The 69,583-nt window shown below is 30.9% G+C and overlaps 11 protein-coding genes and 1 pseudogene across 13 annotated transcripts; 10 read left to right on the top strand and 2 right to left on the bottom strand.

Annotated features, from left to right (window-relative positions):
• The first annotated feature begins 2,114 nt into the window (after positions 1-2,114).
• On the top strand, positions 2,115-3,429 carry LOC148199999 (putative FBD-associated F-box protein At1g50980). Its single transcript, XM_088112814.1, is given in 3 exon segments — positions 2,115-2,813; positions 2,924-3,089; positions 3,182-3,429. Coding segments are annotated over 3 exon segments (1,113 nt in total).
• A 6,019-nt stretch (positions 3,430-9,448) lies between these two features.
• LOC124842267 (F-box protein At4g09920-like) lies at positions 9,449-11,071 on the top strand. The gene is made up of 4 exons (XM_088112813.1): positions 9,449-9,474; positions 9,786-10,470; positions 10,545-10,688; positions 10,781-11,071. Exons 1-4 carry the CDS (start codon positions 9,449-9,451, stop codon positions 11,069-11,071), a joined length of 1,146 nt encoding a protein of 381 aa, XP_087968939.1.
• Positions 11,072-14,173: 3,102 nt separating this feature from the next.
• Positions 14,174-15,126, top strand: LOC124842266 (F-box/LRR-repeat protein At4g14103-like). The gene is made up of 2 exons (XM_088112812.1): positions 14,174-14,692; positions 14,983-15,126. Exons 1-2 carry the CDS (start codon positions 14,174-14,176, stop codon positions 15,124-15,126), a joined length of 663 nt encoding a protein of 220 aa, XP_087968938.1.
• A 1,816-nt stretch (positions 15,127-16,942) lies between these two features.
• Positions 16,943-17,420, top strand: LOC124842271 (basic blue protein pseudogene; annotated as a pseudogene).
• A 2,199-nt stretch (positions 17,421-19,619) lies between these two features.
• LOC124842270 (basic blue protein-like) lies at positions 19,620-20,761 on the top strand. Its single transcript, XM_047318717.2, has 2 exons — positions 19,620-19,800; positions 20,556-20,761. The coding sequence occupies exons 1-2, from the start codon at positions 19,641-19,643 to the stop codon at positions 20,759-20,761; spliced, it is 366 nt and encodes a 121-aa protein (XP_047174673.2). The 5' UTR covers positions 19,620-19,640.
• Positions 20,762-22,297: 1,536 nt separating this feature from the next.
• LOC124842269 (formate dehydrogenase 1, mitochondrial-like) lies at positions 22,298-26,698 on the bottom strand. 2 transcript variants are annotated; one of them, XM_088112373.1, is made up of 7 exons: positions 26,639-26,698; positions 26,410-26,494; positions 24,255-24,426; positions 23,461-24,001; positions 23,164-23,288; positions 22,722-22,834; positions 22,298-22,625 (listed from the first exon to the last, which is right to left on the bottom strand). In XM_088112373.1, the coding sequence occupies exons 2-7, from the start codon at positions 26,482-26,484 to the stop codon at positions 22,512-22,514; spliced, it is 1,140 nt and encodes a 379-aa protein (XP_087968499.1). In that variant the 5' UTR covers positions 26,485-26,494; positions 26,639-26,698; the 3' UTR covers positions 22,298-22,511. The 2 variants fall into 2 exon arrangements, with proteins under 2 accessions (XP_087968499.1, XP_087968498.1); XM_088112372.1 differs by lacking the exons at positions 26,410-26,494; positions 26,639-26,698 and adding an exon at positions 24,566-24,763.
• Positions 26,699-27,009: 311 nt separating this feature from the next.
• LOC124842268 (formate dehydrogenase 1, mitochondrial) lies at positions 27,010-29,300 on the bottom strand. Its single transcript, XM_047318715.2, has 6 exons — positions 29,083-29,300; positions 28,584-28,755; positions 27,929-28,469; positions 27,606-27,730; positions 27,402-27,514; positions 27,010-27,323 (listed from the first exon to the last, which is right to left on the bottom strand). The coding sequence occupies exons 1-6, from the start codon at positions 29,161-29,163 to the stop codon at positions 27,210-27,212; spliced, it is 1,146 nt and encodes a 381-aa protein (XP_047174671.1). The 5' UTR covers positions 29,164-29,300; the 3' UTR covers positions 27,010-27,209.
• A 7,489-nt stretch (positions 29,301-36,789) lies between these two features.
• LOC124838770 (formate dehydrogenase 1, mitochondrial-like) lies at positions 36,790-39,186 on the top strand. Its single transcript, XM_088111423.1, has 6 exons — positions 36,790-36,987; positions 37,315-37,486; positions 37,605-38,145; positions 38,344-38,468; positions 38,560-38,672; positions 38,751-39,186. Exons 1-6 carry the CDS (start codon positions 36,907-36,909, stop codon positions 38,862-38,864), a joined length of 1,146 nt encoding a protein of 381 aa, XP_087967549.1. The 5' UTR covers positions 36,790-36,906; the 3' UTR covers positions 38,865-39,186.
• Positions 39,187-41,706: 2,520 nt separating this feature from the next.
• ERA1 (Prenyltransferase family protein) lies at positions 41,707-47,670 on the top strand. Its single transcript, XM_047294065.2, has 14 exons — positions 41,707-41,934; positions 42,025-42,111; positions 42,195-42,300; positions 43,463-43,498; positions 43,887-43,969; positions 44,091-44,144; positions 44,559-44,610; positions 44,910-44,974; positions 45,685-45,741; positions 45,868-45,940; positions 46,050-46,136; positions 46,207-46,348; positions 46,441-46,565; positions 47,042-47,670. The coding sequence occupies exons 1-14, from the start codon at positions 41,777-41,779 to the stop codon at positions 47,279-47,281; spliced, it is 1,365 nt and encodes a 454-aa protein (XP_047150021.1). The 5' UTR covers positions 41,707-41,776; the 3' UTR covers positions 47,282-47,670.
• A 7,721-nt stretch (positions 47,671-55,391) lies between these two features.
• Positions 55,392-57,899, top strand: LOC124822094 (uncharacterized). Its single transcript, XM_047294062.2, has 3 exons — positions 55,392-56,119; positions 56,269-56,404; positions 57,563-57,899. The coding sequence occupies exons 1-3, from the start codon at positions 55,398-55,400 to the stop codon at positions 57,752-57,754; spliced, it is 1,050 nt and encodes a 349-aa protein (XP_047150018.2). The 5' UTR covers positions 55,392-55,397; the 3' UTR covers positions 57,755-57,899.
• Positions 57,900-61,048: 3,149 nt separating this feature from the next.
• LOC124822097 (senescence/dehydration-associated protein At4g35985, chloroplastic-like) lies at positions 61,049-63,795 on the top strand. 2 transcript variants are annotated; one of them, XM_088111990.1, is made up of 5 exons: positions 61,049-61,809; positions 62,344-62,474; positions 62,618-62,784; positions 62,920-63,004; positions 63,267-63,795. In XM_088111990.1, exons 1-5 carry the CDS (start codon positions 61,213-61,215, stop codon positions 63,427-63,429), a joined length of 1,143 nt encoding a protein of 380 aa, XP_087968116.1. In that variant the 5' UTR covers positions 61,049-61,212; the 3' UTR covers positions 63,430-63,795. The 2 variants fall into 2 exon arrangements, with proteins under 2 accessions (XP_087968116.1, XP_047150022.2); XM_047294066.2 differs by having other exon boundaries at positions 61,056-61,809; positions 62,347-62,474.
• Positions 63,796-65,514: 1,719 nt separating this feature from the next.
• LOC124822100 (2-methylene-furan-3-one reductase-like) lies at positions 65,515-67,125 on the top strand. Its single transcript, XM_047294068.2, has 4 exons — positions 65,515-65,811; positions 65,912-66,235; positions 66,376-66,535; positions 66,645-67,125. Exons 1-4 carry the CDS (start codon positions 65,608-65,610, stop codon positions 66,908-66,910), a joined length of 954 nt encoding a protein of 317 aa, XP_047150024.1. The 5' UTR covers positions 65,515-65,607; the 3' UTR covers positions 66,911-67,125.
• The last annotated feature ends 2,458 nt before the right edge of the window (positions 67,126-69,583 follow it).

Below are 69,583 nucleotides of genomic sequence, written 5' to 3'. Positions count from 1 at the left end.
TAAAATTTTATACAACTAATTTCGAAATTATAAATTAATTTTACCACAAATTTGCCAAATATACTTCAATTTTATTGTCAACTCTACAATTATACCTTATATTTTGCGCACACCACCAATTATAAAAAATTACATATAATTAGTAATAACAAAACAGCCCGAAGAAAAATAATAACAACATATTAAATTTATCTAATACTTATGCTAATTTTAGTTCTTCAAAATAATTTATAGTTTGTTTCCTCAACTTTTAAAATATAAGTCAATATTTTTTTAATTTAATAAACTAAAATTAAAAAAAAAACACACAAAAGTAGAAGTATTGAGACTAGTTATTACTAATAAGTAATACCATCACATAAATATTCAAAGCAAAATATGGGAAATACAACCTGAGATTTTTCTTTTCACTTCCCAACTTTATCATTGCATGACATCAATTGGAAAAAGATTGATAAAGATTAAATAAAGTTTTTTGAAAGTATAACTTTGGAAGTAAAGGAGTAATTGCAGTGTCAAAGTATATCAGTATGGCTTAATACCCTATTTTGTCCTCAGTTTCGCTCGAAAATGTCAAATTAGTCCATTTTTTAAAAAATGCGTCAATTACGTCCTCATTTAATAAAATTTGCATCAATGAAATCCCTTCCGTTAAATCCGTACAAACGGCGTTAATTATTTTTCTCTTTCTTCTACTTCCTCAATTAACGTCTATGAATAATTATTAATAAAAAAAAAATTTGTCTATGAATATTTTTGGTAAAACGAGAAACAAATTTCTCGCCCACTTTTTCTCTTGGCGAGTCACATTTTTTTTCTCTCTCTTGCATGGAGCCTTCAATTTCTTTTCTCTCGTGTGACACCTTTATTTTCTTTTCTCTCGCATTCTTATTTAGAACTGTTTATAGAACACTCTGAATTTGCAATGTTTTTGTGTTTTCGGAATTCAAATTTCACACTTGTACTGCAATATCAATAGTATTTAATGATAACATTCAATATCAATCTTGAAGTAATTGTTTAAAAAAAAATATTACTCTACAGTATTACAACCAACTAAGTAGCGATGTCTAAGGTAATTTCTTTATACTATATGAACCAATGAGGTTAACTACGAAATCTAAGCAGTTCTCCATATTGTTAAACTTTTTTTTGGCAACAGTTCTATTGAAAATACTTCCTCAACAAAATATTATGAGAGACATAATCTCATATGCCTCTGTAAGAGAACAAATATTTGTTGTCTATACATGTTAGTGTAGCTGGATGTTTCTTTTTGTTTGTCTTTCCTTTATAGTATTTTAATAACATGACTTTTTTTTATCAAATTAATCTAATCTTCACCTAAGTAAAGTCTGTTATATATTATTTGTTCTGTTCAGTATTTAATATAAACTCAAGTTTAAATTTTTTATTGTTGTAGGAATTCAAATTATATATTTCTAGTGTGCGTTATCAATAATATTCAATAATAACGGTTCTATTTCAATTAAGAAGTAGTAATTATAAAATAAAAAATATTACTCACCTTGACAGTATTTAACCAAAAGTCGTGATGTTTGATAAAATTATATATATGGATTAATTAGGTTAACTATGAATTCTAATCGTCCATTTAAACAATTTTTAGTAACATTATTTATGAATATACATGTTTAATAAAATCATATAAATATTTTATAATTCAACAAATTAAAAAGAAAAGTGGGGAGCATAATTACACAATTAAATGTAATGAATAATACAGAATATAAAGATTTCGTCCATATCTATATTATAATATATATCAGATGAAACTCCATCATAATTACTGATATTATTCCTGTGATATCTGCTGCTATTTTCTAGCATTAATTCTCTCTATTTTGGAGCTAACAGGTGAGGAAAAAGAAAAAGTCAACTGAATTTAATAATTTAATAATATTTAGTTTAATTTTGATTGAGATATTTGATTTTGATCGAGATAAAGAAGGATAAGTAATTACGATCTTCCATTTATATAGGATCATTATTATTATTTTATGATAAAGAAGGATAATTAATGAAAATCAATCCGAATGAATTGAAGGGTTCAATCATTTGTCGTTTTTTTAACAGTTTAGGTACTTTGAAGCATGGCTGATTTGATAAGTAGTCTGCCAGACGAAATAATTTGTTATATTCTTTCTTTTCTTCCATCCCAACAAGTTGTTGCAACCACTGTTCTCTCCAAGCGCTGGAATCTTCTCTGGCGTTCTGTTCCCTCTTTCGATTTCGTCACTGACGAATATTTTTGGTTTCGTAAAGGCATAAAGATTTTCGATACGTTTGGTAGCTCGGTGAGCTCTTTCTTGGCTGGTCGTGGAGATGAACCCTTGTATAGATTTCGCCTCAGATGTTCCTATTCCATGGATATTACTGATGAAAGTATCAAGACACGGGTTCAGACTGCAGTGAGTGGAAGTGATAGAGTTCAAATCCTCGACCTCAAGTGTGATTGGGACATTGTCATTCCATCTGTGGTGTTTAGCTTTAAAACTCTTGTAACTCTCAAGTTGGAGTACATAATAGTGGAAGATATTTCCTTTGTTGATTTGCCCTTGCTTAAGATCTTGCATCTAAATTATATTAATTCCCCAATAGAAATTGATCTTTCACAGCTTTTTTCTGGATGTCCTAATCTTGAGGACTTAAAAGTCATAAAAGTGAGGCATTTGGCTTGTGAAACTAAAGGAAAGTTTATCAGATTGCCCAAGTTGGTTAGAGCAAGCATCGGTAAATTCTTGCTTCCATTGGAAATATTTAAGGAAGTTGAAGTATTGAAATTCCATTGGGTGAAATTCCATTGGGTAATACCTGTGAGATTTGTTTGTTATTACTTTCCATTTCGAAGGGGAAAATTAGGGTTTTCTGATGTTTTGATATCATTTCGTTTTTCTTGCAGATATTTCAACCAAACCTGTACCCGAATTTTGACTTTCACAATTTAGTTCAACTTCAATTGAATGTGGTTCTGGATTGGCTTCTGGTCTTGAAAGTGCTCAATCATTGTCCCAAGCTTCAAAGTCTTGTCATTGACATTTCTAAGGTTTAATGATTAAGTTTTTCAAGTGTGGATTTTCTTCTTATATTTTCTTCAACCATTAGTATTTATCCAACTTTTATGTTGTTTGTTATCAGAAACATGGTCGTTGTTATGAAGAAGATGTTTGGCCATACCCACAAACTGTTCCTACATGCATTTCATCACACCTTAAAATCTGCCGTCTAAAATATTACAGTGGATCTAAAGATGAGTTTCACTTTGCAAGATATATATTGGAGAATGCAAAATATCTACTGACCATGAAATTCTACCCTCTTGAGGAAGAAATTAATGATATGAAAAGAGAATTATCTTCCTGCGTGAAGGGATCAGATACTTGTACCCTTTCATTTTCATTTTTTTAATTAAGGATTGTGTTTTTTAGAGTGCAATTAGTCTACTATTTCAAAATGAATCAATTTGAATAAAAAACTTATTTCTTTCATATTTAGTTCTTTTATATTTCTACAATTCTTTTTTATCGTCTTCGTTGTAGTTCTTTTTTGAGTTGTTTGAAATACATAAGTAGTAGAAATTTTACCTAGAGATGGACATCCATATAAATTATCAAAGATTATATTGATTTGATGCAATAGAGGACAGAGAGGAGAAAAACCTCATTGAAATCGATCATGTTAGTGGTACACACTAGTACTTGTAGGTCACATAACGTGTCGAATCCCTGCATGGCTGTGAAGATTGCCATGTTGCATCTCATTGCTAAATTTTGATTTTATGTTGTCTTGTTCATGTCCCTCACTTAACAAAACAGGTAAGAGGGAGCTAGCTAGACTCCTTGCTGCATGCCAAACCTGTCAATCATGTCACATACAAGAATATGTTATAAGAATATTCATGTTTAATGATTGAAACCACTAGCAATGTTGCAACTGTGCATTATTCTCTCCCCCATGTGTTTTTCTCATGGTAAGAACCAATGAGATTTGGGAGTGAAGAAACTTGCTGAGGAACAGGAAATTAAGGATCTTTTGGCAAGAAATTTGTGCGATGGTGTAGTACACAGCATAGGGGTCAGAGCAATTTTGACTCATCTGAGAGTCACCTTAATATAGACACGTCTACCATTTCAGATTTCCTCAGGCTAACTTTTCATATCAGAGTCACACCCTTGTTCAGTTCTTCCCCCAGCTTTCGCTAATTTTCTTCACATTGATCATTTTGGTCTCTGCTATATGTTTTAGAATTCTGTTTGGTTACTCATAGCATGCATGCTGCCGTATGACACACAAGGTCCAATCACATGTCCTACCGTATCCAAGAAATACAAGAAAAATATCAAAGAAATACACACAAAAAAATTATATTGATTTGATTTTCTCTGAATCTACATCTAATTAATCCGAGCAATATGAAATTTTTATTATAATATTGAATTATATAATTGCAGGAAACATCTATATAACTAGAGAGATGTAAATTGTATTGTAGTGACAATACAATATTTCAATCTTGTAAATAAATTTCTTATTTCTTATTTCACTCATTAAAAGTACTAAATTTGATACAGTCACGTAAATAAAATTTTATTTCAATCATTAAATAAAACTAATTTATTATAATACAATACAGTATTAAATATTCAAAATAACTATTTTTTAAAAAATTAAAGAAAATTTCAAACTTTTCCATGATATCTGCAGTTATTTTCTTGCCAGAAGTATTGGGAAAATGCCTCACCATACTCTATTTTAAAAGAAAATTGTTTTTGGAAGATAAAATGTTGTTATATAATAGAATTCCAATACTTTTCTATGATAGGAAACCGTGTGTAATATTGAAAAAGATGCATATTTGTAACTAATAAAAGGTATAAGCACAATGAGTAAGGAGCATAAACAAATTTAATACTAAGATAAAAGATATCCGTACAATTTAATTTATTTACTAGAAACAATAAATATAGTAAAACTTCCGTCATTAACTTCAAACTAGTTTTCTTTTTCATAATTAACAATTAAAAATACTTCAAAATTGGTGCATTAAACCAAATTCAACAAGGTTTTTGAAAAATTATAAATTATAAATTTTAAAATTAAAATTATTTATTTATTAGTATTCACATATGACTTATTTTTTAATTATATATTTATGATAATTAACTCATTACGTTTGTAACATTCCAAATTTTTGTTTTAATATCCCAAATTTTAGTTTTAATATTATAAAAGAAATCATCACATATTTCATATTCAAAACCAGTTAATCAAAAAAGACATATAAAAATTATTACAGTTATCCAAAAATATAACAATAAATTCAAGTTTTATATAAAAGAAGCTCTACATCTAATATCATTTAAACATTTTAAAACTAAAGGTTCAACAAAGTATTAGAAATTAAAAACTATACTTGTCCAACTATTTACAAATCTATATCCTCCTCTCGAAGTTTTGCTCAACTGAAACATCATCCTCGGTTCACATCAATGCGAAGATTATTGTCAAGGAGAAAGATCAAACACAACAAAAGAAATACAAGCAACACGATAAGTTAATTTATTTTAAAGAATCACACTCATTATTAATACAATTCATAAACATAAAAGTCTAATATCACATCCATTAAAACCAAGCATAATTATATATATATATATATATATATATATATATATATATATATATATATATATATATATATATATATATATATATATATATATATATATGGGTTTGCTAACGCACGTACGTCTGTTTTTCAGTTGGTCCATTTTAGCAATGTGTACTGGATTTTAGTAGACAAAAATACCCTTATATATCATGGATTCTAAGTTTTAAGGTAAAGGGTATTTTAATAATTTTCATTCTCAAAACTAAAAAAAACAAATCCAAACCCTTACTCACCTCTCTCATTCCTTTCAACCCTTTCTCTTTCATCTCTCTCACTCCAACCTAACCTTTTCTCTGTCATCTTCAGGCAAAGATTCATTCAAGATCTCTTCAATTTCACCATCTTCACTAACCTCTCTAATTTCATCATCTGCATAGGTTGAATCATCATCTCTAAAAAAACCCTCGAGGCCAATTACTAATTCCTTCGGATGTCATTATGCTTATGAAAATTAGATAAAATTATATACGACAAAAATTATAAAATGAAAATTCATTATAAAATCATTTTTTGTAAGAAATTGTTTAACAACGAGAGTTTTTGATTTTTTTCCAGGTCAATTACCAATTCCTTTTATGTCATTTTGCTTGTGAAAATTGGATAAAATTAGATAAGACAAAAATTATAAAATGAAAACTCATTATAAAATCATTTTTTTTGTAAGATTGTTTAACAGCCAGTGTTTTTGATTTTTTTTCAATTGAGGCTACCATAGGATGATAGAGAAAATGTTGGAGTGAGAGAGATGAAAGAGAAAGGGTTGAGAGGAATGAGGGAGAGAAAATGTTGGAGCGAGAGAGATGAAAGAGAAATGGTTGAGAGGAATGAGGGAGATGAACAAGGGTTTGGGGGCTTCTTTTTTTTTTTTTTAGTTTTGAGAATGAAAATTATTAAAATACCCTTAATCTTAAAACTTAAAATGCATGATATATAAGGATATTTTTGTCTACTAAAATCCGGTACACATTGCTAAAATGTATCAACTGAAAAACAAACGTACGCGCGTTAGCAAACCCCATATATATATATATATATATATATATATATATATCTATATATATGTATATATATGTATATATACATATATACATATATATCTATATATATATATATATATATATATATAGATATATATGTATATATATAGATATATATGTATATATGTATATATACATATATATATATATATATATATATATATATATATATACATATACATACACATCTAAACTCTAGACATGACCTTCCAGATACATGTATTGATGTTGAACTATTGGGGTATTTGCACATGTGTGATGAAAACAACGTACCACCAAACGACCACACAAAGTTAGTCTGTCAAACACCTATGATCAAACGGATCCGAGGCTAAGGACCTTCTATTACTCTTCACCACACTTTATAAGAAAATAATATATTACTAACAGTAATAAATGTGCAGTGAATGCTAGCTACCACTCACCTCTAACCTGTATTTATAGGTTTTTGCTATGGGCTTGGGATTAGTGAAAGTTAATCACGGTCCAACTCCAGCCCAATAGCTCTAATCCTGATTTACCTTAATTCTTTACCTTAACCACCTGGCTTATAGGTCGTCCGGTCTTGAACAGTCGGTCGGGTGATAGCGTGTGAAGTGAATTTCTACGTGAGCGGCCGCCCTTCCATGCTGCTAAGGGTAAGATGGGAGAAACGCTGGTGGTTGGTTGAGTCTCGAGATTGCTGTCTGACCGGTCGGTCGGGTGATAGCGTGTGAAGTGAATTTCTACGTGAGCGGCCGCCCTTCCATGCTGTTAAGGGTAAGATGGGAGAAACGCTGGTGGTTGGTTGAGTCTCGAGATTGCTGTCTGACCGGTCGGTCCATATGGTACACCAACCGGTCCATACGATGCACAACTATTGAAAATAAAACTTTAATTAAAGTATTTGTATCACAAAATTATTTTCATGGGAGTAAAAATGACAAAGATGTCTTAAAAATAATGTGACATATTAAAACTAAAAAAAAGTTATAAAAGTATGAAACTAAATAGCAAACTTTGACATACATACATATTATTGTCGGCTATGAGCGAGAGACACTAATAGCGTTGTTTATATCAACGCTAAATGTAATACTAAAATTAATATTAAGAATGAATAGAGTGCGGAAACGGAAGCTAAATACAAACATAAATTGTGTATTGCGTCACGAAAGCAGACGTTACATCCATGACTAATAAAATTAGTTAATAGCTGAAATAGGTAGAGTCCCAAATGCGGATGCTAGTCTTATATTATTTAAATATTGAAAATAATGTAATATATAATGACTTTGTAGTATGCATTTGTTCTTCATTTAACATGCTTTATCTATACCTGACCCGAGACTATATGAAATGATTTTTTTTTTTTTTTGGCTGTAAGTACTTATAGCAATCTTTTTTATTTCATAGTAATTATTTTAAAAGAAATATTACTCACTCTAACCGTATTACCCACTAATTAATGATATTTTGAGATAATCTTTTAGATTATATGGACTAATGAGGTTAACTACGAATTCTAAGCAGTTCTCTTAAATTTTTTTGGGCAACAAAAATTGTATATAAATATACAATAACACTTATAAAAAATAGGTACAAATATGTTTATTGTTCAACTAATTAAAAAAATCAGAGAGCATACTAGTAAATATAAGGATTCGCGTCCATATGTATTTTACTGAATGAAACCATCATAATTACTACTACTTTTCCATGATATCTGGTGTTATTTTCTTCCCACAATTGGGAAAATGCTTCACAGTACTCTATATTTTAAAATTGTTTTTGGAAGATCAAATGCTTTTCTATCATTACATAACATCTTTCAAGTGGGTTAGCCTCAGGATTAAAGTTGGTTTAACCTACTACAAAAAACTTTGAAAAATATAAACTATTTAGGTCATGTCAATTTTTATTTATTTTTCTTAAATTATGATCATTTAACAGACTTTGCTTACCATTTTCTTGAACATCAATAATTATTACGATATGTTTTAGGATTTAACAGGGAACCATCAATTATACTTTTGACATTCATATAATTTGGATTATTATTATTTTATTAATCATTAAATTTCATTCAAATCTTAACAAACCATAACAATATAAAAATAGAAAATATCCATATCTAACGGATTATATCTTAATGCAATACGAGAATAATTTTGTGAGATGGATTAGTTTTCAAATAAATACTCGTATAATTATATCTAACGGAAATATTACCTGATAGAAGTTCTAGTTATAATTTTATTTAATTATTATTACTTATGAATTAATTTCAAGCATACAAAGATAATAATATAGACAGGAACCATCAATTATACTTTTGATATTCATATAATTTGGATTATTATTTTATTAATCATTAAATTTCATTCAAATCTTAACTAACCATAAAAATATAAAAATAGAAAATATCCATATCTAACGAATTATATCTTAATGCAATACGAGAATAATTTTGTTAGATGGATTAGATATCAAATAAATACTCGTATAATTATATCTAACAGAAATATTACCTGGTAAAGTTCTAGTTATATTATTTAATTATTATTACTTATGAATTAATTTCAAGAGAATAATATAGACAGGTATATATATATAATAATAATAATAATTTTAATTTTTAAACATAAATATATTAAGCACTAATAACAATAAATAAGATAAAATTATGTACTTTTTTTTCTATTTTACTCTTACAAAAATCATTTCTTAAATTGACCTAATGGGCAAGGAAAAAGAAGAAATCAAGTAGGATTGAAAGAAGAAGTTCGGTATAAGGTGAATAAAGGATAGAAAATTTAAGTTTATGGAAAATTTTATTTTATTAGTTTAAGTTTATTAATATTTAATTTGATTTTGATATAAATAGAATATGAATAGGTATTTATGATTTTTTATTTATTTTATTAATATAAGATAAAGATAAATTAAGTAGATTTTATTTTAAGATAATTAATATTTTATTTTCAGTTTTTATTATTGGTGTTAAATTCTATTTGTACTTATTTAAGGGTTCAATCATTTGTCGTTTTTTTAACAGTTTAGGCACTTTGAAGCAGGGCTGATTTGATAAGTAGTCTGCCAGACGAAATAATTTGTTATATTCTTTCTTTTCTTCCATCCCAACAAGTTGTTGCAACCACTGTTCTCTCCAAGCGCTGGAATCTTCTCTGGCGTTCTGTTCCCTCTTTCGATTTCAATACCTTTAAGGAATATTTTTGGCTTCTCAAATTCGAAAAAACTCTCAATACGTTTTATAGCTCGGTGTACTCTTTCTTGGTTTGTCGTGGAGATCAACTCTTGTATAAATTTCGCCTTAGATGTTTCTCTTCCTTTGATATTACTGAAAGTATCAAGACACGGATTCAGACTGCTCTGAGTGGAAGTTGTAGAGTTCAAATCATCGACCTCTGTTGTCCTTGGGAGGACTTTGTCATTCCATCTGTGGTGTTTAGCTTTAAAACTCTTGTGGTTCTCAAGTTGAATTTCATAACAGTGGAAGATATTTCCTTTGTTGATTTGCCTTTGCTTAAGATCTTGCATCTAGAAGATATTATTTCCCCAATAGAAATTGATCTGCTTCTTTCTGGGTGTCCAAATCTTGAGGACTTAGAAGTCAGTGGTTTGAATTGTAAAACTAAAGGAAAGTTTATCAGATTGCCCAAGTTGGTTAGAGTCAGCACTGATGAACCTTTACTTCCATTGGAAATATTTAAGGATGTTGAAGTTTCGAAATTCGATTATGTAATGCCTGTGACATATTTAAGGTTTGGTTGACATTTATCTGATGTTTTGATATCATTTCGTTTTTCTTGCAGATATTTCAACCAAACCTGTACCTGAATTTTGACTTTCACAATTTAGTTCAACTTCAATTGAAGGTGGAACTGGATTGGCTTCTGGTCTTGAAAGTGCTCGATCATTGTCCCAAGCTTCAAAGTCTTGTCATTGACATTTATAAGGTTTAATGATTAAGTTTTTCAAATGTGGATTTTCTTGTTATATTTTCTTCAAGCATTAGTATTAATCCAATTTTTATGTTCCTTGTTATCAGTCCGATGTTCGTATTTGTCAGACCTTCAATTTACCAGGTTATGAAGAAGATGTTTGGCCATACCCACAAACTGTTCCTGCATGCATTTCATCACACCTTAAAACCTGCAGTCTTATATATTACAGTGGTTCTAAAGATGAGTTTCACTTTGCAAGATATATATTGGAGAATGCAAAATATCTACGGACCATGAGAATACGCTTTGATCCTGGAAATGGAAATGATATTATGGAAAGAGAATTATCTTCCTGCATGAAGAGATCAGATACTTGTACCCTTTCATTTGAATAATTAAGGATTGTGTTTTTTATTTGTCTTTTTGGTAACTGCAACTATTTAAACATGTTTGCATTGTCTATGAAAATTTGTTAGCTGTTTTTGGAATTCAAACTTTAATGCATACCTATTATTGTAAATTTGTAATTTCATAAATAATATTATTTATGATTTTTATTATTGAACAAAATCGATGGAGTAAAAAGGAAACGGGAAGGAATACTTATTTTCACATAGATGAATATTTAGAAAGTTATATATAGATGTTGGTGTACTATTTCAAAATGAATTAATTTGAATAAAAAACTTATATATTAGTTCTCTCAAGTTCAAAGCTACTGAACCCTATTCGTGAGTAATTTGTATGTACTTACCAAGTTTTGTTATCACCTACAAAGTATAAATGCATTTTTTTTTCTAGTCGGTGATGGCAGTGTTGTGGGTTATTTGTTGTCAAAGAAGTAGAATTATGTTTGGAAATATAATGGTAAATGCTACCAAGATTTTTATTATACCTCAACTAAAAAGCGAAATTCATATTTTACAAAGATTTTTAATTTATATTTGTATTGTTCATAAAAAAACAACTAAAAAGCAATTCATTCTGTTTGGTGTACAAACCTCTACAGCTTGCTTAAAATACTTATCATGACGTAAAGAAGAGTGATATGTTATTTGGGATGAAAATAATGGAAAACTCTAATGTAAGGAAGCTTTTTTATATAGTTTAAGAAAAAAATTTCTATACAAGTTTTAGAATTAATATAGATACAAACAGTTTTATATTAGTTTTAGAATTGATATTTTCATTCTGGTTACAACTATAACACGTCTATAGGACTTTGCGTCCATATGTATATAGGACTTTGTGTTCAATACAATGGAAATTTAGGGTTTCCATCTTCATAAAAAAAGAACGTGCGTTCTAAATCGAGGATTGAGATTTTAAAGAATTTATCTTTGAAACCCCTGTACGATTGCGAATACAACTCCAGGAGGACGTTACCAGATTCAGAAATTAAAGACACCCAACCCTTTTTTGCGACTGGACGACATCTAAAGAAATGTAAAAACAACGGCGCAATAGGCCTAATGGCCAAGGCCTGACACATAACGGCAAATGCCTGAATATATCCCCAGTTATTGGGATGCAGTTGGGTTGGAGCAACATTTAGGGTTCTTAATACCTCCATCTGAAAAACGCTCAGAGGCAACCTAATATACATATCATAGAATAGCGAAGAATAAAAGTAGAAAAAGTCATGAAAAACCCTTTCATTTTCACGGCAGGCCCCCAACTTTATACAGGATTTATAACCTAGGGTTCTCAGAATACAACTATTATCTACCCAATCTTCCAGCACTACTCTACTTTTAAACAAACTACAAAAATCACTTACATCCCGAGAAGCCCAATCATAATTGCTGCCGCCGAATGAAGAGGAAGCTAGTTCTTCTGGGTTTTCAGTTAGCACATTCCCATATACAAACGCCTTTCACCACCAAGAATGGAGGAGATTTCATGGCACCTTCCTGTCGACGAAACTTCCGGCGTTTCAACACCTTCATTCAACCCCTTTTCTTCCATCGTCAACAGTGAACAATCTAGAACAGAGAAAAGATCTAGGTTTACTTGATAGATGCGTAAAAGAGAAGAACGACGTTGGAGAAGGAAAATCGTCACTGATAATGCCACAACTAAACTATCTCAACGCCTCTTCATATATCATTTCACATTAATGAGGGAAAAACTGATAGTAGAGCAAGACAAGCCGTAGGATCCACTTAGTCCAACGACTCTATTTTTACGCCTTTCCAAATACCTCAGAAAGCGGGAAATCCGAAAACATCCCAACAATACGGTGCGTACCAATAACCCTCCTCAACAAACGTGATCTCAACGTCCTATAGTTAGCCTACACGCACAAACCGTGTTAGCTAACTCGGACTCGGGGGGCATTATGTATAGTAGGATAGTGAACCGAGCAGATATCAACAAATACTCAAACGATCGCTTTGCTTAACGATCGATTTGGAATTATCACAACCACTCACAAGTGAACGATCAGGTATAACCAACTCAACTCGCGAACGATCGTCAACCACCTAGACCAAACGATCGCCATATCACCAGATATAATACTAACAACACGATCTGTTACATTATACGCTCGTCCATGTAACCTTTAACAACGATCATCCACCAACTAAACAAAACGACCAGCAAGAGTCAAATACAAGACAAATGCCAGGTTAACCCAATCAAATTACAGTCAACAGACGATCAGTTATGTTCATTCAAGCTTGATCAGTTAATCCAAATAAACCAAGAAAGAAGCTGTCAAAAATATGTAACCATGATAGCCGAAGTTACGGAACTAACTAACCAAGTAGCAAAGACTATTTTATTGAATACTAGTACACAGTTAAATGTAAATAAAGGATCCGCGTACATATCTATTTTATTGAATGAAACCATCATAATTACTGCTACTTTCCATGATATCTACTGTTATTTTCTTGCGAGAACTATTGGGAAAATACTTCACCATACTCTATTTTAAAATTGTTTTTGGAACATACATATTTGTAACTAATAAAAGGGTAAACAGAATGGGTAAAGAGCATTAACAAATTTAATACCTAGATAAAAGATATCGGTACAATTTAATTTATTTACTAGAAACAATAAATATAGGAAAACTTCCGTCATGAACTTAAAACTAGTTTTTTTTATAATTAACAATTAAAAATACTTCAAAATTGGTGCACTAAACCAAGCTCAACCAGTGTTTTGAAAAATTATAAATTTTGAAACATAATTATTATGGACCAATAGCAATGTTTAGTAAGAAAAAGAAACGGAAAGGAGTATTTATTTTGATGGAAAGGAATATTTAATAAGTGATGAGTGATACCATTACATAAGTTGTTTGAATGCAGAAAATGGGAAATACAACCCTAGCTTTTTCCTTTCACTTCCCAACGCTTAGGTTCTCATTGAACATCATCAATTCCTACGCAAAATAAAGTCTTCTCAAAGAATTTGAAACGTTGGGCGGTGAGTTATTCCTATAAGAAGCTGATGCAGCCATGGTAGATTTGGTACTCTGAATCATGGCTGATTTGATAAGTAGTCTTCCAGACGAAATAATTTGTTATATTCTTTCTCTTCTTCCATCCCAACAAGTTGTTGCAACCACTGTTCTCTCCAAGCGATGGAATCTTCTGTGGCGTTCAGTTCCCTCTTTTGATTTCGACAACATTAACGAACTCTTTTGGCATAGCTTCGAGGAAAAAACGTTTTATCGCTCGGTGGACTATTTCTTGCTTCTGCATGGAGACCAGCCCCTACATAGATTTCGCCTCAGATTTATAATCCAGCCCCTATATGTATTTCCCCTCAAATCTGAAATCATCTATTATCTTACTGAACGATTAAACATATGGATTAAGGATGCAGTGAGTGGAAGTAGTAAACTTCAGCACCTCGACCTCTATCTGAATAGCAATAATGTTTTGCCCTCTGTGGTGTTTAGTTGCAAAACTCTTGTGGTTCTGAAGTTGGCTTACACAACCGTGAAAGATATTTTCGTTGTTGATTTGCCCTTACTTAAGATCTTGCATTTGAATTTTGTTTATTCCTCAAAAGAAGATGATTTTTCTCAACTTCTTTCTGGAATTCCTAATCTTGAAGTATTGGAAGTTAGAGATACACGTCTCATTAACGAAGGAAAGTTCAAGGAATGCCCTAAGTTGGTCAGAGCCGACATCGATGGTGGTTTAGTTTCTCTTGAAATTGTTAAGAATGTTGAAGTTTTGTTCCTACGTGTGGTAATCCCTGTGAGATTAGTTTGTTTTTACTTTGCATTATTGAGGAAAAAATATTTATGATTTTTTATATACTTTTTTTGCATCTTTTGCAGATATGTCGTCAAGAACTGGTGATTGACTTTCAGAATTTAGTTGAACTTCAATTGAAGTATACTTTTTTTCCTATCAATTGGGTCGTGGTCCTGGAATTGCTCAAGCATTGTCCGAAGCTTCAAACACTTGACATTAAGGTTTGATGATTTAAGCTTTCAAGTATGAATTTTAGTTTTTGTATTTTTTCATTCATTCGTATTAATATAGTTTTATGATATCAGTTCAGTTTGGATTGTCCTCATAAAGACTGTGAAAACGAACTTTGGCCATATCCAGAATCTGTTCCAGAATGCATTTCATCACACCTTAAAACCTGTCATCTCTTAGATTTCCGTTTTTCAAGTGGGTTTCAATTTGTAAGATATATTTTGGGGAATGCAAAATATTTGCAAGCCATGAAAATCAAAATCCACACTTGCAAATATGATGATAATTCTGATTGGGACAAACTAAAACGGAAGATAGATGTAATCTCATGGTTGAGGAAGAGATCAAATACTTGTATACTTTCATTTGAATAGTTAAGGTGTAGCTTCTGGTTTCTTTTTGTTTGTCTTTCATTTAGTATTATAATAATATGACATTTTTATCAAATTAATCTACTCTTCACTTTATTAAAGTTTTGTTATAGATTATTCTTTCTGTCCGGAATTTTAGAAAAAGTCAGAAGTTTCAATGTTATTTTATTGTTGTAGAATTTCTAATTACACAATTATAATCTGCAATATCGATAATATTCAAATATAACGTTTCAGTTTCAATGAAGAGGTAGTAATTATAAATATACAAAATTACTCACCTAGACAGTATTTACCTACTATGTAATGATATTTAATGTAATGCTTTATATGGATTGATTAGGTTAACTATGAATTCTAACCAGTTCATAGATTTAACTATTTTTAGTGACAAAGATTATTTGTAAATATATATGCTTAATAAAACGGTATAATTCAACAAAGTGAAAAGAAAAGTGGTGAGGATACTGGTGCACAACCAAATGTAATGCATTTTAAAGATTCTTGTTTTTTCTACATTATTATATTGAATCGAACTCCATCGTAATTACTGCTATTTTTCCGTGATATCTGCTCTTATTTTCTTGCATTAATTCTCTCTATTTTAAATATTTGGAAGGTAAAATGCTGGTAAAATGGTTTTATAATAGTAGGATTCCTTTACTTTTCTATATTATTTTTCATTATAGTAAGTGAAATCTTAAAATAAAATGCTTATTTGCAACTAATAAATGAGTTATACAGACTTGGTTAAGAGCAATAACAAATTTAATACCTAGATTATAGATATTGTTTTAATTTAATTTATTCACTGGAAACAATAAATATTTTATAGTAAAAACTTCCCTGATTAACTTAAAACTGGTTCTTTACAACATCTAAAATTGTTCAAAATCAGTGCATTAAACAAAGTTCAACAAATTTTCAAAATTAAACCAAGTTGTATGAAATTACTTTTTAATTATTTATTTATTATAATTTACTCGTTACGTCTGACCTTCATATAACTTTATATTATGCAAGAATTGCTATTTGTTTTTCTTAATGTATTAGTTAGCTATTATCCTGTATTTTATATATACTTGTTATGCTTTATATTGCATCAAACTTGTTTTTATTAATATGTATTTTTCTAGTTCTTAACTTATCATGATTATTATGATACATTTATGATAATTACCATGGACCAAAACCGGTGCAGTAAAAAAAAAGAAACTGAAAGGAGTATTTATTTTCATTGAATAATGATCAATAGCAATGTTTATGATTAAAACGATTCAAGCCAATTTTTTAATGCAGACAATAAATACAGAGAGTGAAATGTGGTCAACTCACAAAAATATTCAAACATCCACCAAATGGAACCCTCTGCAACTATAAATCTGCTACCTGGTACTGTGTTTTGAAACACATCTTTCATATCCACCTTAACACAGCAACAATGGGTGAGAGAAGACACAATTTTGCAGTAACAATGGTGGTTCTTAGTATGTTGGTGGTTTCAACAGAAATGGTTTATGGAAAGCTGTTTTATGTTGGGAAAAAAGATGGAACATGCTTACAAGACGTATGTTGGGCCAATGGAATCAGTGATTGGCCTAAAAACAAGACCATTAAATCTGGAGATATTCTAGGTTAGTATCATCTGCTTCTCAGCTACAAACACAATAATCATATATGCATGAAACTTACGTTGATTTGATGGTTTTGTAATTGCAGTATTCAATTACGATCTTTTTACGCGTGATGTTACTCTTGTGGACGAGGAAGGATACAGAACATGTAATCCTGGAAAAAATCCAATAGTGTATCGGACAGGACATGATTATATTCAAGTTCCAGAAGGACCAAGTTACTACATTTGTAGTATCAATCGTCTCTGCCAAAAAGGAACCAAAGTTGCGATCATTCCAGCATAATTTAGTCTTTCATCTCTTTGATATATCTAATAAAATGATGGCATTTGTGCTTATCAATTTGTGTGTTTTGATCATGGCGATGTTAGGAAACTGTTCTTGACATGTATGTGGTTGTTAACTTCAGTTTTAGTCTTTGATTGTAGCAATGCCGATACAAAAACTATTCTCTCCAATTTCAGTTTGCAAGATAATTATATTTATTTATTTTGGTTACTATAATAAGATGTCATTATTCAATTTATATTTATGGGGAATAATTTATTAATTAATAAAATTATAAAGTTCATACAAGTAAATGTGATAAAAAAATGTAAAATAAAGATCATTTCTAAAATAAAATATTATTTAATTATTTTTTAATGGTGGAAAGAGAAACAAATAAATACACTAAATATTACTTACAAAATTTTACACCTAGGGAAAATACATACATAACAAAAAAATATATATTTATAAAAATAAATATAACTAATTTTTATTTATTTTAAAAATAATTTTTTATTATATATAACTATTTTAGTTTTAAAATATTAAATTTAAATAAAATAGTATAAAAATGTTGAGAGATAAAATCCGTAAAATAGTTATATTAACTTAAAAAGATAATTATTTATTTGCTCGCAAAATATATATAAACATGCAAAAAGGCATACGTATATTTACATTTCTATAACAATAATATATATACATACAAACATATATATATATATATATATATATATATATATATATATATATATAGTTTTATTACTCTTATAAGTAATTAATTAAAAAATAATTTAATTTAAAAAATATATATCTACAAACTTTTAAAGTCCCATTCAAAAAGTTATGTAATCATTATCTACAAGTTGTTTAATTATATTTATAAAAACATTGTTTATAACTTTTAATAATCTTTATGAATAAAATGAATCAAGTTGAATTTTATTGGCTTTGTTCTTTTTTCTTTTTGTATTTTAGGTATTTAAATTGAAATAAATAACTGTCATAAAATTCTCGTCTACTAATTAAAAGGATAGCTGTAATTTTCATTTTTATAATTTTATTTTACATCACTATATATATATATATATATATATATATATATATATATATATAAATGTTCATTAACAAAAATTTAATTGATCTTACTCTTTTACAGTTTCAAGACAAGTTTTAATTCAAAGAAAATCTTGGAAATAAAAACAATATTCTTATCCCATCCCAACGAATGCAATTTAAAATTCTTTATGGCATAACAATAAATATATAATTTTTAAATTCAAATACTACATTTATTTTTATTTATTACTCAAAAAAACGTATTCATAGTTATTCTAAAGATAGAATATTTCTAATTACCAACATACTTTTGTCATAAATGGCCATTATATATAAGAGAGACGGATGAAAGTAAATGTAGCATTGAAATATTATATATTTACTTTTATTTATAACCCAAAAAACCGAGTCCACAACCAAGTATTTCTAAGGCTTAATACCCTATTTTGTCCCCAGCTTCGCTCGAAAATGTCAAATTAGTCCATCTTTAAAAAATGCGTCAATTACGTCCTCACTTAATAAAATTTGCATCAATGAAATCCTCCCGTTAAATCCGTACAAACGGCGTTAATTATTTTTCTCTTTCTTCTACTTAGATAATTTAAAGGATTGACTAATTTGACATGGGGACAAAATAGGGTATTAAGCCTATTTCTAACTACCACATTTTTTTTCTTCAAATGATAGTGTTATTAATATCATAAAAAAAAGATATATATGAATGTGGTGGAATCAAATCTTAGATATTAATTAAAATTGACAATTGTTATATTATATAGAAAGGACAATCTGTCTTTAAAAAAAATGCGAACAAAGTTAATGGACTGACCGTTTTAATAAAAGTATTAATTAAGAATAAATCAGAAAGAAAAAAATTAATAGATCATCAATTGTTTTAAAAAAAAAATTATTACTAAAACTTCAGTTACTAATATGATTATTACCATTGACCAAAACTGTCAGCTGTAAAAAAAGACTGGAAAAGAACAATATGTTGATTAAATAATCTTTAATAGGTATGTTTATGAATAATATCAGTATTGAAGCGAATTATTTAACGTGAATAATATTGAAAGATGAAGCAGAACAGAGTCTGTGAAAGTATAAAAGGGTTGAACTTAGGTTGGTGATAACACATCTGAAAAAATGGGTGAGGGAAGAAACATTGTTGCAGTGATGGTCGTTTTAGGTATGTTGCTGGTTTTGTCTGATTTGGTTGATGCAAGAACCTATGTGGTTGGGAAAAAAGATGGTTCATGCTCAGAGGATATATGTTGGACCTTTAATGTTACTGATTGGCCTAAGGACAAGAACATTGCTTCTGGTGATGTGCTCGGTTAGTGCTTTTTCTTTGCATATTTTTTATTAAGTGTTTATGAATTTTATTGATTTTTTTTTTTACTTTCTTTCTATTAAGTCTCTCAAATATACTTTAAGTTAATGTATTAAGAAGGTTTTTAATTTTTTTTTAAAACATGTTCATATATGAAATGCTTATGTTTTCATAATTATGTTTTGAAGACTAAACAAAGGACAGAATCAAAAGCTAAGCTGAAAATCCATATTTCTAAATTTGTAAGAAGATTCACAAACAAACATATTACTTCAAAGTTTTAGGTTATAATCATGATTTTTCCATATATGAAATGCTTATGTTTTATTGGTGTCGGAGTGTCCGAGGTTTCTTTTAATGAAAAATTCAAATGATTTCAAAATGAATATGATCAGTGTTATAAATTATTTTCCATCATATTATAAATGAGATATTTTAAAACATTCAACTTAAAATATCGATGTATTATAAGTGATCTAACTTGAATTACCATTGTATTCTAACTTTTTGTTTATATTGGTAAGAAGTATTTGACGTAGGATAATGATATTTGACAACATTTTTTTAACAACATTTTAATATTATTTACATATCATTGTGTGATTGATCCAAAATAACTTCACAGTCAATAATAATAATAATAATCATAAACATTAATATGAACCAATCACATAATGACACGTAAATGATGTTAAAAAATGTTGTATCCTTATTTTTCTTTGTAATATTTGTTTTACAAAATTGTTTTGTATGTGCAGTTTTCAATTACAATCCTTCTGTGCACAACGTGGTGTTTGTGGACGAGATAGGATACAAAACATGCACAGTTCCAAAAGATCCAAGATATTCGAGAGTGTATAGAACAGGACATGATCATATTCAACTTCCTGATTTCGGACCCATTCATTTCATTTCAAGTGTCAAAGATGATTGTAAAAGAGGAATCAAAATTGAAATCCGATGATAAACACTTACTTTTTCATAACTAAAATAAATTCATCACTTTCTGTTGTCCTTTTTTATTCATCTATTAATACTTTATTTAGTTACCAATTATATGCATATATGCATATTCCTAAACCTTTTATTTTTGTTTTAAACATATTGCTGATGATGGATACACTTAATTATTATTTTTAAATATAATTTACATATTTTCTTTCTTCTATTTTCATTCCTATGCGTGTCTAATAATCATTTTAATATAAAAAAGAAAAGTATAAATGAATTTTCCTGGCTTAGGAATAAACACTTGAAAATATATTTAATTTTTCCTTTATTGCCATTGAATAGCAATGTATTTAATTTTTTAAAGTAAATCACCAACATGCACAACAATAATATATTAAAGCACCATTTTTTGTTGTTGTTGTTTAAGAATGTGATCAAAAGAGAGATCTAAGGAAGGGTTTTATAACACAATAAGCTGTACTGTGTTTGGGATAGAGTTTGAAAAGTACTTCTACAAATTTTAATGCACCAAACTAATATGGAAAAGAGTGTTGTCTAATTCTCAAAAGTAAAGTAATTGAACCAAGTGATTTTTTTTAATCAAAGCACATTGTAATCAATTTTAAATATCAATTAATCAAATCACCTTCTTTCTTGTTTTGGACCAATTTGATATAGATATTCTTCAAAATTGTGTACAAAGGCTATATTTGTATTCCAAAACAGAGAACTCTCGTTTTTTATTATTTGATACAATTGCATAATTAGCACTCAAACATTTATAACTGAAACAACATACAATGCATTAAGTTCAACAATTTCATGTCCATTAATCTATGTGCTATGTGGTACGCCATAAAAAAAAAGTTTATTGGCATTACATATTTTTTAAACAAATGATATATAATTAATTCATTATATATATATATATATATATATATATATATATATATATATATATATATATTTGTGTGTGTGTGTATATATATATATATATATATATATATATATATATATATATATATATATATAAAGTAAAAAAAATCATAACCCAAGTTACTGATTTTACAAAAGCATCATGAAATAAGATTGAAACAAGATGAGAAAGGTACCTCATTTACGGTGATATCGTAGAAACAGACAATACCAAACATCGATAAATATTAAACAGTATTTAAAGATAAATTACTTCAAAATATTTATTAAAATGAAATCTTATCAAACATTTATGGAAAAAAATGTAAAACTGTAAATAATTTATTTAATAGTATAAATTGAAATGATAACTCTCTTTTTGTCATAATGATGTGGTTAAACTTATTATTGTTGCTATTAGATGTGAAATATAAAATATATAAAAAGATAATATGATCTTCAATTTTCAATATATTCAAATAATGAATGATTTTGACTGTCGCAAAGCCTGAAAGTATATTGTTTTAAACCTTATTTGAAACTGCAAAACAAAGTTTAGTAAAAGCTAAGTTTAAGAAAATAAAAAGTAAACATAAAAGACTAACAGGATTTTGGTTCTAATGCATCATGCCAATAAGTACTAATTTCAAGCAGCACATTTAAATTCGAAAAACAAAAGATCCATGCATGGAACATAGAGTTCCTTGCAATTTTATTTGAGATTAATTAAAGTAGTTCAAATTCAACAAAACAAGTACATCGCAAAATCAAAGGGCTCTCTGAATCTTTATTTGCTCTTCCATTGTTGGCCTTAGAAATGGAAGTTTCTAAGACCATATTGATATCCTTCACCGATATTGGCTTGCAAGTTGACCCTCCTTCACAATGTAGTTCTGCTCTGGAAAGTCTTCACCCCTGAAGTGCCTATCAAGCATGTCTTTCACACCAGCAGCATAACGTAGCTGCACAAGTTTGGTTTATTATCATTTAGTGTTATTCGAGTGAAAGAACACAAAAGGATAAGGATAAGCTGATGCTATAGACAGAAGTTAAAATACCTGTGCATCTATGGTAGTGCCAGAAACATGAGGAGTCATGGCATGGTTTGGCATGTAGCGCCATGGATGATCTTTTGGAGCTGGTTGTGGGAACCAAACATCACCACTGTAACCTGTACAATTAAGAGATTTGGAAAGGGGGTCAAAGTTTAATTAGAGATGACAATTCAACAAAGAATAGTAACAAACCACAATCTAAATTGTCTGTTTTTCAGATAATATTGTCATGAATAGCTATCCCAAAAGGTTGTCACTTGGGGACATAACAGAACAACTTACTTTCCATTTTGCAGAGTAACATAAGTAATTTGGTAAAAAAAATCAGTTGTTGATAATTTGATATTATATACATATATGTTAAGAACCATGAATGGGTTATAATATCATCGACTTACAATACTAGTTTTCTTGTTTTGCTACTGTGAACTGGTTTTAGAATTACCTGCCACATGGCCATTTGAACAAGCATCAGCAACTGCTTGGGTGTCCATAATAGCCCCTCTAGCATTGTTAACAATCAAGACACCTTTCTTGCACTTGGAAATTTTATCTTTGTCAAACAATCCCCTGTATCACAAAAATCACTGGTCACTACTCCTCACTAGAAAATGCTAAAAGAATTTCAATATTCATACAGATCTCATGTTTCAACAAATAGCATTCAAGAGTGAAATTAATAATTTGCTTGAGATTTCAAGAGTGAATGATTTTTGTATTGACTGAGATATTGAAAGTATACCTTGTTTGCTCAGTAAGAGGTGTGTTGATAACAATAACATCACACTTTGGAAGCATGGCATCAAGGTCCTCCTCAAACTTTGCTCCAATCTCTTTCTCCAATCCAAGGTCCATCCTAATCCGATCAAAATACAGAAGATTACAGTTAAAAGGTTTCAACCTTTGGAGTAAAAGCTTCCCAATTCTTCCGGCACCTACTGTTCCTACTGTCTTTCCTTCAAGATCATAAGCTCTGTGAGCAATGCCAGCAACATTCCATTCCCCATTAACAGACTGATGGTACCCTGGAAGGAAATTCCTAATTAGAATGAGGATTCTCATGAGTTCATCCTCAGCAACTGACACCACATTGCTTCCAGTGACCTCTGCCACAGTTATACCAGCAGCAGCTGCAGCCTTGAGATCAATGTGATCTGACCCAATGCCAGCAGTCAAAAGCAACTCTAAATTTTTGGCTTTCTTTATTCTTTCAGCAGTGACATAGGCAGGATGAAATGGAGTAGATATTATAACATGTGCATCATAAAGATTTCTCTCAAGTTCTGCAACAGAAAAAACAATAAACAGCCATAAGTTCAACCAATTATAAACTTTAAGGGAAAACTACATTCACCTTCCACAGTGTTATTACCATAATGTTTCAGAAAAAATTATGAAACATGCTTATCTTCACATGATACATCACCATATTTTTAATAAAATAATAATAACACATGGAAATTGGTGAGATTGATTCATCAAGCAACACTCAAATCTCAAGATATATAAACTTGAATCGATTAGCAAGCTACTAACCAGAATCTGGTCCTTCTTTGTCATCAGTGACAATATACTGATGGCCCTGGGATTCCAGCCACTGGCGTATACCCAATGCTCCTTCAACACAGCCCACAAAATCAGGATTCAGTTTTGCATACTCATTCCCCTTGTAGAACACTCCCACAATCTTCTTCTTTTCACCTGACACCTATTTTCAATTACAGGGAAAAGTACATAAATCAATCACAGTCATGCATAAACAGAGTTGAAGGAAACAATATTAATCATGATGTTGCATGAGAAACTCAATCATGGTCAGCAGCATAAATAAACATTCACTAACACACATTTTTTGAGGATGTGTTGTCTAGTGGAGTAACAACGGTTTCTTGAGTTGTTGTCTGGACTTCAACTAGGTATTCTTGTGCATCTTGTGTGTTAGCACTCATGACTGAGGAAGAAATTTAAAACAGAATAGCAATACAAATGATGAAAAGGAGAACTAAGAGATGCAAATGAAAGATTTCTTGCTGGTATGTGTCTGTGGGAGAGAAGAAGGGTGGATTATATAGAAAAGTGGAGTTGCTTGGTTATGACACGTAGGTCAGACACGGTGTCTAAGCCTATGCATGATGAACAAGTTTCACCTTGGCCTCAGCAAAAATACATAGACAAAAATTAAAATTGCTGACATAAAGAATGAATACAAATGAGAATAATATTTTTTTAATGCAACTGTTATTGAGTGATATTATTTATTGAAAAATATAAAAATATGGACATTTATATTTTTATTTAAGAATTTTTAATAAATTTTAAATCCATAAGTGCCTGCTGCCCTTTTTGTTGAGATGAAGAGGGTTTATGGTTTATCACACTATAATATTAGTTTGGACCCCTTTATTTTGTCTTTCTATTTTGTGTTTTTTTCTACTAATTTTTTCAAATGGTTACATTATTTTTTAAATTAATTTTCAATTTTTAAATAGTAGTTTTGAAAATAGAAAAAAAAATATTTTTCAGAGGTTCTTTTGTATATAAATGTTTTAAGAGAAAATATATTCAAAATAAACAATAAGGTGACAAATTTTATAAATTAAAACTGAAAATTATAAAGTAAAGTTTATATTTAAAAAGTAAAATAAAGCATTAACAATGAGACTGTGCATTTTATAATTATAAAAGTAACTTTTTTATAAAATAGTTTCACACCTTCATCCAATAAAAAATATCATAACATACAAATCCATTAAATATTTATACTAATTATTTTAAAAATCATCATTCATAGCTTTTATTAGGTGGTTGATAATATAAAAGTATTCCAACAGAAATTGCATGATCATTTCAACTTTTAAAAATGATCAAGCTACTCTTAATTCTCCCTGTCTACTTTTTTATAATCTATTTTTTTAATATTTAGATGAAAAGTGGTGGGGTTACAAATCATGTAAATCGAATTGGTTTTTGGTCTGTGGTCCACCAAATACAAGTTAGGACTGTCAAATACAGACTAGGAGAGACTCATCTGTCAGACAGGATTATGATTCCTGACTTGTCAGTTTTTCTCATTTAAAAATATATGTAAGTTTTAAAAATAAAAAATACACTTAAGTAACTAATTAATTAACATCTTTAATGAGTATACTAAATTATTGAATTATAATTAATAATTAAAGCTTAATCAATAAATATTTATTATAAATTATAATATTATTATATACTTATATCATTTAAGAAAAATAAAAATTATAAAATTTTGTTTTGTTAAATTAATTATAATATTTTACATATATATATATATATATAATATTTCCAAACTAAAGATGGACGAAGATAAAAAGTATTTTTCAAAAATATTCCGTGAAGAGAGTTACTGTGAAAAAATCCATCCAGCACAAAAGTTTGATGGTATGGAAATTCGGACGCGTGTACTTCCGATGGAAAGTGAACCAGTCAGAAGAAACACACCTCACAGAGTGAGAAACAAACTTTAGCATCACGAGATGGTGACGGTTCACGCATGCAACACACAAACAACAGCAAAGCCGGATCTCACCACCGGTTATGTAAGAACAAGAACAAAAATGCTAAAAAAACACAGTTAACACAGAATCACGAGTTTCAGAAATCAATTTATAAAAGAATAAAAGTAAAATCGAACAAGGAAAAATTAATCGAACTTACTTACATGAAGGTTTCTGAAGAAGGTGGAAGAAAACAGAGAGCGAATTGCAGAGGAACCAACAGCCCGTTTCATGGCCATGATGATTTGTCTGAGAAAATTTTATTCACAGCACAAAATTTAAATTGCAATTAATTATTACTGTTACGATAAGATAAATAAAAATAATAAGAAGATGAAGAGAAAAATTGAAAGAATAGAAAGGTGAAAAGTTGGAGAGGGAAGAAAAAATCACCAGTTGCAACCTTTGCTTTTGTGAGACTCTGTATTCTGTCTGTTTCTCCTTTAAATTTGTTCACTGTTACACACGTGTGCCTAGTTAGTTCCCACGTGCCACCCTTCTATTTCTCTTATCTTTCCACTTTGCTCATTTATGACTTTTTGGCTACTGCTTTTCATTATGCTTAGTCAGCCCTAGTCTTCTCTCCTTATCATTTTCTAATTTTAATTTTTTATCAGTTTCAATAAACCTTAAATTATTGAATATGTGAGAGTTGTAAAAATGGGGGAATTTTTACTTTATTTTTTGTTAATTAATTTTTGTTATATTTAGTAGAATATAACGTGACATCCTGAGTATATATTTCATGCAAAACAAGTAGCACATCCAAATTTGAAAACACAAGATCAAAATACAAGGAACATTGAGAGTGTTCGTTACATCTTTTTATTTATTTTTTCAATCATAAGCAAGTTCAAAGACAAAGCACAAACATTATGCAATTAGAGTGCCCTCTGGATCATTATTTTCTCATATGTCAGCCTTGAAAATGGAAGTTCCTAAGGCCACGTTAATACAGAGTACTTCATCGATATTGGCTTGCGAGTTGACCCTCCTTAACAATGTAGTTTTGTTCAGGAAAGTCTTCACCCCTGAAGTGCCTATCCAACATGTCTTTAACACCAGCAGCATAACGTAACTGCACAAGTTTCATTATTATGAATATCAGTGTTTCACATAATGAAAGAACCTAAGTACTACAAAAACTCAATAATACCTGTGCATCTATGGTAGTGCCAGAAATATGAGGAGTCATTGCATGATTTGGCATGAATCGCCACGGATGATCCTTTGGAGCTGGTTGCACAGGCCAAACATCCCCTCCATAACCTATACAAATTGTTCATCACAAAAATCATTATTGCAGTTTCATATGTTTTGGTGGTGGAAAGAATTTTCTGTGAACTGGTTTTAGAGTTACCTGCAACATGGCCACTAGTGCAAGCATCAGCAATTGCCTGAGTGTCCATGATTGCCCCTCGAGCATTGTTAACGATCACCACACCTTTCTTGCACTTAGCAATTCTGTTTTTGTCAAACAATCCTCTGAAACACAAATAACTTTCCTCACTACTCATCTCTTAGGCTCACAGAATCTCAATATTAACACACCATGGAATATACATAATACAAACCAAAACACCTGTTATTCTTACGTTCTGTTATCTATGAATGAATAACTTGTGAAAGTTACAGAAATTATACATAGCATGATTTTGAGTAATTGAGATAGTAAAAGTATACCTTGTCTGCTCAGTGAGAGGCATGTTGATAACAATTACATCACACTTTGGAAGCATAGCATCAAGCTCCTCCTCAAACTTTGCTCCAATCTCTTTCTCCAATTCAGGATTCATCCTGAGTCTATCGTAGTACAAAAGATTACAGTTAAAAGGTTTCAACCTCTGCAGTAAAAGCTTCCCAATTCGTCCAGCACCAACAGTTCCTATTGTCTTGCCTTCAAGATCATACGCTCTGTGTGCAATGCCAGCAACATTCCATTCCCCATTAACAGCTTGATGATACCCTGGCAAGAAATTCCTCACAAGAACAAGGATTCTCAGCAGTTCATCCTCGGCAACCGACACCACGTTGCTTCCGGTTACCTCTGCCACAGTCAAACCAGCAGCAGCAGCAGCCTTGAGATCAACGTGGTCGGAACCAATTCCGGCAGTCAAAAGCAGCTCTAGATTCTTGGCTTTCTTTATTCTCTCAGCAGTGACATATGCAGGATGAAATGGAGTAGATATGATGATATGTGCATCATGTAGGTGTTTATCAAGTTCTGCATCAAGTAAGAAATAGTCATAAGTTTGAAGCATTAGGTAGGTAAATCAAATGAAGTTTCAAGATAAACAATATTAGATGAAGTTAAATTAAGTTTTGAAGATATACTAACCAGAATTTGGTCCTTCTTTATCATCAGTGACAATATACTGATGACCCAGTGATTCAAGCCACTCACGAATACCCAATGCTCCTTCAACACATCCCACAAAATTGGGATTCAACTTAGCATACTCACCCCCTTTGTAGAACACTCCCACAATCTTCTTCCTCTCAGCCGGAGCCTATTCTCAACCATAAGAAAAAAATATACATTCACAATCAGGCATAAACCAAAGTTCAAGCACTAAATATCATTCATGATCTTGCCTAAGAAAAAATTAATCATGCTCATCATCTGAATGAATAACTTAGTATTTTCACTGGGCATTTTTACTTTGATGAAAAAGTAAAACTGGGTCAGTGATTAAAATTGATGGTGAGATTCCGATCCAACTGTCATGTGTATGGGAAAGAATTGTTTTGGAGAAACTTGGATTTTTATCAAAAAATAAAAAGTGTAGTAAAGATGGGAGAAAGAAGATGAAGAAGATATTTGAAAGTTTAGTTACATGAAGGTTTCTGGAGAAAGTGGAAGAGGACGAGGAAAGCAGAGAGCGAATGGCAGAGGAAGCAGCACTTTTCATGGCCATGGTGATGATGGCAACGTAATTCACCCAAAAAAAACTGAAATTTTTAAGAACAGAGAACAGAGAACAGAGAACAGAGAAAAGAGAGAAAGAGAACTGTGTGAAAAGATAGAGTGGTGTGTGAGGTTTATATAGAAGAAAATAAACAAAGAAAATAACAGAGAGAAAGAAAATAATATAATATCCGCAGACACAAGAGTAGGAAGATGAAACCATACATACCAAGACAGAGCATCTAGGGAAGGGATGAACTAACGTATGCAGCAGCCATTATGTTCTGTCTCTCTCATACACGTGTGTACATTTCAACCACGTGCCACCTTTGCTTTCTTTCTAAATTATAGTTATCCTAGATAATAAGCCAATGTATATTGTATTGCAGAAGAATACAACACCACACCGACCTTGTTCAGTAACTTTAGTGTGGTTTATATAAGACTTTGACAATGAAACGCAGAAAATTAAGCTTCCACTTTTAACAATTTCCAAAACATGAAGCAAGAATGATTCAACTCAAAGCTAAATCCTTAAGAATTTGTTAAAGATGCATTAACAAATTTTAGGGTATTGGAATCTGTTATGTTTTGTTTGGAACTGATTCCAGAGTGTTGGAATTTGTTTTCTCGTGCTTAGAATCGGTTCCAAAACTTTCGTTTGTTCTAAAAAATTTATTGTGTTGTAGAAAGTGTTGGACATGTTATACGAGGTGATTCAAGAGTTGAATCGAAGACCTGTGGTGGTCATTGGTGAGGCGACGTGGTGGTGACCATTTTTGGTGAAGATAATTTCATCATTGAAGATGGTTGAGTGGTTCAGTTTATGTGGATTTTGGTGATTCGTGGTTAGGGGGTTCCTGCGAGTGTGCTCGTGGATGGAGGTGATAATGTTGGCATGTGTTTTGTTTGATGAAATTTTTTTACACTTGATTTGAATTTAATTCTTTATTATAGGTGATATATTATGGAAGTAGGTATTGTGTGCCTTTTGTTTGGTGATGGAAAGTGAGTAGTGAATCCATCTAAGCTTCTGTACACATTGTTATAAGTTGCAAACTTATATAATAAAACAACTTGACTTTGATTAACCATAAATTATATCTTCTTATATAAGTTATCGTCCCATGTTATATTATATTTTGAATTGATTTTCTTAATTAAGTTATAACAAATATTTAATTATTTTAAATTTTAATATTAAAAATTAAAATATTAAATTTTTTAATACTAAATATATTGTATTATTTATTTATTTCAATCAATACATTTTTCGTAAAAACATTTATAATAATTCTAACTCATCTACGTATAACTTTATATTACTTTTAACATAAAAAATAATTTAATAATCTTAATTTTAATAAAATTTTTAATTTATTAAAAATTTCATCTAATATTTTACATAAATCAAATCTTTCATAAGTTTTACACTGAAACAAATTTATTCTATCATCACCTCTAAATCTTTAAAAAAAACACAAATTTTATTCTTAAATCTATTTAAATTTATCACTCCATCTCCTTTAAATTACTGTGTTTCCAAAAGAACACATGTGAGGCCTCACTAAATGCACCCAAACCCCACCTGTTTAATCTCATTAAATGCACCCCAAAACTCATGCTCAGATGCATTAAAAACGCACTCAAACTCTGATGCACTAACGCCAGGTGTCAAGAATGGAAGATTCGGAAGTTAGTTAGTGGAGTGTAGGTGTCGACAGGAGAGTGCACGACCATTTGGACGTGGGGTAAACGAAAAATGATTTTTCTGAAAACCCTGCCCATTCTCTTCTGCACGCACCTTCTCCTTCCAAACTCTGACTTTCCATTTCCTCCTTCTTCCCTCTAGAAACTTCCCTTCTCTCTACTGTAACTCACTCTTTTTCTTCTCCGATCATCATTCAGAAACCGTAGAAGTGTTCCCGGCGACCCAAGCTTCATTTTGAACCGATCATTTATGAGTTCTGAAACTGGTAAGTTTTCTCCTCCTTAACCGTTCGTTCTTATCGACATGAAAACCAAGTTCTGGTTTCATGATTCCTTAGTTTTAGTTCTGAATCATTGTTGGTTCATTATTTAATTTTGGTTCGTAGAGCAGTTGAGCGTTAAGAGTAGAAGGAATCTTAGTTCTTTGGCAAACCAACTTCAGTCAGTAGGACGTCCGTTTACACTAGAGGTAAGGGAAGCTTATTTAATTTAATCTGTATGTAGTTGTTGTGTATGAACGTCCGTTGGTTGAATGAATGAATATGATGCATGCTGGTTGATATTTATGATGATGGTTGATATTTATGAAGTATATGAATGTGAATATGAGTAAGCATTTTGGAGTATGAATTGTTAATATGGATTCTATAAAGTATGTAAATTGATATTTGATGTGAAGTTATAAGGTTATAAACTGATGTGTTGAAACTTGAGTTGGAAATAAATGAAAATCTGAATATGAAATTCTCACTATGATAATGTACGTTCGTCATCGAACGGTCCCCTACCGTTCGGTTTATCTAGTAAACTGTTTTAAAAATGGAATTCTTTCATTTGGAGAGAATTCTATTCGAGAACGAGCGTCCTCATGGGAAACACTAGGTTGGAGCGTTCGGCCCAGCATAGTTGTATCCGGATATTCGAAATAAAGTAATACATATATATACCCTCGTACTAAGTAGTGCTCGGTCTTACACCTAGCGCTCGTACTAATGTATAATCAATCTTGATAAAATAGCGTTCGTCCAACTTCAGTAATATTTCTTTTTCCATGTTCGATCATTTACTGGCATTGAATTTCCGTATGTGAACTATTCTAAATATAGTCCTTAACATCTTGATTATTCTTCTTGCATTGGATCCGGCCTAAGGCCTCCATACTTAAATTATTCCTTAATTATTGGTTTGAACTCAAGAGAGTCAGTTCATTTAACTGACTCACGTGGTAAATACTGTTCGTCACATATTTCACTATTTTACTCGGCTCATTTCTTAAATCCAAAAGTAACTCTCTTAGTCTTATTCTGTTCTGAACGGGAGGATCATTGGTCTCGTTCTTATCGTTCGTCCTCGTTCTGAAGAGGGCTGAACGTTCGTTATTTAATGTCCTTGTAACTGATGATGAAAGTGATAATAAAGTGAAAGATTATAAAGGATGAATAGTATATGAGATGATTAAACGGTTGTGGATTTTGAACGAGCGTTTCGGGGAGGAACGACTCATGTCTTGAATATTGGAATTGGTAAAGTATGACTGTGGTTATGCTAATGCTGGCAGTTCATCCTGATGTTCCATGAGTACTCATCCTCACGTAGAGGAGGGTAGGTCATGTGTGGGAACGGCAGGAGGTCCTAGTCCTTAGGGGTACTTTGGATAGGGCTAACCTCGGGTGGCAGCTGTTGAGTGTATCCTAGTTACTACATCACCCGGGTGCAAGAACGCTTGTAGCTACACAGATTCATATAGTCCGGACGGTCAGTCTAGTGATAGGCGTTGCAATGATACTTATGTTGAAATGTTTCTTGAGTATTGGAATGTTTACTTTATATGTTGATGTATGAATTAAATTACATAAGCTTACCCTGTTGTTTTCTTGTGTTGTCTCGTCCATGTACGTCTGTCTTGTCAATTGCAATGATCATCCGTGTGGATGTGAGCAGAAGGAGACGCATTGTTAGAAGAAGTGATTGAAGAAGAGAATCTGGTGGACGTTGAAGTTAAGGCCGAACCTTAGGTCGCTCGGTTAATTTAGATGTTAGATGTTTCGTTTTGATCGTTTGGTAATTGTTTTGTAAAACCGTTCGATCCTGACTTTTTCTTATTTCTGTGAAATTGTAATTAACTCTGTACTTAACTCCGTTCGGTTTTAAATGTTTTATTAGTGTAAGACTGAACTGTTTATTACGAAATGTAATCAACTCTATTATATGGTTTTATTACTGTATTTTTGAGATGTTACAACACACAAGTTATTTCAGTTTAGATTTAGTATTAAATTAATTAAGATTATATTTTCAAAAATTGATTAATTATAATAATTTTTTTAAGTTTAAAGAATAAAATATTTTTCTCCATATTTTAGAAAATAAAAATAATTATTCAAATCATTTATTATAATTTTTATATAATTAGACAATTATAAATGGTAGATTGTAAAAAGAGATGATGCTGTCGGTGGCTGAGTTGTGTCTGTTAGTGCGCAGTCACTTGATGTGACAGAGACGTGCTTGACAACTTTACTAATTATTGAGAAAATTAAACTAAGGCTTAAATTCAGTTTTTATACTATAATTCCAATCATATTGTAACTTTATTTTTTTTATAAATTTTTCATTACATATTTAATCTTTCAATTGTTTATAATTAATTCATTTTGGTCTACCATTAGCATATTATTAACTATTAGCAACAAATATATATATATATATATATATATATATATATAAAGAATAATATGTATTAAAATTAACTCTAAATACATTATTAATATCTTATTTAAATGAGTAAGTAATTACTATTGTTATCACTTACCTACTTGTATAAATTCTTGCAAGTGATTATATATTGCATTACATTAAAATTTGTTAGTTTAAAAAAATTGAAATATCAAATTTGTAATTAATATTACATAGAGATTAAAATTACATATTTATAAAATAATAGGAACAAAAAATAAAAAGTTGTGCAACTGCAAAAATAGTTTTTTCTTTGAATTATTTAATTATATCCTCGAGTTCTGTGGAAATATTATGTATTAAATTAAAAAGAAGAGAAAATATAAAAGAATTACAATTTGTGAGGAAAATAAATTTATTTTTTATTTTTAATTTTAAAAAGATAAAAGTTGTATAAATTATAAATTTTCGGATAGTTGAGTTTTGTTAATCGTATTTCGGTTGTTCCTTCTTTGCGTCTTTAATATTTAAATTTGGTGTTCTATCTCAATTATAATGATTTATTTTAGTATAAATTTTAGAAATATTTTTTTTTTGTTGCTAGTTCTTCCAATGAAGTTGAATATGGTTAGTCCTGTCAGGTTGCAGGACTTCAATAACAGTTGTTGGGGGAGGTTCAACACACACATAGAACTCCACACATGATAAGATATTGTTCGCTTTGGGCCAAGCCCTCACGGGTTTGCTTTTGGTACTACTCCAAAAGGCCTCTTATCATTGGAGATATCTATGTGTATATAAACCCTTGACCAGTCCTTATTTCACTCAATGTGGGACTTTGTTTGCACTTCAACAATAACCAAAAAGAACAACAACACTACCAAAATTATGAATACTGAATATGCTTTCCTTTCCACGAAAACAAAGGAAATGCTTACAAAGTTGTGAGAGAGTATGAAATCACAATGGAAATAGTAATTTTAAGAATGACGAGAGATCCTTAGAGATAATGGATAATAACTCTTTATCCGATCCAACAATTATATTAGTATGATTTATTAAGACATATTAATAGTATGATTTATTAACTTATTAAGCTTCTTTATTCTAATGAGCTCAACTTAGGTTTATTAATATTATAAATATTATTATCATTATGTTTCAATAAAAACATAGGTTCAAACATTCTATAAATATAACTAACATTTTTTAAGGAATACTCACATAATATTTTATACTTATACTCATATTTTAACATAGGTTAAAAAATCTTTTGTAATTGAATCTTCTCCTTCTAAGTAGTAAGGAATTTTATTTCGACCAACAAGAACTTTGAAGCTACCACTAGGATCTTATTATCTATATGCAAATTCACATTCAAGATTCCGGTGATTGCAGACAATGATTTGCGATAGAAAATGAGATTTTCATCTTCGCATATTGAGGAGATCCAAGGTGGATTTCCGTCTTCTAGTCATCATAAATTCAAGTTCAATGTTTTCACATTAGCATTAACACTAGAAGATAAAACAAAACTACAGATATCACTATCAGTTTTAGTCAAATTTTGCTTTAATGGATATTTTTTTAAAAAAATAATATTTCTAGATTTCATAACGATGTTATTTGAAAATTTCAACTTCTGAATTAATATCCAATAATCAATGAATAGTATTATGTACCAATGAAAATTTCATCAATAATTTTAGACTGTTTTTCCTTTCTTATTAAAAGAAATATTAACTTTTGCAAGAGACACGATACTTTAAATATTTGAAATATGACTATCTCTTCTTCTTCAATATATTTAGAAAATTTTACTAGAATTAAGAAATTTTATTAAGAATATCACAAGTGAAATACAAAATTTTATATCGTATATCTTTAAAAAACATTAAATATGTTTTTAATTTCTAAAATTTTGATTTAAAATTAAAATTCGTATATATTTCAAATTTTAATATATTTTGATTTCAAATTTTAAAATAAACTAATACCGTTATTTTAAATTAATGACATAATTTTTTTAATTTATTAAATAATATTTTAAATTGACATGCAAGCTTGTAAAAATTGTATCTATTAATTTTTCAATTTTGTGAATCAAAATATATAAAAGTTTGAAATAATGATTAGTTTCTATTTGACTTAATAATGTTTTAAGTTTCTAATAAAGTTGAGAACTTTCATTTGAGTTCTAACTCTTAAATTTTTCTATTAACTTGGTGATGTAATAAATTAAGTGGGTGATGTAATTATTGTCTTTTTATATGACCTTGTTGAATTGCCTCTACATGTTATTTTATTATTTATTTTGTTAAAATTATATAAGATTATAAGATTACATGGATATAATATTATAAGAGAGAATTTTAAAATAATAAAATAGTAAAAATAACGTGTGACTGCAACTGACACGTCAAGATACAGTTAAGTGAAAAAATTTAATAAGAAAGAAAAAAACTCAATTAAAAAATAAAATTTTATTAAATACTTAATAAATTACATAAATTTATTAAAAACTCAATTTAAAATTCCTAAATTGATCAGAAACTTAAAATATAATTAAACCTTTCAATTTTGCATTAAACTTAAGGACTTAAAACATTTTTATTCTTTAAAAAAAATCAAAATGTATTCTAAACATACTATTCACGGGATTAAATAATATTCTTTTTTTTTTCTTAGTTCTATCATTAGATTGAGAAACATACGAAGGTGTCACCTGAAAAACAATACCATGCATTTAATGAAACATTGATTGATTAAACAAAATGTCTGATATTACTACACTTTAGTTTTACATTAGTTAAATAAAACATTTCCCATTAGTTGTAACTTTTAATTCTACCTGTATTTGCAATGAAACACTAGATCATGTGAATGCAAACAGTGAAATGCCCACACAATGATTGCGACATTTGAACGAAACACAATGAGAACGAGAGAATAGAAAACGTGTAATAGAGAGAGAGAGAGGGATTGTGTAACTTAAATTTCTTGTATTTTTTCTTGAGATTCTATTTTTTAAAAAGTTATATATTTTTTAAATGACAAAAGTTATAAAATAATTAGATTTGAAAATGTTTGAGGCTGATCACAGACAGACATATCCAAAAATAAAGGCTGCGGCATATGTTAGTTCTTCCCTTCCCTAGTTGCTCTGCTTAGGTACGTGTATTTTCATCGTCGTACTGTTCTGTCTGCTGATATTTTCTTTCTCTCTGTTATTTTCTTTGTTTGTTATGTTCGATATAAACCTCACACACCACTCTATCTTTTCACACAGTTCTCTTTCTCTCTTTTCTCTGTTTTCTGTTCTTAAAGTTTCAGTTTTTTTTGGGTGAATTACGTTGCCATCATCACCATGGCCATGAAAAGTGCTGCTTCCTCTGCCATTCGCTCTCTGCTTTCCTCGTCCTCTTCCACCTTCTCCAGAAACCTTCATGTAACTAAACTTTCAAATATCTTCATCATCTTCTTTCTCCCATCTTTACTACGCTTTTTATTTTTTGATAAAAATCCAAGTTTCTCCAAAACAATTCTTTCCCATACACATGACAGTTTGATCGGAATCTCACCATCAATTTTAATCACTGACCCAGTTTTACTTTTTCATCAAAGTAAAAATGCCCAGTGAAAATACTAAGTTATTCATTCAGACGATGAGCATGATTAATTTTTTCTTAGGCAAGATCATGAATGATATTCAGTGCTTGAACTTTGGTTTATGCCTGATTGTGAATGTATATTTTTTTCTTATGGTTGAGAATAGGCTCCTGCTGAGAGGAAGAAGATTGTGGGGGTGTTCTACAAAGGGGGTGAGTATGCTAAGTTGAATCCCAATTTTGTGGGATGTGTTGAAGGAGCATTGGGTATTCGTGAGTGGCTTGAATCACTGGGTCATCAGTATATTGTCACTGATGATAAAGAAGGACCCACTTCTGGTTAGTATATATATCTTCAAAACTTAATTTAACTTCATCTAATATTGTTTATCTTGAAACTTCATTTGATTTACCTACCTAATGCTTCATACTTATGACTATTTGCTACTTGATGCAGAACTTGATAAACACCTACATGATGCAAATATCATCATATCTACTCCATTTCATCCTGCATATGTCACTGCTGAGAGAATAAAGAAAGCCAAGAATCTAGAGCTGCTTTTGACTGCCGGAATTGGTTCCGACCACGTTGATCTCAAGGCGGCTGCTGCTGCTGGTTTGACTGTGGCAGAGGTAACCGGAAGCAACGTGGTGTCGGTTGCCGAGGATGAACTGCTGAGAATCCTTGTTCTTGTGAGGAATTTCTTGCCAGGGTATCATCAAGCTGTTAATGGGGAATGGAATGTTGCTGGCATTGCACACAGAGCGTATGATCTTGAAGGCAAGACAATAGGAACCGTTGGTGCTGGACGAATCGGGAAGCTTTTGCTGCAGAGGTTGAAACCTTTTAACTGTAATCTTTTGTACTATGATAGACTCAGGATGAATCCTGAATTGGAGAAAGAGATTGGAGCAAAGTTTGAGGAGGAGCTTGATGCTATGCTTCCAAAGTGTGATGTAATTGTTATCAACATGCCTCTCACTGAGCAGACAAGGTATACTTTTACTATCTCAATTACTCAAAATCATGCTATGTATAATTTCTGTAACATTCACAAGGGATTCATTCGTAGATAACAGCACGTAAGAATAACAGGTGTTTTGGTTTGTATTATGTATATTCCATGGTGTGTTAATATTGAGATTCTGTGAGCCTAAGAGATGAGTAGTGAGGAAAGTTATTTGTGTTTCAGAGGATTGTTTGACAAAAACAGAATTGCTAAGTGCAAGAAAGGTGTGGTGATCGTTAACAATGCTCGAGGGGCAATCATGGACACTCAGGCAATTGCGGATGCTTGCACTAGTGGCCATGTTGCAGGTAACTCTAAAACCAGTTCACAGAAAATTCTTTCCACCACCAAAACATGTGAAACTGCAATAATGATTTTTGTGATGAACAATTTGTATAGGTTATGGAGGGGATGTTTGGCCTGTGCAACCAGCTCCAAAGGATCATCCATGGCGATTCATGCCAAATCATGCAATGACTCCTCATATTTCTGGCACTACCATAGATGCACAGGTATTATTGAGTTTTTGTAGTACTTAGGTTCTTTCATTATGTGTAACACTGATATTCATAATAATGAAACTTGTACAGTTACGTTATGCTGCTGGTGTTAAAGACATGTTGGATAGGCACTTCAGGGGTGAAGACTTTCCAGAACAAAACTACATTGTTAAGGAAGGGCAACTCGCAAGCCAATATCGATGAAGTACTCTTTGTTAACGTGGCCTTAGGAACTTCCATTTTCAAGGCTGACATATGAGAAAATAATGATCCAGAGGGCACTCTAATTGCATAATGTTTGTGCTTTGTCTTTGAACTTGCTTATGATTGATAAAAGAAATAAAAAAAATGTAAGGAACACTCTCAAGTTTCCTTGTATTTTGATCTTGTGTTTTCAAATTTGGATGTGCTACTTGTTTTGCATGAAACTTACTATGTATGGTTATTTTTAAATTTATCAATCTTGCAGAAGCAATATCACTATTTGTACTAAACCAATAAATAACAGAGAAGAACTAAGATAATATTTGTGTGAATTAATTTTTAATAAAGCTATTTTTATGCGAGATTTTAGTTTCTAAACAATATATATAGTATGCTTCAACCTTCATAAAAAATGGTTAAGATACTGAAGTTTGGTTTAAACCAATTAAAATTAATGTTATTTTCCTTGACGAATTAAATTCATGTTTAATATAACTTTTTAATAGTTATTTTTTCAGTATATCCAATACTTCATATCGATGAGGACTGGAGGTAAAAAACGGTTTAAATACACATTTATAAGTAAACTTATCATTTATGAATTTAATCTTTCAACTTAGGAAAAAAAATGTAAATTCAATTATTATTAGTTCAATTTAGTCTTTAACATATTTTTACGATTGAGATATGAAAACAAAACTTCACGAAACAAATGACACATTTTCACCAACGAAAGCACTTTACCCTATGAAAGTACTTGTTTTATTATTTTCTTATAACAAAATATTAGATTGAGTTTGAGTGAAAAATGTTTAGGTAACCAAAGGGCGGTATTTTCCTACATCCAAGTTTTTATTATTGTATTTCCAAAGTTTTCTAAATACGACTTTCTTTTATTTTGACAAGGTAAAAACATAATTACCCCATCTCTCTTCTTATTTATTTCCTGAATTCTCACCTCTTACATTTATTCTAGGGTCTCAAACTCATCTCTTATAGTGTCTCCCCACATTACAACCTTCTTCCTTCGAATTCCTACACTTCAGAAGCATAACCTTTCCTTCTTGCATCTCCTTCATACACCTTCTTCTTCGCTCAGCACTCCCCTAAAGGTAAGTTTCATTTTTCTTTTTTACTTTTGTATTGCTTATTTATTTGAAATAATTTGGGAGTGAATGGAATTTGAAATATGAGAGTTTAAATAATTAATTTTGGTTGATAAGTGAAACAAATTTAGAGGATAAATATTGGATTTGAGGATAAATCAGTTAAGAAAAATATTAAATTTCGAAATTCAATTTAGGAGTGGACCATATTCAAAATCTATTAAAGATTCTCCTGTATTTTGAAATTTGGTTTTGTTATTTTTTTTTATATATAATTTGATGTGTTAAAAATGAGAAGAACATGTGATGCCTCTATATACTGGGTTGAGAGCTTTGCACACAGTAAAGTTAGAAGGAGACCTACTATATCTATTTGTAAAAGAGGTTGTCATGGTGAAGTTGGAGAAGTTACACCATTAGCTTGTTCTGATGTTAATAACCAGCACAAGGATGTTTTTGAGGAAGACGTTGTTGAACAATATAGAAATGTTGTTCAACAAGAACATGAAGTAGTTAATTTCCTGAAGGTTTGCACAACATTTCTTTGCTATGTTGATCAAGTAGCATTTGTGTCGTAGGAAGACCGTGTTAGTAAAGTAGATGAATATATATATATATATATATATATATATATATATATATATATATATATATATATATTGCTTTTGATGTTTAATGAATTGTTTAAATTTTATATACAATTGTTTTGTATAAGATCGACGGGAGATAAAGTTAGTCTCCCATGATCGTTTGTAGTTGTAACTTGCATTATATAATTGCTTTATTGTTGTTACATTACACTAATTATTATTTTAAGAGTAAGAAGAATGTCTGTAGGCTTCACTTGACTATTAATCATTATCAATAAGCAATAAATGTTCATTAGGTTTTAACCTATTAGCATAAAGGTGACTAACTAAAGTCTTTCATAAATCATGATTATGACATCCTCTCAATACCTTTAAGACTCACCCATTTTCATTACCAATTGGTTTGCTTCTTAATTTAAAAAAGACAAAACATTTTCTTATGCAAAACATACTAGGTTGAACGTCAGATTTGTATATCATGTACATTTTACCTCTTTCATATCCTAATAATATATATGTCTTTTTCTCAAGTTGACTATTAGCTTTATCAAATCTTATAATCACAACAACAAAACCAAAAACCAAGATGAAAATAAATTCTTCATACCCACTTAATTAACTTATCATGTGTAAAAAAAATATCATTAATTATGAAGTTATTAGTATAATCTCTCTTACTTGCATTTCATTAATAAAAAAAAAGAGAAATATGAGACGAAACTCTAATTTACTTGTGATTCTATAAAAACTTAAAGGATAATCTTCCATCTTAAATACCAACTCTATAATCACCTATAACATGACGTGAGTATATAATATCTCACTTGTTGAGTAATAATAATCAACATAGAGATCATTAATAAATTCATAAAACAAAATACACCAAATAAGTAAAATAAAAAAAATAACAAAATAAAAAAAATAAAGAACCAGATTTCAAAAACATAAAGAACCAGATTTCAAAATAAAAAAAGTTAGGAGAAGTAAATATAACCGTGCCAAAAGTAAATACGATGGCGTGGAGGATTATATATTTTGCGGTGCGCAAAGAAAACATGGGTGCAGGAAGAAAGCCCCAACCAAAAGAAGCTACTTGAGGCGAGCCTAGTTTTGGCTTTGATCCGTAGTAACTAGTTACGGGCCAGGAAGCTCAATATGAAAGAAGCAAAATGAATGAACGTTGCTTCAGTCACTTCTCGCAGTTTCTGGCGATACCATGAGTGAAGTGAGCGAAAAAGAGACAAATCCGCCGGCGACAGAGGCGGCGCCACCGTGTCCGACGGTGACGCAGCGGGACCAATGGATGGTAGAATCACAAGTGTTTCAGATTTACCACCTCTTCGCCACCATTCCTCCCAACGCCCAAACCCTCATGTATGTCATTCATTGCAACATCTCTTCTGTTCTCTTCATTCTCCGTTTTGAATTTCTTTTACTCTGCGTTTTTTCTTCTTCTCTTCTCAGGTTGGAGCTGCAACGCGATAATCACGTGCAGTTTCTCTCTAAAGGACTTCGTCACCTCAGTTCCGCGTTTTCCGTATTGGACTCAAAGTAACACATGTTTTTTTTTTGTGTTGTTTGTATCGCAATTTCTGTTACTGTTTTTGGATTGATTAAACGTTGTGGTTATGCAGTCGACCATGGCTGTGCTACTGGATCTTCCACTCCATTGCTTTATTGGGAGAATCCGTCGAAGATGAACTCGAAGATAACACTATCGAATTTCTTAACCGTTGTCAGGTTTTTAATTGTGACTCTAATTCTTATTTTCCTTGGATTACTTTTTTTTTCTCTTCCATTATTTGTAAACTACTATTTTCTTTTTACCAAAGATACAAGTTAAATACATTAATGCATATATATATATATATATATATATATATATATATATATATATAAAACTAATTTCATGACAAGTAAATAATTTTGAATATATAAATGAGTTTGGTACTGTCAGTCAATATGGAATCATCGCTGGTACGACTCCGAAGATAGCAATTGTAAAATTCAGTAGGCTGTCAGTGATTTGTGATTGGATCACAATATATAACTGTTTTCTTTCTATATAAATTTTATTGCAAACAAAATTCATAATTCATAATAAATAAATATACAGTTGTTCTTAACGAGGTACCATTTATTTAAAGAGACTGATGAAACTCTATGCAGAGAGAAAAAAAGGTCAGATTGAAAGGGATATATGGTTAACAATATCAAATATCGATACACATATAAAATGAGAATAAACAGCGGGAGTGTCCGTTGGGAGTAGTTTGAGGTTTAGAAGAAGAGTAGTGTGTGAAATTCATTTCCGTAGAGAGTGTGAAAGTATTGATAATGTCCATCTGGTTCTAATTTTTAATACAAGAGTAGACATTTGATGTAAAAAATGAGCTGGTGTTTGGTTTATCTTTGCTTTCATTTTTCAGTTATGTTTTTGCTAATAGTTACAAATTTGCAACTGAGTTATAGTACTAATTTTCTAGAGCAATAAAACCTTGATCTTAGAGGGATGAGTTCGATGTATGCAATTAATATGTTTTCTTGTTTTCTCTTTATTATTGAGTGTCTGTCTACCCATTTCATTGCCTGCTTACGTTGGATGCTGGATATATCATATATATATATACACTTATGGCTGAAAAATTACAATTATGCACAATATCACAATGTATTACTGAGTCTAAACCATTTGTTGTTGTTTTGCAACACAGAAATATTTTGGACTTTTTACTATGTACTTATCTTTTTGTTGATATATGTACCAAACACGACCTAGCTGATTCTTTAGATATATGTTTTAAAATCTTGTGGTTTAAGATCGAATTTCTTGGCTGACCACTTTTTTCCCATCCCATCCCGTTTCTGCTCCCTTATAGATTTCTTCTTTGTATACTAACAGGATCCAGATGGTGGATATGCTGGAGGACCAGGCCAAGCAAGTGACTATTCTTATCTTTGGTTGATTTCTACATCATTACTGAGCTATGGTTTCATTGAATTTTATTCTTACCTTCTCCTCCTTCTCCCCTTTCTAAAACTTTATCTTATTGTCTCATGCTGCAACTCTGATGCATACAAATAGAAAACTTTTTCCGTGGTTAGTTATGATGTAAAATATGCTTCTATAATTTCATATAGTATATTGCTTGTGCTTTTACAAAGGTAAAGAGAACATTTCAAAGGGAGTTTGTGTTGTACACTTGAACTATTTGAGTTGGAACAGATAAGTTGAATAAGTTTAGGTTTAGGTTTAGGTTGTACTTCTATTGTTAGTGTTGGAGAAGCATAATGAACTATTTATATCCTTGGAATGTTCTCTACAGATGCCTCATATTGCCACAACTTATGCCGCAGTTAATACACTTATTACTTTGGGTGGTCAGAAATCCCTGGCATCAATTAATAGGTGGTCTGTTTATGTGCTCAACGCAAGTTTTTTATATCATATTATGTTCCATTATTTATTTAAGAAGCTAGTTTTCATTTGTGTGGAACTGATTGGTTTGGTACTTTGAACATATTCTCAGAGATAAATTGCATGGGTTTCTGCGAAGAATGAAGCAGCCAAATGGGGGGTTCAGGTTTGATATCTTATACTCGTCTTCCACTTCAATTCAAAATAAGAAATTATACTGATGTTATGTACCCATTTTTAATTATATCTGATAGCTATTCTCTAAATCTTTTATAAAGTAAAGGATAACTTTTTGTGGCTTACAATTCCATCTGTTTGCACTCTGTTCACAAATGCAATGCACCACCATTCACACCTATGAATAGTGACATATTTGATTTTCTTGTGTTTGTGGAGCTCCTGTTGTGCAGAAACCAATCTACTATGTACACTTGTCTGAAGGGTGTGAATTCATCTGCTGTGTTGAAAGCATTTCTTTAATGCGGTTTATTCTCTTTGTTGTTGACACATGCAGAGTAGTTTGGGAAACCTTATTTTTCTAATCAATCTTTTCTTTCCAATCATCAAATGCTTTATTCAGGATGCATGATGATGGAGAAATTGATGTTCGAGCTTGCTACACTGCAATCTCTGTAAGTTGGTATCTCTCTCTTTATTTTCCATGTGCTTGTGTGTGTGAATGCCATTTTACTCTGTATATAAGTATAACTAATAGTTCTTATGTCAATGGACATTCATTTTATTATATATGGCTTAGATAGTATATTAATAAGTCAGAATGACAGAGTGTTAAAAAACAAGCTATTGGCTAAATAAGGCCTTTTTACTGCCATTATGGCATACATTATCTTCGTTATGGTAGGGGCCTTTTAATGTTAGAACTGGTATAAAACAGTATATATGCAGACATAATTAATCTTGTTGGATACAGGTTGCAAGTATTTTGAACATTTTGGATGATGAGCTGATCCAGAATGTTGGAGACTACATTTTAAGGTTAGCTTAGCAATAACTTCAATTCTGGTGCTAAGTCTATCTGTATGCTTCCAGCTTGGAGGGAAATATATAGCATAGACACTTCTTACAAGTTAAATTCGTGACTTTTGTTTCCTTAAGATCAATTTGCAAGCATTCAAAATATGCTTGCATTGAAACAAACTGTTTTTCTTCATTTATTATATGTGGCCTCACGTGTGACTTCAAGTACAGCCACTGTTAATAATTGAAAGCTGCCTTAGTCAAAATGTTATTACTGAATTTTCTCCATTCCATTCTTTTGGTGCTCTAAATGGATCATAGCATTGAGAAAACTATTTTATGATCACTTCTTTAACTGTTTCTTGCCTTAAATGGATTGACACTTGTATTGTTTGGAATATGAAAGTCCGAGTAGTCACAATGATGACAGTGGTATGTTATGCCATGGTTACCAAATTCTCTCCACACTTTAATGCTTTAAAATGCCTTTGGCAATTGTTATATTAGACATTATTTAGATAGCTAATTACTCATCCATCTATCCGTGGCTTTATCAGTTCAATGATCAGCTGAAAGTGAAATAATTAATGGGTTCTAATTAGGAAGATTCTATGGATATTTTCTCTAATTAGGAAGATTTTCCTCTAATTACAATATAATTACTTCTTTTATAATTGTTATATAAAGTTATGTAAACACATGCCTTATAATCTGGTGCTTTTCTGCAGCTGTCAAACATATGAGGGTGGCATTGGAGGCGAGCCTGGTTCTGAGGCTCATGGGGGGTATGTATCATCATCTCTTTCTCTCACCCTCCCTTCCTCTTATTTTACCTCTTCAGCAAGATAGGCGGAATTAAAACCGAAAGGAGGTATGCAAAGCATTCTTATTTTTGGCAATTTGTTTGTCAGGTACACCTTCTGTGGATTAGCTGCAATGATTCTGATTGGTGAGGCTAGTCGCTTGGATCTGCCTCGGTTAATTGTAAGAGAATTGTTTCTTTCCTATTTATTAGCTTCCAATTATTCATGTGACCTTTTGAAGTTGTCCACAGCTGATGTTAATGATTTAATCATCTGTGGCTTTGCATTAGGACTGGGTGGTATGCCGGCAAGGTAAGGAATGTGGATTCCAGGGAAGAACAAATAAATTAGTGGATGGATGCTATTCCTTTTGGCAGGTGATTGGCATTTTACACTTTATAAATCAACCTTTGTAATATAGTTGGATTGAAACTTGAATGTATTCAGGGAGGTGCTGTTGCACTATTGCAAAGATTATATTCTATTATTGACAAACAAATGGAAGAGACCTCACAGATTTTTTCGATATCTAATGTATCTGAAGATAAAGAAAGTTTGGCTGGAACCTCTACTCATGCAACTTACCGTGGTACTCATGAGTTATGTTGACTTTAATATCTATATTCTTTCTAATTTCATTTCTAATGATATTGATACTTCTTTAAATTCTAATTCTCGCAGGTGCTATAGAATCTGGTTCAACTGATCTTAAAAACATTGCTTATAAATTTATTAATGAGTGGAGAGCACAAGAACCACTTTTTCACAGTATTGCTTTACAGCAATACATTCTCTTGTGTGCCCAGGTCTGCAGTTTATCCACATCTTTGGTATCTTAATCCTCATATTTCTAATTTCTCGCTTAAATATGCCTTGTCGAGTCCTTGAAAGCTTGAAATGAGAATTCAATTTTGTATGTTTTCATCTTGTCCACTAGTTTGAACATTTGAAAGTTTGATCGTCTTACATTTGTTCTGTAAGCGTCCAAAGACGGATTACAGTTGGTGATTTTAAATATATGTGTGAACTTTAACATGATCAAAATCTTAGTTAAATCATTTGACATTTTGCCAAAACAAAAAGGGTATTGAATCAGTTGACTTATTTTCCTACGGTTGAAAAGCTAAGTTTAAAATTTGGTAACTGATATTTTCCTGATTAGACCATCCTCCATTCTCTGACATTTGATTTATATCCTTTCTTCAACCAATTCTACCTTTGCACTTCCATTACTAACTTCATTTTTTTTTTTAAATTTGCATTTCTATTTTACATGATGTAGGAGCAAGAAGGTGGATTGAGAGACAAACCAGGTAAACGTAGAGATCATTATCACACATGTTACTGTTTAAGTGGGCTCTCATTGTGCCAATATAGCTGGTCAAAGCACCCCAATTCTCCACCTCTTCCTAAGCTAGTATTGGGCCCCTACTCTAATCTATTAGAACCTATCCATCCCCTCTTTAATGTTGTCTTGGAACGATATCGTGAAGCTCATGAATTCTTCTTTACTGAGTCATGACCACTGATCTGGTCCTTAGCTACCGACAGCTTGTTTATCTGTACAATGTAAAATCAGTTTCGTTAAATAGCTACCTTACTGGAGCTGTTGCATAGGAATTTCTGCAATCCGTGATTGTGGAATATTGACTTTCCCCCATATGGATAATCAGTAATTGATGCAACGTAAAATAAATTTATTGGAACATTGCATATAAGTGTAACTGGATTGCTCGGATTTTGTGTCTAGGTTTTGATGATTATTGATAATTTGATATGTATTACCCGTGTTGTATGCAAAAGAAGAAATCATCATACGGTCTGAGTGTTGTGAACTCATCCAATCCATTGTTTCGTGACTGTGTTTTATTGATTTATTTCTCATTAATTGAAAATTCCGTTCATTTCTTATGTAAAAGTTAGTTGGGTCTGAGTAAGAAATTCGTTTGGATAATTTTTATAGGCAGAAAATAGTACATGAATTCATTTCATCTTTAGATTTTCTCGTTCTGTTCGAGGTTATTTTGATAAACAAATACATTTCATGTTCATTAAATCAAAGTGCTAGTTTCTTCGTGGTTCTTTTTCTAGATTTCTCGAAGCTTAAACGATTCAATTTGTAACTTAAAACATGATAAAAACAATTTTGACAATAAAAAGGAGAAAGAAAGTTAGGCACGGACACAGTAAAATACACTAAATTCAAACCACCATTTATGATAAATTTGTTGATTTATAAATATTGAGGTAAATGATGTTTTTCGTGATTATAAAATTCTGAAAATTCATATTTCGTTCCTAAATAATTTATTTTGATCCTTTAAAAAAATGTGGTATTGTGAACGATAGAATTGATTTTTGTTAACATATTATTGTGTTTTCAAGTGGATATAAATGGTAGATACGTATAATATTTTGATAGGATTAATTTGTGTAAAGTATTTTGTATTAGCGAAACAAAAGATACGTATAGCATTTTGTATTTTGTGTAGGTCCTTGTTAGTGAAAGATTGTCCTTTTTGGGCGTAATAAAAAAAAGTTATTGTCAATATATACATTTGAAGGTTATTGTCTTGATAGCCATTGTCGTTTGAAGGTTGTTTGCTATATTTATTTTCATCGATGTCTAGTAAATATCCATCAATACAAAATTTAGTGTTCTCAATGGTATGATTCATCCTTATAACATCATCGTATTGATATATTCAAAGTAAAATAAGCGTAATTTAATGTTTAATTTTCATGAAAAGCTATTAAAATCTATTATCTACTGATTGTAAGGTAACGTGCACAAATTTCTTTTATTGTACCACCTTTATTATGAACATACATAAATAATTCTTGTTAAGATTCCTTTGTGATATGATACTATAGATCGTTTGATAGTTTCATATAATCTGATAATTGAAGATAGTATGATGATTCAAGATCATTTGTTCTTCCTGGTTTGTATGTTTTCATCAATAGGTGTTTGATTTTAGAGTCTCTAATGGTATCGGATCATAGCTTCTTTCATATATCATTTGAGAGTCTGTCTATACGAGGTTTTGAGCTCATTAGTAAAAGTATTTTTCACGTATTTTCTCCATTATTAGTTCAAGCGTAATTTATAGAAGTTAATTAATAATGACAATTATTTCTACATAATTGGGCATTGTACTAACAATTTGTTTAAATGAGAGTTGGGAGTTTAACTCGATAAATCAAAACGTAAAGTTAAGCAAGAGATGTAATATTTATTTGATAGTGAATTTTTGTCGTGAACGTATATTGAAGTTCATTATCATTCTTCTTTGTTCTCATTATTAACCTTCTACATATTTTCTGTAGGTTTACACTATTATAATTTTCTTTGCCTGTCAACTGAGTATGGAAATTTACTTACGGAGATGCAGTGTACACGACCTATTATTATCCGATCACAAGTCGATCTATTTTTATCTATCCTAACTTGATCTCACGTATTATTTTTTAACTTAATACATTTTGATTAAATTCTTGATATTTTCTTTTTTAAAACATCAAAATATTCCTACTCATCAAATCTACTAAATATTCTCCCATTTGAGTTTACCCATATTACTGCTAATAAAATCAGCTAAATATTCATTCATCTAAGTTTATCCATATTACTACTAATAAAATATAAGAAATAACCCATTTAATTTCGTTCCTTTTAAGCTTACCCTAACATATCATGTTATAATTGACCCAGAACATATGGTTAAGTTTAAGTTCACTTCAACCTTCTCTTAATTTGTCTCTAGCCGCAAGTAATTTGTAATAACCTGCCCTTAATTACATTTCTTTTGAACCAATGTTTATATCGCTTGGCCTGTAGCATACGAAAATCTATTTTTTACTTTAAAAATGGTTGGTAACTGTAGATGTATATACTTAAAGAAAATAAATGCATTCACGAATAAAAGTAGGTGAATGAACACATTTTGATGGAAATCACCCAGGGATTGCAACAAGGCCTCACTTGATTTATTTGTTTGTGAAAATGTAAAATAAGACTTGTCTATTTTGTATAGGACTATTTTTTGACTTCTGCAATCAACGACATTCATTTTCAAGACAAATATATTTTGTTTTTTATAAGAATAATTGAAATTGAGTTGTAATTTACAACTCGTCACTCCCGGACTGGTAAGATGTTTCTCTAATTTTGATTTTTTTTTTCTGTCATCAAATCTAATATCCTTACTTTTTTGGGTTAGTTTGTCTAGTTTGAATGATTATCAAACTGGGTCTGGTCTGATTAAAATCTAGGCTGGGCCAGTCTGAAGGTATGTTGGGCTACCAACGTGACAATTGTTAGGCTTTTCTACTTTGGTTTATATGACTATTGGTCTGGTCTGATTGGAATGATTGTCGGGTTAGTTTGGTGTTGTCTTGAACTTATTGTCGAGTTAGTGTAGTCTAGATGACTGTAGAGCTGGTTGGTCCGATTTAGATGACAGTGAGAATGGTTTGGTTGAATTAAAGATCTTTTTGAAAAAAAAAATGCAAAAATTTTCTTTGAGGGTTGAAATGCACAAATGTAAAAAAGTAATAGATATATGCACCAAAAAGATCATGCAAAAATATATGCATTGTCAATTAAAAATAATGAAATTTGACCAAAATATGAATATGAGAAAAGTATCTCCCATCTTCACAAAGGAAGAGATAAAATTTGGAAATAAACAAATCCTAAACAAACCTATGTGAAAAAATAAAACAGAGTAAAATCTCTAGTGGATCGATCTTATGCTATGTATGGATCGAGTTTATTTCTTGCCGAACTTATATTCATGGTTAGTACTATCGATGTAATGACTATCAAGCTAGTTTGATATGTTGTAATGGTTGGACTGATCTCCTCTCTTTTGTACCGATTATGACGGATTTGGTTAGAGATGAGAACGGGTTGGCTACGGATATGCCACTAAAAATCTGTTTACTAGCCGTTTTAAATATGCGGATATTTTTCCCATCCTGGATTTTGGCAGTTTCAATTTTCGATTTTAACACATTGATGATTAAAACTCAACTGATTTTATCACTTCATGTGGTTTAATTTAATTAATTGGAGTTGGGATTTTGATTCCTTTTGTTGAAATTAATGAAGTGAACTATCTACCATGGTCTATTATTGTTCCGGGTAGTGTTAGCATTTTTGTTGCGGCATTGATCATCTAGGAAATTGTTTTTGGAAAATTCCAATGGGGTTGAGAAATGTGCAAGGACTGCATGGGTAAGCACTGCTAATAAATTTAACGGAGAATTGAATGGTAGTGACTGTCCCTTAGTCTTGATTAGGAATTACGGGATAAGGAAAACTAAATATATAGTATATAATGTATTACATATCAGTATGTAAACAATTATTGTAGATGCTGCTGGTAAAACTTGTTCACATGCTTGTAATGTTCTGTGCATTGCTTTACTCCCAATTCCTAAATTCAGTTGGTGAATGTTCATAAGGATTTTATTCTTGTACTAATTTTTGTTTCAGTTGTGTAAGATTGATTCAGAGGGAAAGGCTAGGAAGGTAACTGGTTGCTCATGTGTGGTTGTTAAGGTATGGCTTCGTTGGATTGTTTTTGAATTGATGTTTTGGAGTGCCTTTCAATGTATACGGATGTTTATGTATTTGCATTTTTGCAGGATTTTGGGGAGGAACATGAAGCCTATAATGTTGTTCTGCAGCACGTGAAAGCTAACTAAGTTAAATACCTAGATTTGTGGGTTTCAGTTTGGTGTTATTTTATTAGTCTTTGAGGAATATTTTTGCCTCTGGAGTATCTGCATAGGGATTTTGACTATTTACAATCATACCCATTCTCATTGTTGCTGAGTGAATGGTTTTTTCTTACTATTGATTTTCTGTGTTTTTTATACTTTTGTATTAAGCTAAGCTAGTGTGAGTGCAAAGGAACCTCACTAGTTTAGTGAGCACAAAATGGCCATATTTTCATCCAAGAAGTTCAAAGTAACTCTTGGAAATCAAAAGTACTGGGAATTCAAGTTTGAATAAGAGTTCTATTGTGTTTTTGACAGTTTTGTAGTTTTTGTTGTTCATTCACTGTGTTCTTTGGTTAATTGTGATTTCTCTGCATTCGATCGCTTTATGTGTTGTTTCTTGTTCCTTTGATGTTCATATGCCTTATTCTTTTGATAGAAATGAATTCCATATCAAAAACAACAGAAACACAACTTATATAATTGATATCGTTGGTTTTCAATTTTGCTGATTTGCAACTCTACTTCTGATTTTCTGTCTTTGTTATTAAATTCTACTGTAATTGCTTTAATTCAATTGTTTTCATGCTTATAAACCTGCTCCAAGCTTTAGATTTCAGTTCCATTTCATAATTCCTGTTTTTCCAGTTATTTGGTAGTTAATTTAGTTAGTTTTAGGTTATTTTAGGGATTAGAACAAGTTCCATTCGTTTTTCCTTGATGTTTTAAACTTATTAATGCTAACACAAATAAAGGAGGGTTAATGCAGTTCATGAGTAACCTTATACATTGATATCTTTTCTGCCAATTGAAATAAATAAATAATTTTATTCTAAGCATAGTTTATTGTTTCATCTCATATATTAAGAGTTATTTCAGACATTTTTCAAAATATATTGGATTTGTTTGAATAACTTCATAATAGAAGTAGAAAATAAACATTGAAACGAGTTTTTGAGTTAAGGTAAGATTATTTATTTATAAAATTTTTGAGGAAAAAAAATTATTATAGTCATACTTAAGTAAGTAGTAAATATTATATTCTTCGAAAAAAGGCTTTTGTATTCGTACCCTTGTGCCATACGAAATGGTCCGCTATGATACAATAAGATTGAATTTGACATACGTATTCAATTTTGTTTCTTATATTTTAATTAATTTATAATTTATATCAGATAATGAAGTAAAAGAATGACTAAAGATTTAGACAAAAAACTATTTTGTTCTATTATATTCACAATAAAAGGAGGTCAACAACAAAGTATTTTATCTAAGTATTTCATGTTCTAATTATAGAAACTTACAATGTTTCCTTTTTAAACAATATGAAAGGAATTAATTTAATATATTTTTAATGTATGAAATATGAAAAGAATTAGTTTAATATATTTTTAATCATAATCTCGTGAAAATTGTTAATTTAACCGTTCTAAATTTTAATAAAAATATTTATTTAGTAATTTAGTTTTTATATTTAGATATTTGATTGATTCTTTTGGTCCATATATTTATGTTTTTTTAATAAAAAAACTAAATTAAGTTATCTTTTTTAAAAAAAGATTTAATGTGTTTCCTTTTATTAAAGTAGTTAAATCATTCTTTAAAAAAAAACTCAATATGTTTCCTTTTATTAAACTGTTTTTAACGTTGTTTAGAAATATTACTCACGTATTTAAGTTATTTTCTGCTTAAAAGGTGTTACTTGTTAAAATCAGATAAATTTTAGAATAAAAAATGATCCAAATTCTAATACGCGACAGATATAATTTTTGACATGTCACTTTCAAATATTATTAACGCTAATTTAACAAAAAGAAAATCATCTTGAATCTTTTTATAAAAATAAGAACTCATATATAAAAATCAAATATAACAATCAAAACAAACCAAAATATAAAACATGAAACTAACTTACTAATTAAACCTAAAAGGATATAAAGTCACTAAAGCCACCAACTATGCATTGCATTGGTGCATGGATTCAAATGATAATATGAATAAAATGACAAATTAATGAAATTAAAATATCTATGTTTTTCATTTGTTTGTTAAAGACAATCTATTAAACTATGTAAAATTTGTTATAATGGATTATTTGTATAACTTTTTCATTAAAGTATTTACGGATTCATGAATTAAGCCGCTAAAAGCCAACAAATTTAATGGGTTAAACCTAAAATCATATTTGGTTATACAAAAATTTAAAACATAGTCACTTGTTATGAGACATGCGGATACCCATTCTAGTTGTCACAAAATTTATATATACGATTTCATTAGCTCAATAAAGTTGTTTGAAAAATTAAAATTTAATTTAACCACATATATATTATATTAATAGGCTAATATTATGATTTTGTGATTGAAAAATATATTTTTAACAACTTTTTTTGACAACTTTTTACAACAACATATGTGCTAGCTTGTGATTAGTCCGTTTCAAATATACGGACCAATAAAATAATGACACATAATCTATTATAAATAAGTTGTTAAGATATCATGGTTCTTTGTAATTTTACGTATGTTTGTATAGCAACTCGAGGTTTTCTCTAAAACCACGTACTCTATCTCTCCTTCTTGATGAAGATGCATCAAATCTCCCAATCCAGATATTCTCTCAGACTGTTATGATACATTTTCAATTTGATCAACATTATCAAACAAAGTTGTGCAACAAATGTTAGGAAAATTTTGATCACAATGCATTAAGTCCACATGGTTCACGTCCGATTTCTCAATGCTAGATGTTAAACAGAATAAAACATTTTTTTAATTTATTTTGAAACCTAAAATGTACCAAAAGTCTTAGAGTAACAAAAACAAACATAAAATTTTGGAAGAACGAAAATCATATTTCATCCCGAATATATTAAATTTACGATGAGATCAGAACTTGCTTTTAGGTTAAATATTTCCAAAATTCTACCCTAAACACAATTCTATTAGATAGATAGTTGACCTAGTGGTCCAATCTTATGGAGTTCATGGCATAAACAACAAATTTGGTCCCTTACTTGTGACTTATAGTTATGCTAGAAAATGTGGTTAAGAATCAATAATATAAACTAACATTTCGTAGAACCCATAATTAAGTAAGAAAGTTTGAAGCAGAAGAAAAGCCACTTGAAAACAAAATTACACATTTCTCAATCACAATTTCAAAATGTCAAATGCTGATTTTGGCTCTTACTTATGACCATAGTTATGTTAGAAACTGTTGCAATAATTGGTGTACCTTTAGAAGAAGGAATTGGACAGAAAATTAAGACTTCAAATTCGAAATCAATATCAAAATTTAAATATATATGATGTTCGAATTCTTTCAGAGTTGAAATTAAAATTTTATTATCTAATTTATTGTATAATTAAAAATCTTAAATCATGACCCTTATTTTATAAACAAAGGTTGTCATTCTATGTGTCTGTGAAAATGTAGTTTGATTTGAAAAATGTGAAGAAGAAAAGAAAAGAAAGCAAAAAGCAGCATTGTTCTTTACTTACTTGTTGGAGGCACAAATAACATTGTAATGGAAGAGAAGGGCACATTAATGATTTAATTAAGGGCCGGCTTAAGTTTAACCAATAATTTGCAGAGTGATTGTGTGGTGTTACGTTTGAAGCAGAAGCTCATAGGATATGTATTTTAAACATGCATTGCTTTTATGCAATTTCACTTATTCTAAAGGTCAGATTAGTAGACTTAATTTGTTAATGGTGATTAGTGATAATCTCTATTCAATATTATTTTAACAAATCTGGACAAGCTTCTAGATTTTATAAGGGAATGGATTACTTTGCTCCCTTGAAGTTTTACTAAAAACAAATATAGAACGAGTAAAGCTACAAAATAAATTACTAAAAATTGGTAGTTTGATGAGTTATATAATCATGAACTAGCATTCACAATGTGTATATTGATCATCCATCAAACAAGAGACATATCCAGTGAAAAAAGTGATCTAGTGCATGTTATGAATCTCAAAAGCACTGTTGATCAGACATTGAGCATGAGCACAACCAAAAGTGAAACTCCATCTGAAGAAAAGAAAGGTGGCAGAATGAAAAGGCACTCAGAGAAGACAGAAGAAGAAGAAGAAGAAGAAGTAAAACCCTCAAAGAAGAAAGAGCAAAGCCACAAGCAGCACCACCACCACTCAATTTCAAAACCTCCTTCAGCTCCAACCCTTCAAGACTCGTTCAACAACTCTCACAGCAACCACTCTTTCAGCGACGGTGACCTTCAGATGGTGGTGGCTAACCACTCTCAGTCCATGAGTGATGATGCCATCAAGGTCGTGAAGGAGGCAGTGAGTAAGAGTAGCAAGAGTGTGGCAGTGATGGCTGTGGAAAAAGTTGAAGAAGGGGCACGTGATGCTGTTGCTGATGATGATGGAGTGTCCAAGAAAGTGAGTAAGTGGTACATTGTTCTTCTCAGTCTGAGAATTGCTGCTTTTGTGTTCTGCAAGTTAGCATTCTCTGTGTTGGCTTCTGATAGAAGGAAAAAAGTGCATCAAGCACCATCAAGAAGATGGAATGAATCACCGCCAGACACGTGGTATACTTTTACCTATGCAACACCATTATTAGACTCTGATGAATTACATTGGTATCAGTTTCAGGAATTCAAGTAAGTTCACTCTAGTCTCTCAAGCATTGGTGTTTTTTTTACATAAAGTACGCAAATCTGATAGAAAAATGATTGCTTCTGTTTGGTGCAATTGCCATTGTTGTAGCTGCATTAGGTTTCGCTAATCTTTGGGTGTGATTGTGTATTAGGTTCTGTTTATCAGTGACTGTGATAGGATTTGTGTATTCTGCATTACAAATATTTGATCTTGGAAAGTACTTCGTCACAAAACGACACACAATCAATCCCAAACTACGTGGTTACCTCAACTTTGCTATTGATCAGGTAAAAATTATCATGTCACAGTTCATCAGGTATTTTCATTCTATATCAGTTCTATATATAAACCAGTACGTAGTCGGATTTTGGTCCATGCTACTCAGAATTCTGCAAGGGAAAGATAATTTTTGAATCAGAATCAGAGTTTTATCTTCATAATCTGGATAATAAGCAACGACATTAAAGAAAAGAATGTATTAATTCAACAATAACGTGCTCTCTAGTTAAAACATTCTTTTCTGTTTATCCATTTCAAAGTAATAATTAATAGTCTTTTAAAACTATTATGAAACACCCTATTGCAAAATATTTAATTAATACAAATTATTTGTGATTCACATTTCTCTTGTAATATTATTAATTGGTAAAACGTGTTATTCTAAGAGTAAGCGTGAGTTAAGTCACACTATTACTATAATTGAGAAAATTCAACAACATATAATAAGAACTTATAAGCCTAATTTTTTAAGGTTTTAATAAACCTAACTTTTTAAGGTTTTGAATTTGAAATGAGGTCAATTCATTACTTGAATTAGACTTATATCTTATTGTTAGTGTATTTTTTCATTAAATCTCCTATTAAAATTGAAACTTTATTTTGGTGACCGACTTAAACTAATTCTTGTATTAAAAGTCATTTTAATGAAAAGTAAAACAAACATGTTTTATTATGATGAACAAAAGTATAAGTAAGAGATATTTACGTTAATTATAATAGAATGCGCTAGTATCAAGGAATTCACCTCAATATTATTACTATTATTATGAAAATATTATAAACAATTAATTCTTGTGTTAAAAGTTTTTTTAATGAAAAATCACACTAATATATCTTATTATGATGAACGAGGGTACAAATAAGTAATTTGTTTCAATAGGATGTGTTAATACGAAGGAACTCACGTAAAAAAATATCATTATAGAAATATTGTAAACAAATTTAATGCATAAAATGCTTTCATGTAATTAGTTGTTTAATAAATCTCCTATGTGTCTTAAAAATGGAAAAAATTTTCGTGTCTATGGTGGCAATGCATGCATGCATGTTATATGGATATTCTTCGACCTCTAGGTAACTATTTTTAGTTTATAGTTCATGGATCATGGCATATATTTTATCACATACTAATTAAGAATGGTCTTTGATGGGTTGAAAAACTTCAGGTCATGGCCTATCTTCTAATGTCGGCATCATCTTCAGCTGCGACCACAGCACATTATTGGACAAACGAAGTTCCAGATGGAGACAAGTTCTTGGAAATTGCGAAGGCATCTATTGCTTTATCCTTCATTGCGTTTGTGGCCTTTGCATCTTCTTCTATTGTTTCAGCTTTCATCTTTTGCAGATTCAACTAGTTTATCTATCTATGCAACATTACTCTATATCATAATTATATACATAGTCATGAAGTGTCAAGTACACAAAAACAGCTGCATGTCTGAACATTGATGAAGTTTTATCACTTCTGGATAATCAAATGCTCAAATTTTCAAAAGCAAATCTCGTTATGGTTTTCTGCTTTCTGGTTTAAGAAGAAAATGAATTTTTCTAGCACGTTTCGGTTTTGTATATGGAGACAGAAGAACACAAGTTTTTCATAAACTATTCAACATTATAAGTGTTTGGTTTCAAAGTTGAATTTCTCGTAATCACGTTGTCATTTAAAGTGATTTAAAGTAATGTTCATATATATATATATATATATATATATATATATATATATATATATATATATATGTTTACTTTGCCGTTGAAGAGTTGATTTTGAATGTAAAATTAATTTTAAAATATTTAACAAGTTTTAGGTTTTTTTTAAGTTAAATTTTTCATAATGACTAGTAACGCGATTTAAAGTAAATGTTCATGTATTTAATTTTACATAGAGGACTCGATTACTGATTTAACCAACTTTAAATAGCTTCTCCTGATTAAAAAGCTTATACTGTATTTTACTTTAACCTTACTTTTAAAATAAATATATTAATTTTAACTTAACCTAAGTTTAAATCAATTACATGGAAACTGTGTGAGTAGTGAGTTTTAGTATTTATATAGTACAATGCAACTAATAGAATTTGAACCAAATACAACATTTAAAATTGATTTGATCTTGTTTGCATGTTGTGCAGCTAAGCAAAAACATACATCTAATCATAAATTTAACAAATAACAACATATTTCTAAAGGAGGAAGGACAATCATAAATTTAACAAATAACAACATATGACACTAGAAGTGGAAAAGCAAAGATTGTGGTTGAAAATATTGGAATTCATGTGTGGATCATGGAGGAATTTAAATACTAATACAAAAAGTGAAGGAAGAATCATGATATTGGAGTGACTTGCACAAGGTATGTGAGGTAGGACAACAAAATAATTGGTTTTAATAACAGGTTACATTGTGGAAAAAGGAAATAAAATCAAATTTTAGGAAAATAAATGGGTGGGAGATATACCATTAAGCCATAGGTTTCTTAGGTTGTTTGTCATCTTAAATCATAAAAACAAAATAAGAGGAGCATGGATGAGAGAAAGAATTGTTTAGGAAGCATCCCATGAGCAAGAACTTAAGCAAATCATAATGCATAAACCTTTTAGAAGAGAAATAGAAATGGAAAATATCCAAAGTAACACTTATGCCCTGTTCTCTTGAGTGGATTTGAGGGAATGGATTTGAGGGGATTTGAGAAGATTTGAAAATAATTTTTTTTATCGTTTTTTTAAGCGAATTTGGAGGTAAATGAGAGTGAATTTGAAAATAAAATTTGTGAGAATTAGTATAGAATTGTATTGACATGACATATTTAAAAAAATTATTTTTAAATTCACTCTCATTTACCTCCAAATTTGCTCAAAAAAACGATAAAAAAAATTATCTTCAAATCCTCTCAAATCCCCTCAAATCCATTCCCTCAAATCCACTCAAGAGAACAGGGCCAGAGTAGAGAAATTGGCATGCCCATGCATTATCTCACCAAATACTCACATAAACACTTAGCTTTTTCTATTATAGTGCGGAATGTTATACTGAATCCGAATAGGAAAAAAAATGTCAAATTAGAACAATATATTATTTCGGGGGATTAGTATCTTACCTTTTACATAAAAATGAACATCACCTACCAAAGAAATTCCAAAACAAATCTTTCATTTTATAGAACAACAAATAATTTCTTTATATAAATCTTATTTTCTTTGAGAGTATCACAACCATTAAGAGGAGTTATTTTGAAAATCTACCATTTTGGGTCCAACATCAATAATTGTTCTTATTTATGGTTAATATGAACTTTAAACTTGAATGATACTAATAATATTTTAAAGGGTTAAATATATTTTTAGTCCCTAAACTTGGATATAAAATTAAGATTTATTCTAGTCTTAAACTTTGATACATTTTGATTCTCAAACCTTAACAATGAATATGGATATAGTTCTCATAATCCAATTACATTAAATTTTTTTAATGTGTCAAACACATTTTAGGATGAGTTTGAGTTGTTTGCACCATTTTGGCACCTTTAAATCAAATCCAAGTATAGAACACCATTTAACAAGTACAAAGGAAATTAAGATTAAAGGAACTATATCCATTCATTTTTAAAGTTTGGAAACCAAAATGTATCACACTTTGAAAGATGAATGGATTTTAATTTTGTATATAAATTCAAGAACTAAAAATATACTTAACCTACTTTAAAAGATAAACTTTAAACTTAAGGTAATTCAATAATATACCTTTTTTTTCTTATAGTGACATCATAGAAGAACCAAACAATGTGAAGTGTTTATATGAAAAAACTCCTAATGTAAGTAAGAGAGCATGAGAGTAAAACCATTCTAAAGTGTTTAGTACTATGTAACTTGTGTTATTAATTTAAGGTTTAAATATCTTTTGGTTTCTATTTTCGTCGACTTTTTTTGATGAGAAATTAATTTTTTTTATGTTCAACGTGGTTACAATTTTTGTAATTTATATTTAATTTAGTCATTTTTTACGTCGTCTAATTGTTAAGAACATATGGTACATGTTGGCCGTGTTTGAATGAGGTGTTTACTTTTTTCTTACGCGGCATGTCCAACATAGTGTTATGTGAAATTAATTTAATTAATTGTATATTAGAATCGAAATTGGTCATAAAAAGGGTTTTTGAACTAGAGTTTGTAAAGTGCACGAGTTTTTTCGTGAAATTTTTACTGATTTTACAAAGTCCTCCCCTAGATAAAAATTGTGTTTGTTACTTGGTGAGGTTGGTTTAGTTGTCAATCTTCTTCGTCTTGTTGCAATAGTCGAAGACATCAAATTTGTTATTCCTTATAATAGTGATCATTCAAGAAAAATTGAGATAATTCTTATTTATAATTGTGATAACATGACAATGATAAGAATGACAATAACTTAAAAAAATGTTGAGAGATAATTTTAAAATTATCCTAACTAGCTACAAGATTAATAATAACATATTTAATTATTTTTAGTGGAAATATTTATTGTAATTAACATTATCTTTATTAATTTTTATGTTGAATAATAGAATTATTTATCTAGTGTCATTGGTATAATTATTTCAAGTGATATTCAAAACAAAACATTGATGAAAAGGATATTATCGATATCAAAAAGAAGATTTATAATACTGAGAATTCACTAAAAATTTTGGTAAAGTTGGAGATGTAGGAAAAATACATGGAGGTGGAGGAAAACATCTCAGAAAAAGAAGATACTTTTGGGAGAAAAAGGAGTTATCATTTTCCTGAAGAAAAACCTTCTGTTGACAAATCCATCTCCATTAACACCCCAAAGAAAGAACATGGCAAACAGAGCAAAAACAGAGATGAGTTGCCCAGCCTCCAAGGTGCAGCCACAATATAAAAGCTCCATACCCCATGCAGGTTTTCAAGAGTTGCAGAAACCCAAAACTCCCACACAAGATCTTGTGGTACAGATACCAGGATGCAAAGTTCACCTGATGGACGAAGGAGAAGCCCTTGAACTGGGTCAAGGGCACTTCACAATCATGAGGGTGATGCAGCAGAACGTGGCACTAGCAACGGTCATAAAAGTCGGAGCCAGTTTTCAGTGGCCCTTGACAAAGGACGAGCCAGTGGTAAAGGTGAATGATCTTCTCTACCTCTTTTTTCTGCCTGTGAAAGACGGTGGTGAGCCTATGAGCTATGGTGTGACCTTTCCAGAACAGTGTTATGGGAACATGGGGATGCTGGATTCTTTTCTGAAGGATCATTGTTGCTTTTCTGGGTTGGAAAGGAGCAAGAAGAGTGACCTTGATTGGGAGGATTTTGCCCCAAGGGTTAAGGATTACAACCACTTTCTTGCCAGGGTCATTGCAGGAGGGACTGGTCAGATTGTTAAGGGTATCTTCATGTGCAGCAATGCTTACACCAATCAGGTTTGGTTTGATTTATCTGTTGAATAACACCAGCACTTTACTGGTTTTTCTTTTTCTGTTTTGCTTTCTTTCAACTTACCAAAACAATTGTTTCATTATGGTTAAAAATGATTTTGAGTTGAGATGATTTATGTTTAAATGGGTTCAGTTTAAAAGTAGGTTGTTAGCATAATTCAATATAACTTTTTTCATTCGATGAAAAAGCATTGACTATGTTGTGTTAGAATATGAAATGTTTTGGTGTTTCTCTTATATTACTCCTTAGTTCTTACAATATGAAATCTTGATGTTAGGAAGATTGAGTGGGATTGAAACATTGACTATGTTGTGTTAAAGTCAAATTGAATGTGAGACTTTTGAGTTGTGAGTATGGTGCATCAAGGTCCTTATTTATGAAAATAATGAAGTATGAGATTTTCAGTCAACAGCTTGGCTTAGAATAAAATTTGAGGTATATGCTTTGTTCTTTTTCCCCTCATTTGGAAAGAAATAAATAAATCATTATGCTTTTCATCAAAAACGTGTTAAGAAAAGCAGGTCCAGAAAATGGGGGAAGCGATCCTAAACAGTGCTGCAGAAAAGAACAATGCTAACCTGGTCAGACAAAGTATGAACAACAGGAATGATGCCACAAAGAACAGTGGAATGAACGAAAACCTCAAACGGTACTGAAACATGTGATGAGATTGAGTTATACTATGTCATGAGTTCATGTTTAAGGATTAAAGTATTGACTATAAGAACTTTCCATTTTCATATATGTACAATTACAAACTAAGTTGCATTACTTTTCATGTTTGCAATCTAGTGTGAGAGAGCTGACAAATATGACAGAAAAGTTAACCAAATCTTTGCTTGATGGTGTTGCAACAACGAGTGGATCAGTGATGACTCGTGTTCTTAAATCCCAACCAGGACAGGCATTACTAAAGATGCTTCCTACAGAGGTGCCATTGGCTTCCCTTGATTCAGTCAGTAAGTAACACTTGTCAAACAAACCAAAGTTTAAGATCCTTATTGTTGCTGTCTTGGATACCTAAATAAGCACCGTAAGCTTATCTCATTCTTTTAAACAAGCACCATCAACTTGATCTCTGTTTCTAATGACAGCTAGAGTTTTTGAAGCAGCTGAAGCTGCTGAAAAGCAAACCTTTTCTGCCACCTCCAAAGCTGCAACCAGAATGGTTTCTAACCGGTATTATTATTATTATTATATTGCTTGAAAAATAATATAGCCAAAATTTATAGTGAATACGCATTGACATATTTATGCCTGAAATTGAACTCTAAGTAACTTGGACAACACTTTTTTCCATTGTGATGATGACTTAAATTATACACCTTGAACCTTTTAGTTTTGAACAGTTTAAATAGGAAAACAAATACACCCTATGTTGAACACCTATGTTGTGGATACATAAATGTAACCTTAGCTAAAATGGATGGTTTGGCAACAGGTTTGGCGAAGAAGCAGGAGAGGCTGTGTTGGCAAGTGCAGGACATGCTGTTAACACTGTTAGGAATGTCTCTGTGATTTGGAAAGCCATCAATCCAGCCACTTCTGCAAATGCCGCTGGAGCACTCACAAATTTTGCCAGGAAAATAAAGGCTTCATTATAAAATCTAACCATGTTGCTTTCTGTTTCACATAGATGAAGTGAACGCCAAACATAACTATATATCTATAATCTTTTTAGTAGTTATATGAGTATTCTTGTTCTGATAAAAGGCACAAGTATTGCTGTATGAACTGGTCATCCCTAGGCATACCATAGAAGAACCAAACTATGTGAAGTGTTTACATGAAAAAACTCCCAATGTAAATAAGAGAGCATCACAGTACAATCATTCTAAAAGTATTTAGTACTACGGAACTTGTGTTATTAATTTAAGGTTTAAATACTTGATTTTTATTTTCGTCGGCTTTATTTAATGTGAGATTTATTATTGTTTTTTGGATATTTAATGTGGTTTTAATTTTCTTAATTTATATTTAATTTAATAATTTTTCATCACGTCGTCTAAGTTGTTAAAGGTAGATTGTACATGTTAGCAGTGTTTGAACGAGAAATTTGTTTTTTTTACGTGGTCTCTCCAATTAGGTGGAATTATTCTAATTAATTGTATACTAGAACTGAAATCAATTGTATACTAGAACTAAAATCGGCCATAAAAAGAGTTTTTGAAATAGGGTTTGTGAACTGAGTTTTTTTGTGAGATTTTTTATTGATTTTGCAAAGTCTTCCCTGATACAGAAATCGTGTTTGTTGCTTAATAAGGTATGTCTGATTGTCCATCTTCTTTGTCTTTGTTGATATTGAATTTGTCATTCCTTACATGGTAATGGTTAAAGGAGAATTGAAATAATGTCCATTTTAAAGGAGAATTGAAATAATGTCCATTTTAAAGGAGAATTGAAATAATGTCCATTTGCAATTATTGTAAAATGATGATGATAAAAAAGACAATAATTTTAAAAAATGCTAGAATACAATTTTGGATTATCTTAACTATAAGATTATATTAATAATAGCATATTTAATTATTTTTGATAAAAATATTTGTTGATAATAATATTGTTGTTATTTTTTTGTGTTGAATAATAGATTGATTTCGCTGATATCATTCGGTGTAAGTATTTTAAATGGAGTTAAAAAAAGATATTGATAAAAGGAACGGTATTATTGTCGGAAAAAGAAAAAAGATTTATGAATACAATTCTTAATAAGAGTTATCAAAATTTTGATAAAAAGAATACACTTGTTAATAAGAGTCATTTATATTTATATTGTTGGTATAATAAACAGTTATTGTTTGAAGTGATTTTACACTCACATTAATTCTAATACGACAACGATACGAAATTATGATGCATCGAAGTTTGAGGTATACGATTTCTTTATATAAAAACGTTACCTCCCACTGCATTCGTAATTTTTTTAAATCTGGTGTGTAATTTAACCTCTAAACCCAATTTTGAAAAAAAGAACATAGTATAATTATACATGTATACAACTATTTCTATTTGTAACTTATTTTTATTTATTTTTATTTATTTTTCTTTACGCTTCTCATAAATGTCTTCCATAAAATCAAGGCAGATAAACTTTTGTATTTTCTCTGATTTGACGTAACAGTATTATTCTGTTTTGCGTTAGAAAAGAAATTAATAAGGATCGCCACCGAAATGGACTCCTCTCTTCATGCGTCATACCTTACGTAACATTATACATACACTTTATTATGTCCTTTCTTTTCTTACACTATTTTATTCTACTAAAATTATTTCTGACAATTTATGTATACCAACTGAAAAAAGAAATAGAAAAAAAATTATATAAATATAATAAAAGGTGCTATAAGAAAGATAAATAAAGAAAAATGCACAGTATTTAATAAATATTTGCAATTCAAAGATGTACCAAATATCATTGTCCTTGATTATAACCCCTTCACCACAACCAAGAACACCGATCCGTCAAAGAAGATGGGCAAAACATCACGAATATTGCTGGAAAATCGTCTGCATGCAAGGTGATGTTGTCCTAAAAGGAAACAAAGAAAGTAAAAGAGGAAATGGTTCTTGGTTTCTTTGATATGATGTCATGACACAAATCATCACTTGGCATAAAAAAAAGGAATAATCTAAGCAGTTTTCCAAAAATAGAAATCATGTTGCATGCTATAAATAGCATATGTCGTTTTGCATAATCTTCCCATCCTCTTCGTTACCCTTTTATCTCTTTCACTCCAAACAAACACTCTCAAAGGATTTTATTATTGACTCTTCACAATACCATGACAAGTATTCCATCTCACATGAGAGCTTGGATCTACTCTGAATATGGGAACATAGAAGAGGTTCTCAAGTTTGATCCTAATGTGCCCACACCACACCTCATGGAAAACCAAGTGCTCATCAAAGTTGTGGCTGCAGCCATTAATCCAGTAGATTATAAGAGAGCTCTTGGTCATTTCAAGGACATTGACTCTCCTTTACCAGTAACTATGTTTCTCTTAACTCTGTCTTAGTTAATTATGCCAAACTTTTCAATCTAGCATAACCTTTTTGTTTTCTTTAATCTCATTTTGTGGTGAGAAGACTGCACCAGGGTACGATGTTGCTGGTGTGGTGGTGAAAGTGGGAAATCAAGTGAAGAAATTTAAGGTTGGAGATGAAGTTTATGGTGACATCAATGAGATTACTCTGGACCATCCAAAGACTATTGGCAGTTTAGCTGAATATACTGCAGTTGAAGAGAAAGTATTGGCTCACAAACCCTCCAATTTGAGTTTTGTTGAAGCTGCAAGCCTCCCTTTGGCAATCATAACTGCTTATCAAGGACTTGAAACTGCTCAGTTCTCTGCTGGCAAATCTATACTTGTTCTGGGAGGAGCTGGTGGAGTTGGATCCCTTGTTATTCAGGTTTGAAATTTTAGCCAAAAATTCATCTTTTGCTCATCTATTACTCTCACTATCTTTTACCTCTTTGTACTCAATATAACATTGCATATACTCTAATGGAAAGCTAATTGCATTCTATATGTGTGTGTTTCATGAGATAGATCGCCAAGCATATATTTGGTGCATCTAAGATAGCAGCTACTGGTAGTACTGGAAAACTGGAATTGTTGAGAAACTTGGGAGCAGACTTGCCTATAGACTACACAAAAGAGAACTTTGAAGAACTTGCAGAGAAGTTTGATGTGGTGTACGATGCAGTAGGTAAGTTATTTGGATTCATCTCCAGTGTTCAATTTCTTTACATGAATCTGTTAACATAATATTTTTGAATATTGGTGTCTTAAACATTGTTGATATCATAATTACACAGGGCAAAGTGAAAGAGCATTGAAGGGTGTTAAAGAAGGTGGTAAAGTTGTGACAATAGTGGCACCTGCAACTCCACCAGCTATCCCTTTCTTGCTGACTTCTGATGGTGATTTGCTGGAGAAATTGAGACCTTACTTGGAGAGTGGAAAGGTGAAGCCAATATTGGATCCTAAGAGTCCCTTTCCTTTTTCTCAGACAGTGGAAGCATTTTCATATTTGAAGACTAACAGAGCTACTGGGAAAGTGGTCATATATCCCATTCCATAATATGCATGCATGCCAAATTTCTCTCTGGCCTTATGACTCTTCTTTGCCTATTTCCTATTTCAGTGTCTGTGTTGTAATAAATCTCTTAGAGATATCAATGGTTGTTATCTTTGTTGTAAACTTATAACTAGACTTTGGACCTTACAGCATGTATTATTCTGTTTTGTCAAATAATGATATGAAGATTATGCAGTATAATAATGTCTTTTGCTTACTCTGTAATACAACATACAACCAAATATTAGGTTTTTTATGAATTTAATTTCTAATTACTCTCCTATTTCTGTGCTTACAAAGGTGGTTTTTATATAGTTTCTGTATTAAAACAAGGAAAAACTATTCTGTTTTAATCCGTCTTACAGGATCAATTAAAACCCAATAGTTTCGAAATGCAAAAACAGAGACAAAATCTCAATTTAAAGACCCTAATCCCCAATTGCAAAATTTCCAATTCAAAAAACTCTAGTCACAAAATTAACAAACAAAAATTCAATTCCAAACTCTAATGGTGATGGCATTAGGAAAAATTGAGAACTTATTTTATTCAAAATTTATTACAGTATATATCATTACAAATTTTGAATCTTTAAAATTGCATAGATGGAGACGCGACGGACCGCTGCAATTCCATCAAATTTTTCAAAAGATCTTGACGTCTTTGAAGATGGCTATAGGCAGATAGATCTCCGAAACTTCTCTTAGCTAATTCATTGCTTTTCTCTGTGAATTTTTTCAGTCAAACAACATTTATTTTTTATAATTATATTCATTTTTTATGAACATAAGAAAATTTCTTGTTGCAGAATTTATTTGTACAACACTCTTCAACTTGAAAAAGGCCTTTAAAATCTTTTTCTGGGTGCCGAATTGAATATTTTTTTTAAAGGTAAACCTGTCCAAATCATCTTTCTGGGTGTAAGAGATAATTTGGTGGTGGTGGAGAGAACATTTGTGCAATTTCAGTTCGCAATTAGTCCTGATACGTCAAACATTGTCAGTGATTCTGGTAATGGATAAAGCTGCAGTTTTTTTTAGGCCAGAGGCTGAACGTGATCTCTTTTATACTTAGCCCATCAAACGAGGGCGGTGAATGAATTAGGTTCGGCTTGGTCCCTGGGTCCAAAATATTATAAACTTTCATCGAAATCCTGTTATAAAAGTAGTTTCGATATTGCAAAATGTCTCATATTTTAATATGCATCTTCTCTGCAGTTTTCGTGCTTCCAAATATCTTGACTTGTCAATGTTTTTTTTTTTGCAACGTTCGTATATTTGATGCATAAGACTCGGGATTCATCAGTAAATAGAACAATGTGGAAATCATAAGGCATGGGATTTTTCCCGTTAGCTTTGGGCCTTGGGTCAATCTTTTTTGGTTTCACACTTTATAAATAGAGGGAAGTTGCTCCCTCCACCACCACAGCCTTCTTCGGATACCTCCTCAATTTATTTTTTTCCAAAAATATCCTTAAGTTACTTTTTTTACTTTTACCATTAACTTTTTATACTTTTAATTAAAAACTCTAATTTTATATCCTCAGTGTACACCACACACACCCACCCCCTCTCTCTTCTTCTTATCTTTCCCGTCACCTATCCTCACACCCACCACTCGTCCCTCCTTCTTTCCATTTCCATACCTACTGCCTTCAAAATCAAGGCCTAACAATGCTAAATGAAAGCACATACCTATGTTCAAATTTACTAGAATTCGTTAAAGGTAAAGGAAACCATCTTCGCCAAAATGTCCAGTTGGATCAAGAAGTGATTGGAAATGGTTTAGATGGGCAATTTATTGTTGAATCTGAAACTAAAATTCAGGGGCTCAAAAGCGGCACTGAGGGTTTAGTAAGGAGTTTGCAGACAATGTCTTTTCTTTATTGTTGGAGCTTATTAAGAGAGAAACTGTACTCTAAAGAGCTCCAAGCTGAGCAGATGGAAGTTGCTAGCAGTGAGAACCGTTAAAGGCCAAAACGGATGTCAAAATTGGTTTGGCCTTCAACGGATATGGATATTCAGATATCCCATGTCCGTTTGGCCGTAACGGATATTGATATTTGTCAACGTATTTTTTTTTTACGTTTTAACTATGGTAGTCTCATTTTTATTGAAGGATAATTGTGGAATGGGTAATCCAGGAAGAAGTCTGTGGTGGTGCAGGAAATAACTCCCAAATATAAAATATGTGAACAGACAGATGTCAACATCCGTTGAAGGTGAAACGGATGTTGACATCTGTTTTAGAGAAGGACAAAATTGCTATGGGGTGGTGCATGGAGCATTTGGTGGTGGTGGAGGGAGCAACTGTCTAAATAGAGCACTTTCGTCCATTTCAAAGACACATCTTTTCACACTCTTCTCTTCCTCTCATTCTCTAATTATTCTTTTGTTTTCTCTCTTGTCTTTTATTCCTTAAAATATTCTGGGTTTATTTATTGTCTCTAAGAGATCCTTGCTAGTTCTGAAATCTTCAGAAATTCTGAGAAGTTTCTGTTGTATCCTGGGGACTTACGCAATACACCGCGGATAAGATCTTCAGAAATTCTGAGAAGTTTCTGTTGTATCCTGGGGACTTACGCAATACACCGCGGATAAGTCCTTAAGGACAGTGATCTACACGCCTCAGGAAATATATTGTTTGTGATCTTTATTCTACTTTTGTCAACTTTTACA

The sequence above is a fragment of the Vigna umbellata genome, chromosome 4, assembly GCF_029865625.1.
Source record: "Vigna umbellata cultivar VRB3 chromosome 4, Vumbellata_1.0, whole genome shotgun sequence".
Lineage (NCBI taxonomy): Eukaryota > Viridiplantae > Streptophyta > Magnoliopsida > Fabales > Fabaceae > Vigna > Vigna umbellata.
The sequence above is the reverse complement of the archived record's forward strand: the minus strand, read 5'-3'. Positions and strand labels throughout refer to the sequence as shown.

What these genes read in the sequence shown, in the direction of transcription:
- LOC124842269 (XM_088112372.1), bottom strand. Translation starts at nt 24,667, where the DNA reads ATGAGTGCTAACACACAAGATGCACAAGAATACCTAGTTGAAGTCCAG. An exon ending in CCTCTTACTGAGCAAACAAG is followed by an intron (nt 23,289 to 23,460) that starts GTATACTTTCAA and finishes TTTGTGATACAG; the next exon opens with GGGATTGTTTGACAAAGATA. An exon ending in GCACTACCATAGATGCACAG is followed by an intron (nt 22,626 to 22,721) that starts GTATTTTAACTT and finishes AAACTTGTGCAG; the next exon opens with CTACGTTATGCTGCTGGTGT.
- LOC124822100 (XM_047294068.2), top strand. Translation starts at nt 65,608, where the DNA reads ATGACAAGTATTCCATCTCACATGAGAGCTTGGATCTACTCTGAATAT. An exon ending in ACATTGACTCTCCTTTACCA is followed by an intron (nt 65,812 to 65,911) that starts GTAACTATGTTT and finishes TGTGGTGAGAAG; the next exon opens with ACTGCACCAGGGTACGATGT. An exon ending in TGTGGTGTACGATGCAGTAG is followed by an intron (nt 66,536 to 66,644) that starts GTAAGTTATTTG and finishes ATAATTACACAG; the next exon opens with GGCAAAGTGAAAGAGCATTG.
- LOC124838770 (XM_088111423.1), top strand. Translation starts at nt 36,907, where the DNA reads ATGGCCATGAAAAGTGCTGCTTCCTCTGCCATTCGCTCTCTGCTTTCC. An exon ending in TAAAGAAGGACCCACTTCTG is followed by an intron (nt 37,487 to 37,604) that starts GTTAGTATATAT and finishes TACTTGATGCAG; the next exon opens with AACTTGATAAACACCTACAT. An exon ending in CACTAGTGGCCATGTTGCAG is followed by an intron (nt 38,469 to 38,559) that starts GTAACTCTAAAA and finishes CAATTTGTATAG; the next exon opens with GTTATGGAGGGGATGTTTGG.
- LOC124842270 (XM_047318717.2), top strand. Translation starts at nt 19,641, where the DNA reads ATGGTCGTTTTAGGTATGTTGCTGGTTTTGTCTGATTTGGTTGATGCA. An exon ending in TGCTTCTGGTGATGTGCTCG is followed by an intron (nt 19,801 to 20,555) that starts GTTAGTGCTTTT and finishes TTGTATGTGCAG; the next exon opens with TTTTCAATTACAATCCTTCT.
- LOC124822094 (XM_047294062.2), top strand. Translation starts at nt 55,398, where the DNA reads ATGTGTATATTGATCATCCATCAAACAAGAGACATATCCAGTGAAAAA. An exon ending in TATCAGTTTCAGGAATTCAA is followed by an intron (nt 56,120 to 56,268) that starts GTAAGTTCACTC and finishes ATTGTGTATTAG; the next exon opens with GTTCTGTTTATCAGTGACTG. An exon ending in TCAACTTTGCTATTGATCAG is followed by an intron (nt 56,405 to 57,562) that starts GTAAAAATTATC and finishes GAAAAACTTCAG; the next exon opens with GTCATGGCCTATCTTCTAAT.
- LOC124822097 (XM_088111990.1), top strand. Translation starts at nt 61,213, where the DNA reads ATGGCAAACAGAGCAAAAACAGAGATGAGTTGCCCAGCCTCCAAGGTG. An exon ending in GCAATGCTTACACCAATCAG is followed by an intron (nt 61,810 to 62,343) that starts GTTTGGTTTGAT and finishes TGTTAAGAAAAG; the next exon opens with CAGGTCCAGAAAATGGGGGA. An exon ending in ACCAGAATGGTTTCTAACCG is followed by an intron (nt 63,005 to 63,266) that starts GTATTATTATTA and finishes GTTTGGCAACAG; the next exon opens with GTTTGGCGAAGAAGCAGGAG.
- ERA1 (XM_047294065.2), top strand. Translation starts at nt 41,777, where the DNA reads ATGAGTGAAGTGAGCGAAAAAGAGACAAATCCGCCGGCGACAGAGGCG. An exon ending in AATTTCTTAACCGTTGTCAG is followed by an intron (nt 42,301 to 43,462) that starts GTTTTTAATTGT and finishes GTATACTAACAG; the next exon opens with GATCCAGATGGTGGATATGC. An exon ending in GTTGGAGACTACATTTTAAG is followed by an intron (nt 44,975 to 45,684) that starts GTTAGCTTAGCA and finishes GCTTTTCTGCAG; the next exon opens with CTGTCAAACATATGAGGGTG.
- LOC124842267 (XM_088112813.1), top strand. Translation starts at nt 9,449, where the DNA reads ATGGGCAAGGAAAAAGAAGAAATCAA. An exon ending in AAGGAAAAAGAAGAAATCAA is followed by an intron (nt 9,475 to 9,785) that starts GTAGGATTGAAA and finishes ACTTTGAAGCAG; the next exon opens with GGCTGATTTGATAAGTAGTC. An exon ending in AAGTTTCGAAATTCGATTAT is followed by an intron (nt 10,471 to 10,544) that starts GTAATGCCTGTG and finishes TTTTTCTTGCAG; the next exon opens with ATATTTCAACCAAACCTGTA.
- LOC124842268 (XM_047318715.2), bottom strand. Translation starts at nt 29,163, where the DNA reads ATGGCCATGAAAAGTGCTGCTTCCTCTGCCATTCGCTCTCTGCTTTCC. An exon ending in TAAAGAAGGACCAAATTCTG is followed by an intron (nt 28,470 to 28,583) that starts GTTAGTATATCT and finishes TACTTGATGCAG; the next exon opens with AACTTGATAAACACCTACAT. An exon ending in GCACTACCATAGATGCACAG is followed by an intron (nt 27,324 to 27,401) that starts GTATTATTGAGT and finishes AAACTTGTGCAG; the next exon opens with TTACGTTATGCTGCTGGTGT.
- LOC124842266 (XM_088112812.1), top strand. Translation starts at nt 14,174, where the DNA reads ATGGCTGATTTGATAAGTAGTCTTCCAGACGAAATAATTTGTTATATT. An exon ending in AGATCTTGCATTTGAATTTT is followed by an intron (nt 14,693 to 14,982) that starts GTTTATTCCTCA and finishes CATCTTTTGCAG; the next exon opens with ATATGTCGTCAAGAACTGGT.